Genomic DNA, 56,553 nt, shown 5'->3' with positions numbered 1-56,553 from the left:
GTAAGCGTAAGTTTAAGTGACCCTCCATACAAAGATGGCAGTTTCTGTAACGGTGCCTTTAAATCCTTAATCTGATCAGGAATGTGGAAGATAATTTTTTTCTTACTTAACCCTATAAAGGCTGGTGGGTCTGAATCTATGTATAGCCTAGGGGGGCGTTTGGCGCCTCCCCCCCCCCCCCAAGGAAAAGGCCTTATCGACTAGGTATAGGGTTGAAATGCATGTGCAAAGTCCAATTTTCCAAGGCCAGCTCATTGAAAAAAAATCGACCGATAACTTTAATAGTTTGGGTGCTAGGGAGGGTTGAAATAAACGCCAAAAAAGGGTCAGAAAAATGAGAAAAAATTTTTTTTTTAAAACAAATATCAAAGTGTGACACATGTTTCTATATCTATTTTTCAAGGGCTTTTCAAAAATATAGTTATTAGATATGTAGCTTTAGTCACAAAAAAAGCTATGGGCTATTTTAGATTATTCTTTCCAAAGACCGGATTTTTTCCGCCCTGTACCAAACCCTATGCACTAAGCATTAACAAAAAAATTTAAAAAACCCTTTAAAATTACAATTCATTAAAAGACACAAAATTTCACGATGATAGTGTCAAAAATAAGAGTGCCAGGACAAAAAAGCTACGGGGGGCGCCAAACGTCCTTCCCCCTCCCAGCCTGTTTGTTTTAAAAGTTTTTAATTCTGATAATTTCTCCATTGTTTTTGAAGCACGAAATTTACCTTAGAGGAGAAACCAGATATTAAACTAAACAGCTTTAAAAACGGAAAAAAATGGAAATCATTATCTTATTCATTCTTGTTCAGACACAGATTTTATTGGCACTGTTGTGAATTGGACATGACACTCTATCAATGGAGGATCACTTGACATTTCGTTTACATTCTGCTTAGTATGTTTAATTGTATAATCTCTATTTTTAGGAAAATTATGAAGGAGTACAAGTACGAATTGGGGCACATCTACTTAATAATAAACAAACCTCAGAAGGGTAATAGTAATTTCTAGCTTGGGTCGTAATATTTAATTCTTAAAAATAATTTCGATTAAAAACATATATTTTAGCCTATTTTACCCCCATGGGAACTTATGGGTTCCCTCAAAAAATGTCAGCCAATTTGGTACAGCCGTTCGGCCAGCTGTAGCTAACATATACATATTTTTATAAACCAGTTGAATAGTTGGTTCAGGTGTGGTTCGGCCAGCTGTAGCTATCATATATATATTTTTATAACCAGTTGAATAGTTGGTTCAGGATAAAAATGTTAAACAAAGTCAAATCTTATGTCATGTCTTCCAAAATTCCGTCCTTGCTGTACATGACTATCTATTTTTAGACCCAAACTGATTAGATTTTGGATTTTTGGAATCTTAAAAACAACAAAGTTTTGGTTGTGTGTTTAAAAAATGAAAGATTTAAAGTTAATCCTTTCATGCAACAATTCAGTACAACTGTGTAGTTGGTACTTTAAAAAGAGAAAAATTCAAAGAGGAGGAATTGTTTGATTACAATATATAATACTTTTAATTTTGACTTAGGAATACAACGAGCCGTTTTAAGATTTAATTTGAAGATGTTTTTACGTTTCTGTATCTTATTTTCAAATGTTGTCATAGATCTTCCAGAAAACTCGAGTTATGTTTTGAAAACAGCCAGATTTGTGTTAAAGTGTTGGATCTGTTATTTATATATATAAGACGGTGTGGTTACTGAAACCAGAACTTTTGTTTTGTAAATCTCGGAATCAATTCTTAGTCTCATCTTCTGCAGATTTTGATTTCTCTTTGACATCCCGTGGTGGTCATAACTTTAAAGGTAGTGTTTGCAAAAAATGAAAGGGGGTATAGGCTTACGGCGAAAAATAAGCGCTTTTGATCACTACTAATCTTTCTTCCATCTGTTGCGTCTATCGGGAGAAAATTGTTAAAAATGACTTATACTGAAGAACGATAGCGTTCATACAAATTCAGAAAGTTGCAACATTCAACTCGGATCGTAAAATATTCAATTTAATTCCAAAACAAATCATTCAAATATTACAAACAATAGTTATCGATTATTTTTCGAAGCATCTATAGTTAATATTTCATAAATTTTTTGATTTATTTTTTGGCGCTGGATTTTCGAACATTCCAGGAAAATATGAAAATGTCGTCTTCATTATAAACAATCCTTGAAACAGGAATAAATGCTTTCAAAAGTAACAATTAGATCATAAAAAATAAAAAAAATATCTTGAAATATCAACTATATACGAATGTGTCGAAAAATTATCGATGATTATTGGTTGTAATATCTAAATGATTTGTTTGGAATTAAATTGATTTTTTACGAGCCAAGTTGAATATTGCAACTTTCTCAATTTGTAAGGACGCTACGTTCTTCAGCATGAGTCGTTTTTAACAGTTTTCTCCTCATAGACGCAACAGATAGAAGTAATGTTAGTAGTGATCAAAAGCGCTGTAAGCCTATACCCCCTTTCATTTTTCGCAAACGCTCTCTAAAATTGAGGGATCAAAAATGTATCCTGAAAGTGCCCACATTATATATCAAGATCAAGCGTTCAAGATTAATGATATTCCACACAATAGTTCACACAATAATTGAGTTTGTTTAGGTTTTTGATTCCGATCAAGACCGTCATAGTTCATGAAGATTATAATCCACGAACAGTAGAGAATGACTTGACATTACTTAAACTTTCCAAAAAGGTGACAAAAAACAAATCTATAATGTACACAGTATTGACCTCACGGTTTAGATTTCTTAAAGGGACTGCAGAGCTAGCTTCCAGTGACGCTACAATGAAGGAGTGGCATGTTCGATTCGGACACAGTATTTTTTAAACCTCTTTTGCCGAGTAACAATGAGGAAGATATTGAGTGTTTAAAAGTATATGTTAATTTCCTTTCTTCACGCATATTCCTTAACCCACTTTTTTAACACGACCAGAATTGAAAAAAAAAATCTTTAGCTGAAAAAAGAAGAATATATCATTCATTCTTGATCATATGGGAAGCGTTGTGAGTCGTACATCTTACTATATAAATGGAGGGTCACTTGAAATCGTGTATATACAGTCACTGTTAATAAAAAAAGATAAGAAGTGACAAATAATTTTCTTCCTTGGCGCATATTCTTTAACCTACTTTTTGTAACACGACCAGAATTGAAAATAATAAAGTTTTAGTTGAAAAATGAATAATATAGAATTGATTCTTGATCATTGAATGGTATTTGGGTAGCGTTGTGAGTCGTACATCACGCAAATCTGCCCCTTTGGTAAAAGTAAATTCAACCTATATGAAGCATCAAGTCTGATAACTTTTTTATTTATTGTTTTACATTTCGAACACAGAATAGACAGCATAGATTTCACCACACAAAGTTGGAGTAAGGATTTAAACAATTTATTGCAACATTTGAAATCTGAAATGTCATAAAATATTCATTGTGCCTTTTTATATTCATTATTCATTTATATAATGTTTAGCTAGAGCCTGGAATTAAGCAAAACTGTAAAATAAAACATGTGTTCGGACAGGAAACTATATTTAAATCCTCTAATTCGAAAATTAATTCCAACTCTAAAATATTATGAGTCACAGAGAGATAGAAATAATATCAGGGAACTACAGGGTGTCCCAAAAAACATGGGAATTCAGTGACGAATTCGATATCGTCTTTATGAATAATTCTTTGATTTAGTATAGTGATACCTACTGAGAAAGCTGTAATCTGTAAGAGTTTCGTCTGCTATGTTTACATTTTGTTTGTTTATGTTTTGACTGCAACCGGTCGTACTTAGTAAAACAAGAAAATTACAGTATACAAACAGAGTAAACTTGCAGTCCATATTCACTGTTCATCTTGCGGAGACATTATAGACACATCTTTTCAGTCTTTTACCCTTTTCATTAAATAAACTCTAGCAGACATAATAATATTATGACTTTTGAAATTGGTATTACAATGCTAATTCATAACAAAGACGATATCCAATTCGTCACTGAATTCCCATGTTTTTTGGGACACCCTGTAGCTTATTAAATTGGAAAAAAAAAATAAACTTTATTTTGTTTAACAATTTTTGTGATACAATTCTATTCATGAAACTGTTAGGATTACATTTTTCAAAATGGTATTGGAAATAATTTTTTTGATGATTTTCCGTACAGATGTTTTTAGTTTGATACTCTCCTGATTTGTTTATACAATGAATACTCAATGCGTAGGTTAATTATATATATTTAAGTAAGTAAGTAAGTAATCATTTATTTATGAAAAATAACAAAAACATTCAAAATTAAGTGTTTAAGGAGAAAATATTTGAAAACCTCCAAAAATAGAGGTTGTAGGAATATTTTACCCCAATTCTAAAAAAATATAAAAAAATAGAAATAAAGGAAAAGGAAAGTTACATATTTATTGTTTACATTATATTCAATACTAGCTAAAGGGTCTGGCGTTGCCAACGGAAAAAAAAATTTTACAAAAAAGTTTTAAACAAATGTTGAAAAAAAAAATTTAAAAATTGTTCGATTTTTTTAGCCTATAACACCCCCCGGCCACCCATGAGTGTCCACAACAAATTTCAGCTCATTCGGTCCAGCTGTTTGGCAGAATATACGCAACATTTATGTATACGAATATCTTGTTTTATTATATAGATAAACTAGTGGTGGAGTGTAAGTATTTTTCGACGAAATAGAAATAAAAATGATAGATTTATTTGTAAAAAAAATAAAATAGGTTTCATGCGTTGTGAAAAATGTATACTCCTGACTTGTTAATACCATACAATACAATGTAGTGAATACTTTGTGTGTAGGTTAAGTATTATACTCATAACTTATTTTTAAAAAATTAATTTTTTTAGCCTCAATCAATTTCAGCCCATTCGGTCCAGCCGTTTGGCCGGCTATATGAAACATATATACGAATTTCTTGTTCTATAATACAGAATATACACATTCAATGTTTAGGTTGATCTAATGAAGTATGCTCCAGCCTGTTTACCCGAACGAGGGGTTAATTATGAAGGAAATACCGCCTGGGTTTATGGTAAATATGCATAGAAATTACCTTGTCTTTTGAACCTGTTCATAATTCTCAGAAAACTTCCCTCGTAATTACGCTTATATTTCTATAAGTCGCTTCCCTGTCCGCACTTTTAGCGCGATTTCGCGCCATGCAATAGCGGAACTGAAACAATCGTCTGAGTTTTAACTTTTGAATTTCAACATTGTCATATATGAAATATTTGTGTTAGGGAAATTATCCAGAAGTCCTTGGAAAAAGTTAATGTTGCTGAATTGATCGTTTTTTTTAAGTTGAGGAATTTACCATCTAGTAGTCTTGTATACTCTGTTTAGGTTGGGGAACTACATCAGCTGATGGTCCTGTATTCCTTATAGTAGTCCTGTATCCTCTGTTTAGGTTGGGGAACTATACTATATAGTAGTACTGTATCCTCTGTTTAGGTTGGGGAACTAAACTATATAGTAGTACTGTATCCTCTGTTTAGGTTGGGGAACTACATCAGCGGGTGGTCCTGTATTCCTTGTTTAGGTTGGGGAACTATACTATTTAGTAGTCCTGTATCATCTGTTTAGGTTGGGGAACTATACTATATAGAAGTCCTGTATCCTCTGTTTAGGTTGGGGAACTATACTATATAGAAGTCCTGTATCCTCTGTTTTGTATCCTCTGTTTAGGTTGGGGAACTATACTATATAGTAGTCCTGTATCCTCTGTTTAGGTTGGGGAACTATACTATATAGTAGTCCTGTATCCTCTGTTTAGGTTGGGGAACTATACTATATAGTAGTCCTGTATCCTCTGTTTAGGTTGGGGAACTATACTATGTAGAAGTCCTGTATCCTCTGTTTAGGTTGGGGAACTATACTATATAGTAGTCCTGTATCCTATGTTTAGGTTGGGGAACTATACTATATAGTAGTCCTGTATCCTCTGTTTAGGTTGGGGAACTGTACTATATAGTAGTCCTGTATCCTCTGTTTAGGTTGGGGAACTATACTATTTAGTAGTACTGTATCCTATGTTTAGGTTGGGGAACTACATCATCGGGTGGTCCTGTATCAAATGTGCTTCTAGAAATTAGTTTACCGATCATTACAAGGAAGGAATGCGAATCTGCTTATGGAAAAAAGGTAAGGTTATCCTCTATTTTATTGCATGGAAAAGATTACTTTTAAAAATTAATTCAAAAACCCGTTTCCTCGGTCATATTTTTAGTATATATTTGATGGACAAATCTGTGCTTATGGAGCTGAAGAAGGAAAAGATTCCTGCCAGGTCAGAGATCTAGCTTATTCTAGTTAATCTAAATAGTTGAACATTCTAATTCAACTATCATTATAATTTATTTAGAATTATTTTAATTAATCTGTGAATTATTTGATTATTAATCGTTATTTCACAATCTTACAATTATCTTGATTATTTGATAATTATTGTATTATCAGTTTTTTTCTAATTAGTGTATTTACAATTAAATAAATTAAACTTGAAAACTCTCATCCTATTATATCTACTCATTATGATTATTATGCTACAATCATTTAAATTAATCTGTGCATTATTAATCAGAACTGAAATGGTGTTGTCTTAATTTCTTTTTTTATTTATATAATTCTATCTTGCAAAACATGTGTTCTTTGTTATTTGCATCTTATATGCCTGTTTTGATCGTGCCTTCAAAACTATAGGAGATAAAAAGAAAATCTTTCAGTTTTCCACAATTTTGGTTTTTATTTCATAAATTGAAATCTAAATGAATTCTTGAGAGTAAAAAGACTAACAACTCTAATTGATCATGCAATAAATGTTGTCATAATTGTTTCAAGAATCATAATTTAAACATTGACCATAAGATTAATGCCGCAAATAGTTGTAAAGATATGAGACCATCTTTTAGTCGTCTCTCAACTGGCATGTTTCTTGGGAAACCCCTGTATCATTAGGGATGGGCAGTTTCTTGGGACACCCCCTGTATCATTAGGGATGGGCAGTTTCTTGGGACACCCCATGTATTTTTAGGGATGGGCAGTTTCTTGGGACATCCCGTGTATCTTTAGGGATGGACAGTTTCTTGGGACACCCCCTGTATCATTAGGGATGGGCAGTTTATTGGTACACCCCCTGTATCATTAGGGATGGGCAGTTTTTAATGTTCGAGAAGAGACCTGGATTGTTTTATTAAATGAAATGTAAAATTAAATGAAAACGAAACGATCGTGTTTAAAATAAAAAAACGAATTAAAGATAGTTTTAAAAATTAAAAACAAAACGATAGTTTTTCACTTGTGGAAACGATTGTTTCTGAAGAGAAAACGATCGTTTTCAAGAGAGAAAGACTAGCAAAGTTCTGCTTAAAAACTATCTTTTGCCGTTTTTTTGCTTCAAAAGCTTAAAACAAACGCATTGTTAGTTTTAACTGTTTTTTCTCTGGAACGAAGTTTAGTTAGTTTTAAAAAATCAAGCACAAACCAAAATACATAAACTTTTTAAAAATCATTTTTAAAAATGATACAGATTCCTACCTAGATCTTAATGGTAAACCTGTGTGTAGGGAGATAGTGGTGGACCAATGACTGTAGATGAGAATAATCAGCATTATCTGGCTGGTGTGGTCAGCTGGGGGATTGGTTGTGCAAAGGTATAGGAGCATTTTTTTAATGCAGTGCTACCTATAAAACTGTAGAATTGGAAGACAATTAAATTGAAATTACAATTAGATAAAAAATAATTCTCAAATGTCGTCTTTTTCCGCACTTTAATCAAATTAATTGGAAAAATAGTAATAGTACAGAGGAAATGAACAATTTCCTCATACTGTAATTTTCTAAAAGTCAGAGCACAGCAACCTAACGTAGACTTGAGTAATTTTAAATATGAAGTTTGAAATTTTTAAAATTTAAGTGATTATTAGTTTAATGGTTAAATTATTCATTATTATACAGAAAATAATAGAATTTTGAACATCACAAAGAGTTTTTTGAAAATGTTTTTAATCTTACAAGGTTACAAAGATGTATATGAATTCTAAAATTAGAATTTAAGGCGAGTGTTGAAAAAAAAATTAAATATGATACCTACTATGTAGATTAAAACGAACATTCAATATGTTTATTTCATACAGATCAATTCACTGCACATGTACTGTTAGCTATACAATGTAAATTGTACATAAACACTCAAATTTGCTGTTTACCTAGCTCCCACTCTATTCGCCTTGTGAAACTATTTTGCACTGCATTGGTGTGTATACATGTGTTATGTTTTTTTTGGGGGGGGGATTGGGCAACTTTATCATATATGCACTGTATTGTATTCAAGAAAAGGAACCCTGGAGTGTATACTGATGAACCTTACTATTTACAGTGTATTGTATTTAAGAATGGGAACCCTGAAGTGTATGCTGATGTATCTTACTATTTACTGTGCATTGTATTTAAGAAAGGGAACCCTGAAGTGTATACTGATGTATCCTACTATTTACAGTGCATTGTATTTAAGAAAGGGAACCCTGGAGTGTATACTGATGTATCCTACTATTTACAGTGTATTGTATTTAAGAAAGGGAACCCTGGAGTGTATACTGATGTATCCTACTATTTACAGTGTACTGTATTTAAGAAAGGGAACCCTGGAGTGTATGCTGATGTATCCTACTATTTACACTGTATTGTATTTAAGAAAGGGAACCCTGGAGTGTATACTGATATACCCTACTATTTACGGTGTATTGTATTTAAGAATGGGAACCCTGAAGTGTATGCTGTTGTATCCTACTATTTACAGTGTATTGTATTTAAGAAAGGGAACCCTGGAGTGTATGCTGATGTATCCTGCTATTTACACTGTATTGAATTTAAGAAAGGGAACCCTGGAGTGTATGCTGATGTATCCAACTATTTACAGTGTACTGTATTTTAGAAAGGGCACCCTGGAGTGTATGTTGATGTATCCAACTATTTACATTGTATTGTATTTAAGAAAGGGAACCCTGGAGTGTATGCTGATGTATCCTACTTCAGAGACTGGATTGATACAAATATTAAGGAGAATGGGGGAGGAAAATTTCGCCCTTAGATTATGTTTTCATGTCTTAAATATGCTTACCTCAATAATAAATAAGTTTTTATTCTGTATCTTACTTGCATGACAGAATCTTTTAACGTATATACATTGCATGTACAGTGTACAATGGTAGCGATACGGTGTACATTTAAGACAATAAATTATTTAGCAATTGAGGCTAGAAAATCGTTCATTTTTGCTTAAAGGAATTGAGTTTTTGTCACAACCCCTGATTTTCTAATCCCAATATCTTTGGTACCCAATGTCGTAAACTTTAGCTTTTTCTGTTATATCAAAAAACTAAAGTTTTAAATATCAATGCTTCAAAATACCGCGGTTGCAGAGATATAGGGATTATAATATTTGAGTTTGAGCAAAGACTCAATTCCTTTGCGATGTATTAAAAAATTAAATAGCTATCTATGATCTGATGATATGACAGTAATATTTTTTATATAGTAGCTTAAACATTTCTAAATAGAAAAGACTTTTATATAAAACTTCAGTATGTCCTTCAGTTAGCAGTGTTAATAATTAGATAAGATTTTCGGTAACATAACTACGTCAAGCTGACTACAATTAAGTGCATTCTACCTGTATCAAAAAATTTTAGTCCTATTTTGATCTTTCCGTCAAAAATATCGTCAAACACTTCGTGCACAGAAATAATTAAAATAATTTAATTGTGTAGCCTTAATAATGACACTGGGTTCTAAAGTTTTCTTAAAAGGAGTGGTCGCGAAAAATGAAAGGGGGGTATAGGCTTACGGCGAAAAATAAGCGCTTTTGATCGCTACCAATCTTACTATTAGATCATACAAAATAAAAATATTATAAAATACTAACGATAAACGAATGCGTCAAAAATTATTGATGTTTCTAGATTATAATCTGAATGATTTGTTTGGAATTTAATTGATTTTTTACGATCCGAGTTTTGTGTTGCAACTTTCTGAATTTGTATGGACTCTACGTTCTTCAGTATTAGTCGTTTTAAACAATTTTCTCCTTAGCTTATAGACAGATAAAAGTAAGATTGTTAGTAATCAATAGCGCTTTTTTTCGCCGTTATAGCCTATAATACTCCCTTTCATTTTTCGCGAACACTACCTTTGAATATGAAAATAAAATTGTGTTTTATATAAAGATATGAAAATAGTAACTAATAAAAAAATAGGATTAATTTTAAAGTGTCTAAATTTTTAAATGTTTAAATTTCTGAAAACAACGAGAAGTAAATTCCTTTATTCTCCTATAAAGATCTATCTTTATGTTTTTATTATTCTGTACATTCAAAAAGTTTACAATATCTAATAAGCATACAAATATAAAAAACATATCACAGTGTAATTAACTTTAGGTTTCTTTTCTACATTTCGCCATTTTCTGTTAAAATTATTTTATCTTGTGATCTTTTCCCATCATCTTGAGGTCTTCCTTTTAGGTCTTTAAATACATCCTGTTTCTTAGTTAATACTGATATGTTTTCGTTTAGAAAATCTTTTCTTTAGTTAAACCTTTTTTTGGTTTAAAGCTGGGATAGAATGACTATGATGTACGGATCAGGATATTCATTGAAAACTAATCCGGTACCTTCTCCTCCACCTTCTCTTCCTTCTCCTCCTTCTCCTCCACCTTCTCTTCTTTTTCCTCCTTTTCCTTCTTTTTTTCCCTCCATTTGTAGGTTCTGTGTAGAATTAAGATGAAACCTGTGATTCATGTGAGTAATTATGAAGGTTCGATTTGACTGGTGCGTGGGCTCATAACGTAGAATTTATACTTGACACTTCAAGCTGTAGCACGCCGGTCATATGATCGACAGGGTTTGACGGGTTACTACTAGCAAATACTATTTAAAGGGGTTTATTTATTATAATCTTTCATATAAAAAGTGTTCTATATGTTAGAAAATTGCAAAAACAGGCAAAATCAAATTTATTTCCCAAGTCATGTTTAATACCCTTCACACTGTATGATTAATAACTTCCATATATGGAATTATATTCCGCAGAAATGAGTTTGAGTAAACAAGTATTGAGTATGTATCATAAATATTTAAATCCCACGTTAGAGTATCTTTCATCTGAAATATGTCACGCAGTTTACTAATCTACGCATTCCTTGAATACCCGGTGTTAACAGATTGTTAATTTATTCAAACTTTTTAATAACATTCCGATGCATTACGTAGTCTTTAGGTGTACACTGTACAAAGTTATGATGTCATCAATTGTCTTCTTAAGAAGGCTTTTAATGCCAGAAGCTTGAAAAATGTGGTAAATATTGTAGGTTCAAAAAACTCAAGGCTAAAATATTTTTAACCTGTTTTATGTATGAATGATAAGACCATATTATAAAAGAAACATCAGAAATATATTTTCTGTTAATACAAAATTCGTTTGATCCTCTAAAGGGTCCTAGTCGATAACTTTTTAAGATATCAGTTTAAACAATAATCTTTGAATTCTAAGATTAAGCCCGATCCAGTAGGAAAGGCAGAAACATGATATGAAAAATAAAAGTTATATCATATTACTTTTCTTTTTCTGCCACCAGCTAGTAATATATGCTGCCATATATATTATTAAGATAAGAAGAAAGGGTTAAAGTTTAAAAAGAAGAGAACTAGAACAAATAATAAGTATCTCTGGGAGGAGAATACAAAAAGAGTCCGGGTCAAGTTTATAGTAAACAGAACTCAAAACTAGTCAATTCTTGGCAAGTCTTGTCCAAAGATAAATTTAAAAAAAATAATATTATAATAGAAATTATTAACTTTTAAATGAACCTATTGAGACCAAATATTTTGTGGGACCTCGCGTGACCCCAGGGAAGGTTTATGGATGATCGAATTTTCAAAATTTGACTCCAACAAAATTCGATTTTCATTAAACTAGAAAATCCACGAAATTTTTATTTTTTATTTTACAATGTTTGCAAAGAGAACATGGTTCACAATTGAAATATAAGATGGGCGTGACGCGCCTTAAAACCCTATTTCTTCTAATATTTCTACATAATTCTCAACTCTTAGTGCAAAGTTGTGGACAGATAAAATGTTTTTGATAATATTTCATTAAAAAAAAAATAATTAAATACGTTAACTTGCAATTATATGAACTAGTTGCACGTTTATTAGAATATTTGGATCAAATTAATACTCGATATAATAGATTTTCGATATGCCGGGATAATGATTTTTGTTCTCAATAATCAGGGAACAATAATTTTATTTTTAGTGTTTAGGCATCTACGCTCCCATACACTTTTTATTTAATCACTCGACTCCCAGAAGTTTTTTAAACGTTTTAAGCAGATTTTTATAATAATTTTTCCCGCTAAATTGCGCTATAATGTACACAGAGAAGCAATTTTAGTTTTGGTAACTGCGTGGAAAAGCGTATAAGTTATACAGAAAAAAATGAATACTACATTTCAGTTCTACAATCGAAATGAAAATTATTTTTTATTTACAATTAGTAAATAAACTGTAATCAAAAAAATTTCTTTTAAAAATATTATTGTTTATTGCAATAATGTGTATTGTTGCAGAATCAATGATAAAGCATTGAAGCAAGTTCTCTTTTCAGAATGTTTAAAACAAGTAATTATAATGTTATTGATTTAGCTGTATAAATGTGAAGTATAGTAAATAGTATATAGAACTTTGAGTTTATCAAATTGCTGAACTAAAACTTTTTCTAAATATCACAATGTCATTGAATTTTCAAATGACCGCTCAATCAAGGAGCATACCTGATTCACAACTGTACCATTTACACATTATTATAACCAACAGTGAGGGAAGATATCGTCGTTTCTATCTTTGAAAGTGATGAATTCAGTAAATTTAAAGAAAACAAGAATATCTTCTTCAGTACTGTTAATCTTTAATCTTTGAAAAAAAAACTGTAATTACTATTTATTTGTTTACTTAAGTACATAATACGGTTAATAAAAATTGAACAATATAAATTTTCATTTTGATTTTTTTAGCAAAGAGTCTGAAAAATCTAATTGATAAAAAGTTTATTTTGAAAAGTTATATTAGTTTTTCTTAAATCTTCAAAAGAGTAATTAAAGTTTTGAGATCCTGTCGTTTAGAATCTGTACTTTTAAAGTTGCTTGAAATATAGCTCTAGTATTTTTCTTTGTCATTCGTAATTGTGATGTAATATAATGTGGCATTGTAATTCGTAATACTGATGCAGAATTTTGATTCAGAATGAGAATGCAGAATTAGAATGCAGATTTGTGATGCAGAACTGTGATGTAGAATTGCGGAAAACAAAAAAACCTTCAGAAAAGTTTTTCAAAGTTTAAACTTTGTTTCTTTGTTCTTTCTCTTTCAAACATTTTTCTGGACTTGTTTTCAGAATGGAATTATAAAGTTTAATGAAGGCATGAAGCATGATGAGAGAAAAAGGATAAATCTTCAAAAATTATAAATGCTTACTGGACAAATCCAAAAACTGGAAATAGGTCTGGTGTAGATAAAATAGAGAGAGTTTGCCAGAAAATTCTTTTCGAGTTTTCGCAAACAAAACGATGGGGGGGGGGTGGTAATCTTACCCCCCCCCCCATCCTCAATCGTAATACGGTTGAAAACTAAAAATGTTTCCATCTTAAGTGCAATTTACATTTGTTTGGCATTGACGTCTCAGGTTAAACTGTCGAGTGGAAAATGAATGGTCCGAGGCAGAATTTAAAGAATTTGAACCGCGTCGCTGAACCGCCAATAACCAGTTCCAATTGAGCGCCGGCTCAAATCTCAAACAGTCAAATTTAGTATCTTTAATTGAGGGATCAAGCCTTTAATTCACGAATTTTAAAGTTCTCACATCGGATGTCCAGTCGAGAACGATATTTTACACAAAAGTATTCCAATTGGAATAGTTGCGTCACTTCAACATTTTTTAATTTAAATCTTTGACTTTCTGTTAATTTGTCCACTCATAGTTGACGGAGGGGAGAAAGGCCAATTATCAACAACAATTTCTCGTCCTAGCCACATTTTTCTCATCTTCTCGTCCGAGCCACCTCTAAATCCTCGTTCTTCCAATATAATTTTAGTGTCTAAACCTCCCAGATAAAATTATTTTTAAGAATCGGGCCACTTTAGGGCAAAAATTCAATATTGAATTTGTAATTAAAAAAATGTTTCCATTAAATTAATGTTTTCAAGTTTGATATCTTTAAAATGTTCGCCTTATTTACGCGCATTATCACATATTCCTGAAGTAGAATGCCGCAAATATTTCCGGGTTTAATCTTCAATCTTTTTTTGTTAATTTTAGCAAAAACCAAAGAATTTTTTTTGGGTGGTTCCATGATAAAAATGTTAGGCAGTGGTATGCCAAATATTTTGCTATTTATCTATATCGCGAAGGTAAGCTATTATGGAGGCAGAAGAGATTTAAGTTTTACCTGAATAAAGTTTTACATAATTCTCATGGGTTTGAAGATTTCAACATGATGAAATCATTGCAATACCTTAGACCATCCATATTTTATGGCCTAACGTGGCCAGATTAAGAAAAATAGTTTTATCCTCGAGAATTGGAAACTTTACACATAATTTTGAAAGGAAGAGGATTCCGATGTGGCTCGGACGAGAAAATGAGGAGTATGTGGCTCAGATGAGAAATTGTTGTGGAGAGCCTTCCTCCCCTCGTTTATGTTTTTATTTGCGTTTAGTCGAGGTGGATGGTAACCGAGTTCACCTAGCCATTTCTAGTTGTCTGATCAAATTAAATTTTGGAAATGAATGTGAAACAATTTTATCAATTTGATGATGCAAAATACAATCCTTCACAATTGTTATTATTAACTTTGGATTGGATCTAGACAATTACAACAGATTTCAGAGTTTTTGTGTGAAGAATCTTTAATCTTAAATGCTTGATCTCGATATCCGAAGTGCGCATTTTAAGTTTGAGGATAAATTCTCGATCACTTTATGAAAGTTATCCCTGCAGCCTACAGAGTATGACCATCAAGGAGGAATTAAATAAATCCGTCTGCATATGATGGATATGATCCCAACATTTATAACACAAAAGCTCTGACTTCGGTTTAAAATTTTCCATAAATATTTATTAACACTTATAAAACTAAACAATTTGGATTTTTAAACTTTATTGTTCTGTTAAGTTTCAAGGGAGACGAAATTCTTAGAAGCATCTAAATAAAACCCATTGACAAACTTTTTATTGAAAAAAGTTTTCAGAATGTATTTTTTTTTGAAGGTCAGTTCAGCAAGAAATGTTTTATCAGCTTTCATACTGTAACAAAGCTGAATTCAACCTGAACACATAAAAGACGTACTGTAACCTGTGTGAGCACAATAGCTCGGAAAGTGGGGTGGATGATAAATCAACAATGTGGAGAAATATTTGTCGTTAGAAAATACCAGCCCAGAAAACATGCTTTGAACACATGTTTGAAAGCGTGGAAACCCGAAGACATCGTTGCTCCAGATCCTGATTTAAATTTAATCCGATAGGTATGAAACACGGCTTAGAAGGAGAAATTAGGATCAGCCTGGACTAAAACAGGAATAGAGTCAGTATTCACGAAGAGTCTGAAGACGGAAGATTAACTCCTCGTATGTATGAGTTGAATGAAAGGCAGAGAGTCTGTCAGAGAGCTCCGGCTTTCCATGATTCATTAGTATCATTTTTATTTGTTCATTTTTTACTTGTACATTTTTCCCATACTCTGTATATTTACTCACATCAGTTTTAAGGCTTTAGATTTCCTTTAGTTCAAACCACTTTTAAAAGGAAACAGTACATTTACCTGACATTACTGCAAGGCAATTGGTTTAAAGCCAGTCAAATTAAAAAAGGCCTCAAACAATATTTTTTTTTAAGTTGTTAAACTTCATCAATCCGCAAATTTATGATCGACGAAGGTAAAATGATTGCTTGAAAAATCAACATTTGATTTTATTCACAAACCATTTTCTAAATTAGTGTCTGGATTTTGATAGAGCATTTAGAGCGGAGGGGGGGGGGGGGGGGGGGGTGGCGAGATATTAAGCCGAGGTTGATGCAAAAATTATCTAAAATAGTTTCCTTAAGATGTATTGAAATAAAAGAAGAAGGTTTTAAAATTTTTCTATTCTTCCAAATTTTAATTGTACTTTTCATACTCAAATAATAATTGTAAAAACTTGTAACAAATCTAATTTCGAATTTACGGGTTAATTTTGTTTTAAACCTCTAAAAACTCACAAAATACAAACAAAGAGAGTTTGTGTTAATATTCGATCAAGATAAATGGTTAGATAGCTAGAGAGTAGAGCTTCCAGAAGTCTTCTGTTCTCCTTTAACTCCGGGTTCTCCGTTTAGTAGATCCTAACTCTCCAACCAGTTCCTAGTCCGGAGAAATTTTAACAATTCTTCGCATATTTTTTAATCTGTGACGTAACTGAATATAATTAAATGTTCAACACTATTAACATATTTAAGCATATTATGTAAAGTATATTTAAAAATTAAATTTCTCTAAAAGTTATTTATCTTTTTCTAGCTTACCAATTAAACTAATGATCTGGAGGGATTAGCCGCCAATTTGCATTATTCTAAAGATTACAAAACTGAAATTTGTGTATATATATATGTAGAATTATAATTATTTCTACGACTGAATTATCATCGTTCTTTATAAATCGTTTAATATTTCAAACCATTTTTTCAAACGAAGATTTCAAGTTTGTTCAAGTAATTGATTTCTAAGTGCATAGTGAGAGGTTGTGTAGCCTAGTTTTCCTGCGGCAAACCCTCAGTACTTTTAAACCCTTAATAGCTAGGAAACCCTCAGTACTTTTAAACCCTTAATAGCTAGGAAACCCTCAGTACTTTAAAACCCTTAATAGCTAGGAAACCCTTAGTACTTTTAAACCCTTAATAGCTAGGAAACCCTCAGTACTTTTAAACCCTTAATAGCTAGGAAACCCTCAGTACTTTTAAACCCTTAGTAGCTAGGAAACCCTCAGTACTTTTAAACCCTTAATAGCTAGGAAACCCTCAGTACTTTTAAACCCTTAATAGCTAGGAAACCCTCAGTACTTTTAAACCCTTAATAGCTGGGAAACCCTCAGTACTTTTAAACCCTTAATAGCTAGGAAACCCTCAGTACTTTAAAACCCTTAATAGCTAGGAAACCCTCAGTACTTTTAAACCCTTAATAGCTAGGAAACCCTCAACCCACTCATCTAAAGAATTTCTGATAGAGCTAAAAACATTCTCGTGATTCCACTGAGTTTTAATATTAAAATTTGAGGCAAAGGAATTGAGTCTTTGCCACAAACTCTGATATTCTAATCTTTATATCCTTGCAAACAAATGTTGAAGACATTATTTTTTCCGAACTATGAATTCTGTTAGATTAGATAATCTTAGTTTGAAATACCGATGGTTTACACCATTAGGTTTCATCGATATCGGGATTCGAAAATTTGAGTTTGTGGCAAAGATTCAACTCCTTCGTCAAGAAATGTATGAGCTATGATCGGACACCAAAGAAACAGAGATTACAACTTTATATAAATAGATAATACACTTCAGACAAAGGCATAAAAACTTAATTCGCGGTTGTAAACTTTTTAGTAAGCGTTCTTCTGCGGGAAATATGTCAGTTAAAAGTTATATACCACTCCTGTATGCCAAGTCCATTAGCGCCTGATCCAATCAGGGTTCAGTCATGTGTTTGTTGTCTATTCTGAACTAATAAAAATAGTATGGCGGTAACATTTAGCTTTCTATCTATCTCATTATCCAATTAGAGTTATGAAACCTTCAATCAGTAAATGGAAATATTTACTTCAACTGGAAACTATAGTGATACATGATGGTTCGTTTTTGTGATCAATAATGGGGATCTATGGATATTTCTAGATTTAAAAGTACTTAGTTCTTAGTAAATGTTTTCTTGTTGTAGACACAATCACAATTATAAATAATCCGTTTTCAAAATTATAGTTGATTGATATCTAATTCATACTTCGGAAAAAGCTTATTAAGGTACCGTTATGAATCAGGCATTGTCATCTTTGCATTTAGGGTCACTTAGAACTACGCGTAAGCCCCTTTCAACTCCAATATAATTTCATTTCTTGGATTTTTATCTTAAAATTACTAAACTACCAGTTTCTACACTTTTCAAGGAAAATTGTCTTATTTCATGTTTTTCGTTTCCACAATTAAAACATAATTCAAATTACGAAAAGACAGAAAAAGAAACGGAATATAGATTGAGAAAAAGGGAAGAGGAGGCGATGTGGATGAAAGACAAAGAACCGTTAATTTTTAATTTCAGTATGAAAATCTTTTGTTGAAAATTATATTTTTTGGCTATATTTCTCCATTTTACTTTTACTTTTTGTTTAATGTGAAATGCTTTAAGTTTCCGAAATTCGTTTGAACCATGGGTAAAACGCCAATATTTAGATCATTGTAAAAATGCCTTTATTGTTGTTAAAATAAATTCGAAATATAAGGAAGACGATTTTTCCGACTCAAATGCCGACGTTAATTCTCAATGTTTGTGTACACAGGAAGCAAGCACACCACATGTGTCAAATCCCCGCTCACCTTAGATCCCCGCTTCAACCGGCAGTCAGTTACGAACACTCATATTCACAACTCCATCTCTACCCTGGCTCCTCCATGATGATGATGCAGATACTCAGCGCAACGCACCTGTAGATCTGCCCCACCAACATGAAGCTCTACATCACCCCCCCTGACTCCTCCATGATGATGATGCAGATAGTGAACTAACAGCAGGCATGCTTATACCTCTGATCTCCCTATTAACTTCTTGAGAAGCTTACTTAGGAAACTTGTTCACGGCTCTGACCGAAGTTTCCGCTATCTCGAGTTGCCTTGCCTCTGATACATTGATAAACCCTGTTGTCCCAGTTCCCGGATCTGCTCCACCAACATGAAGCTCTACAACACTCCCATGAAGCACCATCTGATATCCAACATTAATTCCTTTTTGTTAATCTCTAAATCAACCAATTTTAACACCGTCTTAAACACAAATATTTCAAAACAATGTTATTTTTCTTAAATAAATGTTATAGAATATTTGGGTTTCCTGATTTCTTTATTTGTATATTTTCAGACCTTTTTAAAGGTCAACAATTGTATATACCCTACTTTTGATTGCATTGCATTGTACTTGTAAAGTATTGCAAACTCATTTTATATTTTCTCTGTATATAATCCTATGCACATTCCTTCCCAAGATGTCTATACTGAAGGGTGAGAAGCATCAAAAATGGGGCATAAAACACGTTTTCGTTTTGTCAACAGATTTATTAGTCCGAAATCAAAAGAATTTCAGATTTTTGTTACTTAGATATATAAATGCTCAAAAGAAAACCTGCATCTCTGAACAATCTTTCGGGGCCGCCCTTTCTGTGTTTATTAGCTTAATATAAGTTTTACAAGGAGTACAAATTTGTCACAGTATAAAATGTATTCAAACCTTTGTCCTCCATACCTTTAGTATACGTGTACCTTAGTCCTTCCTTCCTTTATTATTCATACCTTTGGGTCTACCCACCTTAAGTATTTATACCTTTGTCCTCCCTGCCTTTAGTATACATACCTTGGTCTTCCTTACCTTTAGTGTACACACCTTGGTCCTCCCTTCCTTTATTATATATATCTTAATCCTACCTACCTTTATGTACATTCCTTGGTCCTCGCAATCTGTACTATACATACCTTGGTCCTCCCTACCTTTAGCATACACCTTGGTCCTCTCTACTTAGTTTTAGCATACATACCTTGGTCCTCTGTGCTTAGTTTTAGCATGCATACCTTGGTCCTCCCTACCTCTAGTAGTAATTCCTTGGTCCTCTAACCTTTAGTACACATACCTTGGTTCTTACTACCTTTAGTATACATACGTTGGTCCTCCCTTCCTTTAGTATACATACCTTGGTCCTCCCTACATCAAGATATGCCTTGGTCCTCTCACCTTTAGTATACACGCCTTGGTCCTCCCTTTCTTTAGTTCACACATGTTGGTCCTTCCTACCTTTAGTATACATACGTTGGTCCTCCCAACCTTAAGTATACATACCTAGGTCCTCCCTACCTTTAGTATGCATACCTTGGTCCTCTCTATCTTTTGTATACATACATCGATAATGCCTTTGTCCTACTTACCTTTAGTATACATACGTTGGTCCTCCCTACCTTTAGAAAACATACCTTGATCCTCCTTACCTTTAATATGCATACCTTGGTCCTCTCTACCTTTAGTATGCATACCTTGGTCCTCCCTAAAACTTTTTTAATCCCAGCTTAATCTGCTTGAGAGAGTTCTAAACCATCTATAACATTGAATAAGGGATCGGTTTGGTTTTTCAAAATATATCCAATATCATTTTTAAAAATGGAGTTAATTTATGAACTATAAATTTGCATATCTTTTTTGGAAATGTTGGGAATTTTTGGATCTAAGGAGGGTTTTGTATTCATCAATATTAAACAATATTCGTCTTTCAATTTCAACACTTTGGATGTTTTGAAAGCATCAAAACCAACAACCAATAGAATGTCATGCCTTACTCACTCTTTTTGAGAAAATATTAACTTTCCAGTCAAGTTATGACTGAATGAGCTAGGTATTATGGAAGCAATGTTTTTCCCTGTGCTTTTCAGATGGATTTAACACCACAAATGTTTTCTCATCAGCTGTAAAACAAGATGAAATAAATCCTTCATTTCACAATCGTATCAGAGTCATACTCTGAAACAAAATTTAACGAGAAAAATGCGACTTAGAAATTAGAAATGATTGTGACTTATAATTTGAGACTTAAAAAGTGTCATAATTTTTGTCTTCAAAAACAGACATAGGTATATTTGGTCTCAAAATTATGACGTTGATGCAATTGTGACTTAGAACTTTGACTTAGAATATGTCTTACCATGACATAGACATGGGTTTGAGTTAGAATTGTGACTTAGATTGGGTCTTAGACATAAGCATGTCTCCAATCTTAGAATTTTGGGACTTAAAATGAGTCTTAGAAATAGTTGTGACTTAGAAATGTGAATTAGATTGTGTCTTAGACATAATTTGGTCTCAAAAGTATGACATTGATGTAATTGTGACTTAGAACATGTCTTACAATGACTTTTTAGACATGTGTTTTAGTTAGAATTGTGACTTTGAATGGGTCTTAAAGTTGTGACTTAGAAATGTGTCTTTGACACGATTATGTCTTATGAGTTTGTCTTTAATCAGTTTGTCTTAGACAAAGTTGTGACTTAAAAAGTGTCTCAGACATAATTTGGTATCAAAAGTATGACTTTGGCTTAAATATTGACTTAGGATTTGCCTAGAGCATATAAGAGCCAAACGAATGTGACCAAATTATGATCGTGACTTTGAATTTGTCTTAGACATAAATCTGACATTATAGCACTGCCAATATCCCCCTCACCAAAACAAAACTCACATTTATAATTTCAATTGAAAATGATCTATTTCTTTATTTTTCCACTATTTTAATGTATAATATAATATGTATATAGTATTTATCCCAATCAACTCAGAAATCAATTTTAGTCCATCCAATATAAGGTCTTGGTTTTTCAAAAATGCTTATGAAAAAAAATAATCATTATATTTTACTAAAGTCTAAAAAGCCATCAATATCCTTTAATCTTTCCCCTGGGACATCATAATCCCAATATAGTAAGTACAGGCTGGGTCCCACAGCTGTTGGATCGTAAATTGCTCTTTATTACGATTTTCAGAAAATTTAAAAAGAATTTATCATTTTGAAACAGGCTACTGTAAAGATTTGCATGCAGAAAAAACAAAGTATTATGTATTGTATTATATGCGTATTACGACGCTAAAGCTTGAAATAATACAATATGATGTGAGGACTCTCTGTATATGAAGTATAAAGTGTAGGTGTATGATTAATTAGTAATGTTTTTATAACAGTGTATTTACTCAGTGGCCGAATTTAAGCCGCGGCTTAAATATGGTTGGTTCCACTTGTATCAAATGTTTCAAGATTTAAGCCGGCGCTTAATTTAAACCGGGTTTTGGCAGATTTAAACCGCGGCTCAAATTCTTTAAATTCCATCTCAGGTCTATCAGATATTGTCTGGATTTAAGAGGATATCTCTCTTTTTTCTTTTCGGGGTCTTCACATTTGTCTAGATTTGATTTCAAGAAACAGCAAATATAAGATAATAAGGAAATATTTCTAAACAAAGATATTGTAATCTTTAAAAATGCCTTGATACATCAATGAAACCTATTTTAAGTTATTGTCTCTTGCCCTGACCCTGGGTAGTCTATTAAAGTTTAGTAAATTAGAACTTCTCTAGCTCAATCTCCTGTACAACAGGGTGTACAGGATGTACAGGGTGTAAGGGATGTACAGGGTTAACTGGATGCACAGGGTGTACAGGATGTTCAGGGTGTACAGGATGTACACTGTACATGGTGTACATGATGATTTGGGCGTGTACAGGGTGTACAGGATGTTTAGGACGTGTGCAGGGTGTACAGGAAGGGGACAATTTTTGCACACATCTCTTAGGCGTGGACGGGTTAGATCTCCCCTCCCCATATATCTATCAGAATTTCCAATTTTCCTTGATTTGGAATTGCAGTCTGATAAATAGACTATCAGCTCACGAAATAAATTTCACTAGAAATCGGACTTTCAGGAGAATTGTTTTAAAACAGAGGATTAAAACAAGTTTGAATTTTGCAATAGTTTTCTATAAAACTATTGTAAAGGGGGAGTTCTTGCTAAAAAAAATTGGGAGAGGGGGGCGGGGCATTGAATTAAATGGAAATCTATAGAAAATTATTTAATTTATAATCAAAGCTCGGCCTTTTCAATCAAAGCTCGGCCTTTTCAATCAAAGTGCGTAAAAAATATTTATCGCCGAATACAATATTTAAATTAATATACAACAGATTGAAAACGAAGTACAATGTACATATTTAGCTGTTTATACATTGAAAACCAGAAAAATCCGAATCCGGAAGTCCAATAAGCATGAGACACAGCAGTATTGCAGTGTTTTAACGGACCTATTTGTTTTATAACAACAACAAATACAATCATTTAAAGCTATATTGTCGTCTTTCTATTCCATTGTTTCTAGTTATCTGTAAAACGTCTCAATTGACATTTCTTTTAGTTATCTTTGAATTGAATTCCATAGGTTTGGATGTATTATAGAGCAAATGAAAAGATTTTCTTGGAGCTGTTTCTAACTTACCAGTTTACTTGTTATTGAAGGAAGGAAATACAGCTGTTTCTAACTTGTTTACTTGTTTTTGAAGGAAGGAAATACAGCTGTTTCTAACTTGTTTACTTGTTATTGAAGGAAGGATATACAGCTGTTTCCAACTTGTTTACTTGTTATTGAAGGAAGGAAATACAGCTGTTTCTAACTTACCAGTTTACTCGTTAGTAATGGAAGGAAATACAGCAGAAAGATTGATCATTTTATGAGGGGTTTGCGCGATTTGCATTAGTAACACTTTCTTAGGAAAAATCTTATTTCTCTGTCTGAAAATTGATATTTTTCAACAATGGTTTTTAATACGAGTGACTTATGAATTAATGATCAAGGAGTAAAAGAACTTAACACGTTTTAAGATGGACAAAGGTGAATGTGCAAATTAAGATTAACATGAAAATTCGTTGACGTAAAAAATGATCAAGCATAAAAAGTTAAAATCTTTGATATTAATTTCTTTGAAGAATGCTTTTAACTAAAACTCCATGAAAAAAGTTTAATTGTAAAAATTATAATATTATTCACAAATAAATTTTTCATTCACTTTTAAGCAAATTTGATTATCACTCTAAATACTGCGTTGTTTTTCGAACAAATGAAACTTGTTAAAATATTTTAACAAAAATTTGAATTAAACCTTCAATAAATGTGAGATAGGTAAGCGTTAAATTATGAGTAATATTTAATCATTTACTTCTTATCTCTGTAAATATAAATCTACATATGTATATGATTATATAAATTTAAAAAAAACTCAAATTTTTGTCTGTTAAACTGGCTCCGTTTTAGTGTGAGACCGTGTATGACTTCATAAGTCGTCTTTGTCTAGTCAATGAATAAGATATCAGATTTTAAAAGATTTACCAAGAAAATTCAAATTAAAGAAGTCAAGTATGTGATTTTAAAAAGATTCAATTTTTAAAATCCTGTTTATGTCAACTGATGAAGATAATCTGCAGAAAATCTTTTTCTATTTAATTTGTTTCGAAATCCCGATTTTCTTTTTTAATAATGTCCCCCCGGCCCCCCCCCCCCTCTCCCAAGAAGCTGAGTGGTAATGGAATTAGCCAAAATGGATCTCAAAACTCTGTCAGTAATATTGATCAGAGATAAGTTTGAAAATCCATTTTTCAGAAAGAATTATGATTAAATTTGACCAGAAGAAAATCTAGGTTTCACAGGTAAAAAAATTTATACCCAGTATTAAATTAAAATTTTAGAATAAATGTTCAGAAAATGTGGAAACAAAATCATGATTTTATTAAGCAATTATTTAGCAATTATTAACCATGTAAATGGATCGATTGTAGTCATTTTAAAAGAAGAGAAGTTTATCCTATTTACTTCAGTACCCTGAGTAAGATATCCATGATAAAAAATAATTATTTTCTTATAAGTGACTTGTGCATTTCTTCTAAAGACACAATGAGAGGAAATTATAAGAATTAAACACTTTTCAAGCCAGAAGAAACAAGAATATCTTGAAAATTATTTTGATTATATAAAGATGTAAATGTCTAATAAAGACTACATATATATTGCAGGGTATAAGTATATATAAGTATATATATATTGCAGGGTATAAGTATATATAAGTATATATATATTGCAGGGTATATGCAGGGTATAAGTATATATAAGTATATATATATTGCAGGGTATACGTATATATATATTGCAGGGTATAAGTATATATAAGTATATATATATTGCAGGGTATAAGTATATATAAGTATATATATATTGCAGGGTATACGTATATATATATTGCAGGGTATAAGTATATATGAGAATATATATATTGCAGGGTATAAGTATATATAAGTATATATATATTGCAGGGTATAAGTATATATAAGAATATATATATATTGGAGGGTATAAGTATATATATATTGCAGGGTATAAGTTTATATAAGAATATATATTGCAGGGTATAAGTATATATAAGTATATATAAATTGCTGGGTATAAGTATATATAAGTATATATATTGCAGGGTATAAGTTTATATAAGAATATATATATTGCAGGGTATAAGTTTTTATAAGTATATATATTGCAGGGTATAAGTTTATATAAGAATATATATATATATTGCAGGGTATAAGTATATTTAAGTATATATTCATATTGCAGGGTATAAGTTTATATAAGTATATATATATATTGCAGGGTATAAGTATATATAAGTATATATATTGCAGGGTGTAAGTTTATATAAGAATATATATATATTGCAGGGTATAAGTATATTTAAGTATATATTCATATTGCAGGGTATAAGTATATATAAGTATATATATATATATATTGCAGGGTATAAGTATATATGTGTATATATATATTGCAGGGTATAAGTATATATAAGTATATATATTGCAGGGTATAAGTTTATATAAGAATATATATATATTGCACGGTATAAGTATATATTCATATTGCAGGGTATAAGTATATATAAGTATATATCTTTATTGCAGGGTATAAGTATGGATCCAAAGACCGAGGATTGGACACTACTAGGAAACTAAAGATATTCTAAACACAATTCGTTCATAAATCTTTTTAATATTTAAAGGAATTGTGAACAATAATCAAAGGAATTGTCAACGATATTTTAAGAGATTGTCAGCGATATCTAACGAGATTAAAAGGATTCTCAATTCATTTTACGGTTATTTGCTGAGTAATAGCGCAAATTCGATTATCAAAAATTCTCCTGTGGCCGAATTTAAAGAATTTGAGCGGCGGTTTAAATTTAAGTCGCGGTTTAAATATGGTTGGCTCCACTGAAAATAGTGTCAAATGTTTCAAGATTTAAGCCGGCGCTTAATTTAAACCGGGTTTTGGCAGATTTAAACCGCGGCTCAAATTCTTTAAATTCCATCTCTGGAGTCTTTCTCTCAAGAATCGTTTTTTTTTAAATTATATAATAACGACGACGAAGAACATAACAAAAGTTTTAGAATGTCTGGCACGTCGTCAAACCTTGGTTAAATTTCAAAATTTTCATTTTAAAATCCTACCCCTGCTTTCATCAAAATGATGCGGAAAATTATTTGAAAATATTGAAAATTGATTTTGAAGGAAAAATCATCTGACCTGAAATATGAAAAGTTTTAAACTTAGCTTTAGTTTTGTTTTACCAACCGTTAGATGAGGGCTGGAAGGCCAGCCACAACAATTTTTCATCCAAACCACATCCAAATGTGTATCCCTTAAAATTGTTCTTTAAAAATGCTGAAATCTTTAGTTTTCACAAATCAAAAATTCAATCCTGATGAAATACACAAAGTTTTCACGGAAATCTTTGCTAAACGTATCTAAACAAACCTTTAAAAAGAACAATTTCTAGGACAAAAACCTGGAAAATTTTAATTAAACCAAAATTGTTTTTAAGACTTACAAAAATTCAATACATTACAAATTCGAAAGTTAAAAAAGATGGTATTGCAAAGACGAGCTACCAAAGGTGACTCGGATGAGAATGTAGGGAGAATATGCGGGCTCAAACAAAGAATTAATGTAGCTGCCCTTCCACCCTATATTAGATGGTGTAAGCTTCCTCAGCTTCAGCAGACTATGAACTCCAAAAATAAAACAATTGATAAAATCTTAACACTAACATTCTACTATTGATTTTGTCTCTAACTTCCGTTTTTTCAAACTTCTCACAGCTTTAACCAATGAAAATAGGATTAATAAAAATGTTGAATAATGACAATATTAACAATTTGGATACCCCAAGCTAATGGGCCCACCCTAGAATATTAAATTATTCTTCTAAATATATTGTGAAGGAGCGAGGTTAAAATTTATATTCTGTTTGCATATTATTCTTATATAAAGAGACCACACATAATGAATACATAAATAATAATAAACTACAAACAAGTTATTTATTAAACTATATAGTAAAATGAACCGATTGATATCTTATATGTTTTTTATCATATAACTCTTATTGAAGAGCTATTGAGAAGAACAAAGATGTTTTGAATTTATAAAATGTAACCGAATTTATAAAATATAACCGAATTTATAAAATATAACCGAATTTATAAAATATAACCGAATTTATAAAATATAACCGAATTCATAAAATGTAACCGAATTTATAAAATATAACCGAGTTTATAAAATGTAACCGAATTTGCTTTTCTTACACTGCAGTTTCGTAAAATCAGAACTTAGATGAGCAACGGAGTCACAAAGTCACAACAGTAATGGCAATCGAATTTGACCTTTGCCTCCTGGTTAGTCTGAAGTGTGGTGGTGGAATAATTGAAGGCTTTGCTTTATAGTCGTCTGTTCTTTACCTTTTATTCAGAGTTAGTATTTATTGGGTTGATTAATATTTAGGATAGTGTCTGTAAGACCTCCATTTTTGTTTATTGATAAAGTTTGTTCTTAAAATAAAATAATTATCTAAATTATGAATATCTTTATTTAAACAAGGACTTGGAATTTCACTCTCTAGTCTTACACTCATACAGGAAATATTATTGAAAAACAGCTAAACAAAAAAGTATTTATCATCAATTATAACTTTAATATTTTAGTTTGTTATAAACTTGACCAAAACAACAAGAGTAAAACTAATATTAAACTTCATGAATTAAGGGGGAGAGGGAGGTGGGGGGGAGGTGTGGTGGTGGGGAGATGGAAATGGAAGTGGAAAAAAGAAAACAGAATAATAACAGTATTTGTGAGTTGAATTATACAAAAAAAAATTAATTCGCCTAAACATGGCCAGATATAAACTTTTGTTTGAAAGTTTTTCTGTCCACCTGGAGCTGCTTAAAATGGACCATCTAGGTTCAAGTCAAAAACAATTGAACTTTTTCATCAGAATTTATAAATATTCTTTCTTTTGAGTTAATGTCTTTAAGTCTTAAGCACAAACTCAAAATTTTCGAATCCTCATGTAAGCCATTGATTATTTCAATATTAGATTATTTTATCTAACTGGATGTATAGTTTGAAATTCATGGCAATGGGTTTCAAAGATTTAGGGATTTAAAAAATCAGAGTTTGAGACAAAGACTCAATTCCTTAAAGAAATGTGATCTTTTGAATTTGTAGAACAATTTTCGAAACAAATCCTATGAATCAAATGCTTTAAACAAAACTGAATTGGAATGGATTCAATATCACTGCTTGGATAATTTTAATTGTATTGATTGTGAGATCTTTGTATCTGTCAAAAATTCTAATATACGTAACCAAACTTTAAAATATTTAGACAAAATAATATTCTAGTCTGAGATTACCCTTAAGAACTTCAGAAGTGAAAAAAATTCTATTCAAAATAAAATTAACTAAATAAAACAGTCCATAAATAAGCATTGTATGTATAACACAGTTTACATGTACATTGTACAACATTGATAGAAGAATTTTAGAAAAGACTATTTTGGAAATAATAGTTTTCAACAATTCTTCAACTATTTTTAATAAAAATGCCTCAGCAATTCTGCTTAAATCCTTAAACTATCATTGACGTAACGATTGTTAAATATTGTCTTACAACCCTGTTTTCCAAAACCCTATAAAATCATATATAAATATCTAAATTCACAAAATCATTTTTAACCATTCCCAGATCCTTCATAATCTCTTCAAAAACTTTCACAATCTTTCATATAATATCACAAAACCCACTTTTCTAAACCTTCAAAAGTTTTTCATCCTTAGTCTCACAAAACCCCTTTCTCTTAAAACCTTCCAAAAGTAGTTTATCTTGAATATACCCATAATTTCTTTATATCGTTAACTTTAAATAATTTAAGTTCACTAAAATCACTAGATTTCTAATCAGTACAAGGTTACCCAGAAAGGATGAGACTAGGAAAAGAACCTAAAACTCTTTAATTATGACGATTACAATATTTAAATAAGTCTTTTGTCTGTGAAAAAAAATTTTGTGGAATTTTTTATGATTGGGTAAATAAAGAAACAAGTTTGCAGATGCAAGGAATCAAAAACATAGGAAAAAAGACAATGTAAATTCCGTACAGTCGTCTTTGCAGTCTCTGTTTTGTTGGTAACCCTGTATTTTTGAAAATTGAGAGAGATTTCCAAAACTAATTTGACGGTTTTTCTTAAAACCTGATAGTCCATTTTCAGCAGGTCCACTCAGAGATAGTTGTCTCTGAACATTGTCCGAAACAAAACAATTGTGACTCTGCATGCTGTTACGAGAAATGGGAAATCAATTGTGACTCTGCATGCTGTTACGAGAAATAGGAAAACAATTGTGACTCTGCATGCTGTTACGAGAAATAGGAAAACTATTGTGACTCTGCATGCTGTTACGAGAAATAGGAAAACAATTGTGACTCTGCATGCTGTTACGAGAAATAGGAAAATTCGCTAAGATGTTTGTTGGATAAATTGAATGAATTGGAAATAGAACTGACATTTCAGAAATGCATCAATGAGACAAGAATTTTAATACATTTTATGTTTAAGTTTAAAACATTGAGTTTACAGCTTGAAGCAAAGAAATTGAGTCTTAGCCGCTCACTTAAATTCTTTGATGTAAATATTTTTGCAACTTTTTTTATTTCAAACTTAAAATTTTTGATCTTATAAAATTCATGGTTAGAAATATTTAAGGACTTCTACCTAGTGTTGCAGATATTAAGGAATTAAAAAATCAGAGTTTAAAGACTCAATTCCTTTTTCCATTTTTTGTTACAGGTTGAATATTTGTTTCGGAATGTTTTTTAAATATAGTTTTTTTTCCATTTTTAGTGTGTGCTGAGTCTTAATTAACAGTCCCATCTTTTGTAACTTGTGTTCAATATCTGCTCTGTGTACTTAGGCAGAGTTTTTCTATATAAAAGAAAGATGCTCATTCTGCTTGTCTGTTTTTTGTGTTTGTGCCCAATAAACCCCAAAACGGCCTAGCATGCACCAAGAAAAAGCTAAGGGCAAGTAAAAATTTAAAAGCGCATTTGAATTTTTTTTAAAATAAAATTTTAAAAATTTAGAAAAGAATGTGTAAAATCAGTGAAATTGTCGTGAAATTTCCCTTGCCTCTTGCCTTCCCCCCTACTACCTTTACCAACTCCTCCCTTCTCTCCCCTTCTACAACCTTTACCAACTCCTCCCTTCTCTCCCCCTCTACTACCTTTACAAACTACTCCCTTCTCTCCCCTTCTACTACCTTTACCAATTACTCCCTTCTCTCCCCTTCTACTACCTATACCTGCACTGCTAGTGCCCCTCTCCTCTTCCCTTCTACTACTCATATATGCCCTTTGCTAATACCTCCCCCCCCCTCCTTCCCCCTGTAGGAAACCAAGAAGAATAATTAGTTTAAAAGCTCTGTACTGCTCAGATACAACTTTAAATATAAACAATAACAAAGTCGAGAGTAAAACATTTTCCTCCTTTAGATCTTATTTCCACTCGACAAATGGAAACAAGGAAAGACTAATTTTGTGATCCTACAATTAAAGGATTTCTAGGTCATCCTACAATTAAAGGAATTCTAGGGGATCCTACAATTAAAGGGATTCTAGGGGATCCTACAATTAAAGGGATTCTAAGTTACCCTAAAATTAAAGGGATTCTAGGTGACCCTACAATTAAAGGGATTCTAGGTGACCCTACAATTAAAGGGATTCTATGTGACCCTACAATTAAAGGGATTCTAGGGGATCCTACAATTAAAGGGATTCTAAGTGACCCTACAATTAATGGGATTCTAGGTGACCCAACAATTAAAGGGATTCTAAGTGGCCCTACAATTAAAGGGATTCTAGGTGACCCTACGATTAAAGGGATTCTAGGTGACCCTACAATTAAAGGGATTCTAGGGGATCCTACAAATAAAGGGACCCTAAAATACAAATATTACAAAAGGATTTGAAAATGAACAACAAAGCAGGTCAAATTTACGATGTCGTCACTAGATTTTCATGTTGGTTGAAACACCCCTGTACTTCTTGTGTGCACCTTGAATATTTAAAACATCGACTCATTGATTTCTCAGAATCATTGATTGATGTATTGAAGGTCTAGGGAGGGACATCAGGTTGCAAAAAAAGAGTTTTGGAAATTAGAGTTTGTGTCGAGTTATCAGTTTCTTTGAAAGCTAAATTTCCGATTGTCTGTTTAAATTGTTTACATTGTTTTCGATTCAACCATTTACAAAGTTTAACATTTTAAACTGAAACTTAAGATTGGATCAAATTAATTATTCACAGTTTTCTAAAAAGTTTAAACATTTCGGTAAAATTAAGGCGGTAAATTTCAAGAAATTTTAAACATTACTTTTTTCATTTGTCCTGGACGGACTTATGTAGAAATTTTAATAGTTTAGTCCGTTTTGTTCAAATCTCTTTTGTATTTCTGTATTAGATTATTTTTTTTATCTGTCTGAATTCTGCAAGTTGGTGAAGAAAGATTTGTTTGTTCAATTGGAACATAAACGTAAATATTGAAATGTTTAATCATTTAAAGAATCCCACTGATCCCACTTTCCCTTTTATTGAAAAGGTATGAGATTTTATTACTAATATTAAGTTAAAATTATGAAAATATATTGGCAATTGAAGAAATTATTGAAACTCTTAATGACTAATCAATAACATGATTTAGAACACTTTTCAATGCTTTTCTGGAGCCAAGCGACGAAGGTAATTTGTAATTGACTATTTTACATCCAGGGTTGTTAACAGAGGATGAAACTTCAAAGCTAGAAGACTTTACAAAAGGAATTGAGTCTTTGCCACAAATCCCAATTTTCTAATAACTATATCTCTACAACCAAATGATGTAAACCTTTGATATTTCAAACTTATATTGTTTCATATAACAGAAGTCATAGTTTGAAATATCTAAGGTCTACACCATTGGGTTGTTAATATATAGGGATTTAAAATTCAGAGTTCGTTGCAAAAACTCAATTCCTTTGCTGATTTGTTTTTAAACTTGCTTTTTTTCTTTGTCAAATACTTTATTTAAGACAATAGATAAAGTTCAACATACAATTTATTATATTTAAAGAGATTTTGGTCGTCATTGAAGTCTCATTCTTTGTGGGTAACCTTGCAGTTAAAAAGGTTAAACAAAAAAAAAACAAGGAGGACACACAATTGTCGGGTTGAGCTTTAATATTGTCGGGTTGAGCTTTAATATTGTCCGGTTGAGCTTTAATATTGTCGGGTTAGGCTTCAAAACTGCGGTTTGAGCTTATATAATTGTCCAAACAAACAAGACGTATTTGTCACAAGTTTCAACTAAGATGTCTTACAGAAGTCAAAACTTTAACTTTTAAACTAAGTTTCTTTAAGAAAGTCAAAGTTCCGAGCATAAAACTCTATTTAAACAACACTGCATACTCAGCTCAACTACCTTACATAGCCGGTCAACTACCTTACATAGCCGGTCACAATATAATCAAATAATAGGGAAACAGCACTATATAATAAAGAACTTAAAGGGACAGTTACTTTAAATGAAACAGTAAAGTTGATTAAACTCTACATAATTAAATTAACCATCGATCATCACCTCTAACTCATATCAGATTATCTTTCAGAGAATCTGATATAAACCGTTCTCCATAGACCCTAATATAGTTTCTAGTTGTTCACAGTTGACATAGTATTTTTATTTTGTGGTCTGTCGAGGATGCATTAATATTAAGTTCTCTTTACAATAATGACGAAAACATCGATTTAAATTCTAATATTGTTCATTCATTCTATATAGACAAACGAAAAAGATCTTTACTCAAAATCAATTTACTATTTATTTATTTTGTTTAAGTTTCGTTTTTAGCTAGTGCATGAACATGATAGATATGTACAGGTAAACATTACATAATACATATGTACTATGTTTAGCCCTGGTCCTGTACAGTCACTGCACAGATCTCTGTGTATAGCAGACACGTTGTACTGCATTTTTGTACCCGTTGTAATCGGAGTTCTTCTTCTTACAAATACAAGGAAAATATAGAGTTAGAACAAACCTCACTGAGGATTGTTTATCTGTTTTTTTGTTGAATAATAAATTGAGTAGAGTTATCATTCATTTTTCTATTTATGCTGTATTCTTGTTGAACTTCGGGAAGGCCCAAAAAAAACTAGTCAAATAAAAAAGATAATTTGATCCTCATCCCACACTTTCAACTCAAATATTCAAACAGTTTGTTTTGAATTTCTATGACAAAAAACAAAACTCAAGGAATTTTAATTGTTTTTGAACGTTCTTTTAAACATGAACATTTGAAAATTATCTTTTTATTTCTCATGATTTGAGTTCGATTCCTCAATTTTCCTTTAACAACATTTTCTATAGAAGAGTTTTGTTTATTTTCTGGGCATGACTCATAATCAACTTTTTTATTTTTCATTCATTGATTTTGATGGTAGAATATTATCGTTAAAATTGAAAAGAGTCAATTCGGACTAAAATAAAGGAATTAAGACTTTGCCACAAACTAAAATTTTCCTATCGTTATAACTTTGCAAGCCAATGTCGTAGACCTTAATTATTTCAAACTATGAATTCTGGTAGATCAAATAATTTGAGTTTGAAATATCAAAGTTTTACACTATCCAGTTACAGAGATATTGGGTTTAACAAATCTGAGTTTGTGACAAAAACTCATTTCCTTTTTTCACAAATGAAACTTAAACTTAGTTTCTTTAATCTTTAAGGTTTGGATCATCATTAATTCCAGAGTTTGAATATAATGAGTTTGTGTGCAATGTAAACTGCACATTGCACAATTTCTGTGTTTCATGATGATTGCACTAATTAAAATCATAATTCAATTCAGACAGTCGTCTTTACAATCCACAGTTTTATAGAATAATGGAAAAATTTGCTCCGGGGATGTGGGCCTTGGGCGTCCAGGGGGGCATTTGGAGCAAAATACAAAGTTGAAGAAAGAGTTAGTTTTCTTTTTACTTTTCAACTTTGAGATTTCCATTTATATACCTGATACCAAGATTAAGCTTATGAAAGGCAAACAAAAAAATAAAAGAAAAAAGAAAAAAGAACAAGATATTTAGTAATTCAGAATTCGAAATAAATTCAACTAAAGCAAGAATAGTTCTGGCTCAGGATTGAGGCTTTTAAAAAAAATCGTAAGAATTTATGATTTTTATGGACATTCTTTAACCCGTATTGGTTTCTTCTAGCTTGAATAGATAAGAAAATGTTTATGATTAACCCTATATACCCCGGGCAGGTCTGTTATTGTTCCACTGATGATCAGCTGTTTAACCTGTAGTCTGACCAGTCTGTTCTGTTCGGCTTTCCTCGCAACAGATAAAACCATTTCCTTGGCCTGGCCTTTCATCTACTCTTCAATAGTCACAGGAACATACAGCAACATAATATTAAGATTACAAATAATTCATTTTTTAACTTAATTATCAAGGGAATTGAGTTTTTGCCACAAACTTTGATTTTCTAATACCTAGATCTTTGCTACCCAATGTTGTATACGTTAGATATTTTAAACCTTGAATTATGTTAGCTCAAATAATAAAAGTTTGAAACATCAAAGGTTTTCACTAAAGGTTTAGAAAAAAGTATTAGAAAATTTGAGTTTGTGACAATGACTCAATTACTTAAGCTTGTAATTAAAAGGGACTGTTAATAGAATTTAAGGGACTCTCCGTTTTTATTTTTAGGAGTAACAACAAGCACGATTCTTAAAGATATCGTCGTTTTTTAATCTAAAAAAAATAATAAATCTGACAATTTTCTTCCTTGGCCCCAATTAAAAAAACGCAGGATGAACCATTATTGAATATTTCCACTTGAAAAAACAAGGATATCTCAATCATTTGCTTGGAATAAGATTTTCGGAAAAAAATGAAATCTAGAAAATAGAATAAAAACATTTTGCAAGCAATTTCAAATTTTTTACATTTTTTGTCCTTTGATAATATTTAAAAAATAGTTTATTGAAAATTTAATGTGAAAATGATAAGTCTAAGTAAAAAATTCCGAAAAGTTTTATTGGATCCAATTTTTAAAAGCATCCTAATAAAGTGAACTATAAGTACAACTGCTCTCTTTTATGCCTAAACATTTCAAATGAATGATGATTTTATATGGCTTAACAAGTTTTATAATAGGATTATTTACATGGAAACAAGGATGGAGAAAAAAGGGGGGAGGAAGAGAGAAAGAAGGGAAGGGGGTTGCTGATGAGGGGATGTTGGGTTTTAGCCACATTTTATCGATCTTTCTGAAGCATATCAAGTCATGGCTCCCGAAAGGAAATGCCTCAAACGCTATTTATTGAAACTAAATTTCTTTAATTTAAGTTTGAAATATCAAAGGTTTTCACCATCACGTGGTAAACATTGGAGTTTGTGGCAAAGACTCAATTCTTGTCCGTTTTCTTTGAAAAGCGAAGAAATATTTCTTAAATAATTTAAGACTTCTTACATATCCTGCACTGCAAGTCACATTGTACATCATAAAGAAATTTGAGGTTTTTGCCACAAGCTCAAATTCTCTAATCCTATCTTTGAAACCTGATGGTGTAAACCTGATATATTTCAAAGTTAGACAATTTTTTAAACATAATTTTAAGTTTTAAATGTCAAAGGTGTACGACATCGGGATTCAAAGATATAGAGATTTTTAAATCCCAGTTTGTGGCAAAAATTCCTTTTGGTTAAAATTACGGTTACACACTTAAGTTTTATCTTTGATTAACAGGACGAAAGTTGAAAGTAGCTCAGACGCAAGATTGAGGAAAATGAGGCTCGAACAAAGGCTTGCCATTCCTTCCTCTCAGATCAAGCTTTTACCTTGAAAATACGAGGATTTCAGAGAAAAGAGATAAACAAGTTTTATTGAACCCAGATGTATAAAAATAATGATAATTAGGAACATTAACCAGTCATAAAACCTATTTTATTTCTTGGCAGAGACCATATTTGGCTCCTTATGGAGACTTAAACTCCTTTAACAAGATTAGAAATTAGATTTGGAATTTATTAGTTTTAAGAAATATTCAGAAACACGTACAGAGAACTCTTTTTTATTGGGAAAAGCTTTAATGAAAATTGTTCACCATACAATTAGACCAGGCTGATTTTGAAGTGTTGTCTGTCCAGAGTCCAGACCATTGATTTTATACATCCCTTGATGGCAAAATTGCATGAAGCTTCTGCTTTCTTGTTCCCGCTTTTTTTCTTATTTCATATCTAAATTTGAATTAACTTCTTAGTCAGATTGTAAATATAAAATATTTTACTTTGTAGTGAGGTATTTACATTTCAAACTAATTAATTGTGTCAGCTGTATGTATGTACTATGTATACTAGAATCTAACTCCTTGAAAGCCAGTATCCTTATCTGGATTATTTCCTTCTTTACCTCCTGCCTAACCCTACTCAGCTCCTATCCCTGCTCTAGAAATTCCTTTAACTCCTTAAACCTGACCAAGCTGGTAGATTCACCCGGAGCTCCTGAATACAACCCTAACTCCCCTAACCTTACTCAACCAGTGTATTTACCCGTCAGTCTGGGGCATGCTGCTTACATGTCCCAGAGCAGCAGTCACCTTCAAGTCCGAGGGAACAACTCATCGGGTCCGGAGCTTTATTTTTCTCCTGATACCCGTCTAGACTGGATGCTTGATCCTGTTCCCGTCTCTCCTGTTCTAACTACAGTACAGAGTACACTTCTAGTTCTAACATTTGTGTTTCATCTCTACGTTTACGTTATAGCACATCGTCATGTTAGGTAACATTCATTTCATTCATTTATATTTTATTGATCATTTTACAGTCCAGATAAATCTTTAATCTGGTAAAAAAAAATAGGTTAGCTTCACATCAATGTACTGATGAATAAAATAACTAAGCAATCTATTCAATATTGGAACTGAGCCAACCGATCAACGAACTTTGGCGCATTTGCTTGGAAATTACCTAAGTCTTTCTCACAAACTCACAAGGTGTAGACCATTAGGTTGCAAAGATTTAGGGATTAGAAAACTTGAGTTTAAGACAAAGACTCAATTCATTAACAAGCAAATAAGGTATAGACATGACAATTTTGGGATTTGTTATGGCATTTATGGATAATTATGTCTTGGGATATTATATCTCCCTTTCATGGTTGAATTGACAAATTCAATATAATTGTATTGCAATAATGTTTTCAGGCGTAAATGCGAAAACATCCGTCAAAAATCAATCATGACACCATTACTCAACTATTTTCATTTGGATCTCAATATTCAATATTTTGTTAAAACTGTTTCATAATATTTAATATTTTGCTAAAACTGTTTCACAATATTCAATATTTTGCTAAAACTGTTTCACAATATTCAATATTTTGCTAAAACTTTTTCACAATATTCAATATCTTGCTAAAACTGTTGCGTAATATTCAATATTTTGCGAAATCTTTTTCACAATATTCAATATTTTGCTAGAACTGTTTCACAATATTTAATATTTTGCCAAATCTTTTCACAATATTCAATATTTTGTTAAAACTGTTGCACAATATTCAATATTTTGCTAAATCTTTTTCACAATATTGAATATTTTGCTTCAACCATTTCACAATATATAAATTTGGCTTGTCTGTCTGTCTGGGTGTCTGTCTGTTTGTATCCAATAAACGTCAAAACGGCTGAACCGATCGGGCCCAAATTTTTTGAGGGACATCTAGGGACCCCAGGGAAGGTTTATGAATGATTGAAATGTTAAATATTTGTCTCCATCAAAATTCGATCGTCATTAAATTTTTGAAAATTTTGAAAATCCGCGAAATTTTTTGTGAAAATCCGTTAATTATTTTTGTTTTGTTTTGCGATGTACACAAAGAGAACATGTTCACAATTAATTTAGGAGATGGGCGCGAAGCGCCCTCTAAGGCTAGAAAGAAGGGCACGAAGCGCCTTGAATTTCTAGTATTCAATATTTTGCTAAAACTGTTTCGCAATATTGAATATTTTACTGAAACCGTTTCACAATATTTAATATTTTGCTAAATCTTTTTCACAATACTCAATATTTTGCTTAAACTTTTTCACAATATTCAATATTTTGCTAAAACTGTTTCACAATATTTAATATTTTGCTGAAACCGTTTCACAATATTCAATATTTTGCTAAATCTTTTTCACAATACTCAATATTTTGCTTAAACTTTTTCACAATATTCAATATTTTGCTAAATCTTTTTTACCATATTCAATATTTTGCTAAAACTGTTTCACAATATTCAATAATGAAAAGAACAAAATGAAGACAGTTAAAATCAAATCGGAAAATTTAAATACCTTGAGTTGCATTTCTAGTAATTAAATGGGTTATGTTGCATTTAAAAAAAAATGTTAAGAAAAAATATGATAAATATTACACGTCTAAATACTGAATCTGAGATGTCTAAACTTCAAACTTTCAAAGAGATTATTCTTATTCGTTTTAAACAAATAGGTGTTGTTTTAAAATTAACTCAATTAAAATATCTATTTTTCTTCTAAAGCTTCGAAGCTTCTTTTTAAAAACTTAAAATTTCGGCTCAAACTTAATTTTTCTAATTCTGTGTAAACCTTGATATTTGTACGTTAACTGTTTGATTAAGCAGTATTTATAGTTTGACATATATCAAAGGTCTACAACATCTAGATTCTGGATTTATAAATATGCAGTAATCAGTTCCGTTGAACATTTTTATCTGTTTACTTGTGCAACAAAAAGCCTTTAATAAACGAAAATATTTATCGAGAAGTTTTATAAATATTGTAAAGAAAGTTTCACAAAAGCTGAATAAAATTTGGCTCTTTCCTTTCCCCCCAGTTTTCCCAGATTTAATGTAGTTTAAACTTTTTGTGTTGTTAGGAGATAATATATTCAATATTTTAGAAATATACAACTAACTATACAACTATACAACTATACAACTATACAACTATACAACTATACAACTATACAACTATACAACTATACAACAAATCAAAAGTTCTCTACTTTGACCTGTTTAATCCAGGCATATATTGACTCCAGTTAAGAAATTGTCAATGTCAGATTTCCAAATTATTTAATTCCTATATCTTTTGAACCTTATGGTGTTGACCTTAGATATTTTAAACTTTATATCTAGCTAAATTAATATAATATTTATATATTGATAAAGGTCTACAACATCTGAATGCTAAGGTATAGAGAAAATAAAATTTTGAGTTTGATGCAAGTGTTCAATTACTTTATACAATGGCAAAATGGGTTTGAGGGTTCAGAATTACAGATGAAGAAACTGCAGAAAATAATGCTGTTTATATTCAGAATTAGTTAATTAAATAAAAAGAATATTTTCCACAAACTATAATTTGTTTATTCCATACCTTTGTAACCTGATTGTGTAACCTTACATATTTTAGACTTAGACTTTTATCTATACCTATCAAAATTCATCGTTTGACATTTCTAAGGTCAATACGACTTTTTATTATCAAAATGTAAGGGATTAGAAATTTATCTATTTTTGTTTATCTACTTTTTACTTTGGATCAAACTGGGGTTTGAAACTTAATTAATTTTGAAAATAACATTTGCTTTCATATTTTAGAACCATACAGTTAACACACAGATCAAATCATGCCTCTATACAGCGACTGAATTCAGTCATGGCCAGGAAATTAAAAATACTATTTAAGAGACAAAAGCTAATTAAAATGTTTAATATTCGAAATGTTGATTATAAGTAGTCATTTTCTAGATTTTAAAAAGAAAAATATACTAAACAGTTTTAATTATGAAATTTTCTGTAATTTATATTAATTTTTGGAAATTTTTGAAAACATGGAGCAAATTAAAATCGGTTAAAAAGAGTTAAACTTAAAGTATTTGAATTAATGAGAATAGAAGAGAATCCTGTCCCTTCCCTGCCGAGTATTCGAATTCACAATACCAAAGGAAAACCACAAACAAGAACTTTTAAAGACTAATTTATTGAATTGCATTCAAAGGGACTGTAAAGGAAAAATAAATGGGGGTATAGGATTAAACCTTATAATCTCAGGCGTAGGCGTTGAACGATACCTAAAGACATTTGATGTTTATGTCTCGATAAATTGATATAAACTGTGTCAAATTTATACGAAAATTCATATATATGTAATTTTGTACGAAAGTTGAAGTACAAAACCGATCATATTCCGCATTACGTCACCAGAACTTCATCCAATGGCAGTGCAGTATACTGGTCACGTGATTTCCTTCTTTTTTACATAACCAGTATACTGCACTCTCATTGAGGGGAGTTCTTGTAACGTAGTACGAACTTAAAAATAATATTATCAATTATATCTTTTCAATTTGGTGTCATATTTTGCATTTAATTCTGGTTATCACTGTATCTATATATATAAATCTATATATATATATATATATATATTTTATATATTATGGAAGGGTTTAAATATATATATATAATATTAAATATCCAGTTTATCTCTCTAGTGGCTTATATCATGACTATAAAACCATACCTTTAATACAGTATATATACTCGATACACATTACACATTCCTATAGGGATGGAAACTATTTGTTGATTTTAAGATTTTTCATCCAAATCATTTTAGACCGTTAAGTGTTCTGAGGCTGAATTTAAAGAAGTTGAGTAGCGTCTCAAATTTGAGACGCGGCTCAAACATGGTTGGTTCCACTTAAAATGGTATTCAGTGTTTCCAGATTTAAGCCGGCGCTCAATTGAAACCGGTTTCTGGCGGTTCAACGACGCGATTTGAATTTTTAAAATTCGGTTTCTGTATAGTTTAAAATTTCGTCACTTATTGACGATCTAGACGATCTAATTTTTTTTTCTTTTGAAAATACTAGCACACGTTCTTTTCATGTAGAAACCTTCCCTTGGAGTTAATATTCAGGTAGAGGAGTGCAATCTGTGTAATAAAGCTAAAATATATATATATATATATATATATAGAGAGAGATTTTCGTATAATTTTACAGTTTTATATATCAATTTCACGAGACAGAACATCAGATAGAAGTCTTATATGTAAAATCTTTCAACGCCTGAGATTCTCAGATTTAACCTATATACCCCCCTTTTTTTCCTTTGCAGTCCCTTTAACGAACCTAGGGCAAGTAATTTTTGGTTAGTGTGTAGGACATGTGAGCCAATACGTAAATACAATATACTATAGATTAAATCGTTTAACAATTTTGTATCTGTATTTTCTGGGAGAAAGATTTCAATTAAAGAAATTGAGTCTTTGCTACGAACTGAAATCTTTGCAATCTTTATGATTTAAACATTTGACATTTAAATTAAAATATATAAGATCTACAACATTTGGTGCAAAGCGATTTGAAAATTCATGTTTGTAACAAAGACTCAATTTTAAGAAAAGCCAGCTCATTTTTAGTTCCATTTTTTTACTTTTTATAGTTTTCAGTGAGTGGTCTGCCAGCAATAGTTAAAAGCAAGAAAGAAAATTTATTTTTTTACATTGAACTTTTTGTGCTTAAATTATTCGATGCTCGTGTTTGAGTTGGATTGTTTATTAGGAGGGAGTATACCTACCATGCACCTTCTTCACCTTCCCCTTCCCCCTTCCAGTCCCCCCTTCATATCCCCCCTCCTTCACCTTCTCCTTCACAACACAACAACAATTCAGAGTTCAACTACAACAACACAGTGTCCCCATACCAAAACTTTAAAGAGTTGCAGGTAGCATGGGCAGTCAACACTCAACCATTTTTAAAAAGTTACTTTTTTATATAGCTATTACGTTTAATTTTATATTGTTTAAAAAACAAAACAAAAATTCTTTAAATGCATATGTGTCAGTTTTCTGTTTTATAAGTTTTATATGTTTTATACATATAGTTTCATTGCACGCCCCTAGCTTTCAGAAATCAAAAGTAATAAAATTTTATTTTATAACTTTCTTTAGATTTCATCAATCCTCCTTTTACCATACAAATTCTGTAAAAAATATATCNGGGGGGGCTTGGCACAGTGGGGTATTTTAGAGTTTTAGAGAAGGTTTTTGTCAAAATCTTCTTCTTAAAATGAATATGCCTTGTGTTTCATGATGAGAAAAAAAAATAGATTTGTCATTATTTAATTTACAAACATTGAATTATGTGAATTAAGTAGCTAGCGTTGATTTAAACTATAATTAATTTTCCTATTTTAATCAGTTTAAAAATAATTTTCCTAATGGGCAAGGCATTTTACTGTTTTTCCGCCAATTTAAGCTTTTTTCAACCATTCTCGGAGTACGTTTTATTATTTAAAAAGATTGTTGAAACCAGAGAATTCCTTCAATATTTTCTAAGGGTTGAGAGGGCATCTTATATTTCATGAAGAAATCTGATATATTCACAAATTGGTATTTTATCCACCATAAGTACTAGATGTATATCTAGATTTTTGATAGATTAACAAGTTTTTGAAATTTAGATGTAGCTGCAATATTTCTTTCAAAAAAGTTACATTTAATAATTCAACTCGCTTACCACGAAAAAAAATTTCTATTTTGGCTCCAGCCTCACATTTAATATTTTATATTTTGTAAATGTTTGATGTCAAGGAAAAGAGCCAAATTTTCAGATTAACTCTTAAACTATTAAAACAAATTTATTTAAAGAATCTGACTTATCTTATTATTTAGTTTGTTAATCTACAATCTTTTCAATTTTGTATTATACAGTGATAACCAGAAAGCTCTGGAATAGAAAGTCGACTTTAAATAGTCCAATGAACACCAACCAAATCAATTGTGAAGTGTTAACAGACTCAGAAGTGATTTAGTAACTTTAAGCAAGGCTTTGTAAAAACATAAAATACACTTTAATGCTTTAATGTATTACTTTAATGTCGTCTTCTTATTCTGATTATCACTGTATAAAAGAGACAGTAGCGTAATATCTGCATTTGCATGGAAAAGTGTTGAATTCTCAAAATTCCTTCTTTCTCTTATATTGCATAAATGCACGGGACCCTGTAGTAAACAACCGAAATAAAAAAGAGACAACTTCAACGTTTTAGATAAAAAGCTTTAAAGGGTATTTTTTGGAATCAAGTACGTCTACGTCCCTTTAGGAGAGAAAATTACATGGGAAATTGATTGATAATTCTGCTGAATATTTGAATTTTTTTTTAATTAAAATTAATTTTGATATATGGGACCATTTTGGTCAACGATTTTGACTTTTTGAAGGTTCCTGGTTGTTCCCTAGCACCCCCTGGTTCCCCTGCCCACTCCTCTAGGTGCGGGAGTAGCTGACCCTCTGCCCCTAACTCCCCTGGGAGTATCCCTAGCCCCCCTTCACATAGGGACTATCTACTTCTCATCTACCCCCTTCTTCTCTCAGCAGCCTGGATACCTTTTATAGCTTTCTCTATATATATACAGGTTACTTATAATATATATATATATACTGGTTAACTATATATATGTAAAGGGTTACTCACAAAGGATGAGACTGTAAAGACGACATTAAACTCTTTAAATCTGACGAGGCCAAGGTTATATTAAGTCTTTTACCTTGAATACACTCTTTTAACAGAAGAGCTTATATATTGATCGGGCAAAAAAAAAATTTTATGAAGGCAGAGAATAATAAGTATAAGGAAACAGACAGTATAGTTTCTGTACAGTCGTCTCGTCGTCCTTTGTGGGTAACCCTCTATATACAGGTTAACAATATTATCATAGCATTCCCTATATATACACACACTACAGGTTAACAAGACTTACATATAAGATACAAGATGAGGTGAATCTGTAAATTTGTCCTGCTAACTTAAATGACTCTAGAGAAGAGGATTCCGGTCAGAAAAAAATTTACAAAAATCTTGAAATTCTGCCATTAATTCTTAAACAGTAAAATCTGCATAAGTAGCTGTTATTTTGGCTCAAACTGTTGTTATTGCGCGCCTTCATTTCCGGTAACGATTTTAGCTTATAATTGTTGCTTTTGAAGTAGCCATCGTTCATCGTTATTTATGAAACACAATTTTTCGCAGATTTTTCTGTTTAAATAGATGAAGTGTTTGTTACATTTTCCAGATGAAACCCTGTAATATATCTGAAAGAACAATCTGTTATATTTTCCAGATGAAACCCTGTAATATATCTGAACGAACAATCTGTATATTTTCCAGATGAAACCCTGTAATATATCTGAACGAACAATCTGTATATTTTCCAGATGAAACCCTGTAATATATCTGGGCGAACAATCTGTTATATTTTCCTCCCTTTGCTCATCCTTTCCTCAATCAATCCATGGTTTTATTCAAGGTAAAGTATAAATCAAAAGTTAGGATTTTTTATCCGTTTTGTATTACACTAAAGAGACACCACATCCGCTTCTAGTTGTTTTGCCCTAGCAAACTCATTTTTGTCACTATCACCTAGAAATTTTTTACAAAAATCTTTTTTTGCGTTTTTCCAAACCTGCCTAGCAAACAAACTATTAAAATAAGTTGGCCTTGAAAAATTGGGCTATTGACATACATTGCAACCCATACTTTCACTCTAAGACTTTTTTCTATAAGGGACGCCCCCACCTTCAGGCTGTGCATAGATTCAGAAGCCCCAACCTTTAAAGGGTTAATATTAAAGGATGTTTTGGTTTAAAGAAGCTTTACAAATATCTGTGTAAAGCACTGCAAAATGATTTGCTCTGAAAGTATTTGTAAACAGTTTTTTCTAAGAAAAGAAATAATGACGATTTTTCAAACCTTCCTATAATGAAAGATTGATACTGATTAATGCGGTCTTATATTTACTGTCAGAGACAAAATTTTGCAGTATGTGATAAAAGTAAACTTGTAAGAATAAATCTTTAAATGGTTTAGACTTCTTTGATGCTTGGAGAGCTCTTAAAATTACCAAAAAACATTTAAATGCTTGACCCGCTTGACCCTATTCAGGGTGCCGTCTGGTTTACCCAAAATAGTCTTGGGAGGGGTCCCAGGGACCTCCCCCCCCCACCTCTTTTTCCTTATTGTGATTTGTGACACAAATTTATAATATTTGATACAGTTTTGGAAAGCCCTTGGGCTATACTTTAATAATCTGTAAAAAAATTGGCAAATTTGCTACATTTCAAATATGTATTGTATCAAGTTATTATGCAAAAAATGTGTAAAAACAAAAAGTGTGCGAAATATGATAAATTATACATTTTTTAAAAGCCATTTAAATATGCAAAAATTTTTGCAAAATTTTCAAAAAGTAAATTTGTATTTCACAGAGCTATAAAAGTCGAAATCCGAAGACCGGAAGTAGGTCTGAATATAGATTTGTTGTATCTTTTTTATCTGATCTTACATCTGCTTTGTGTTCTTCTCTTTTAGATCTATACGCATTCTAATCTCTGGTAGACAAGGGGAAATGCATTTTGACATATATTTCTGATTCATACTATTATTTAATTTGATATCTTGACGCCAGAAATATCAAATTAAGTAAAATAGAAAACTACTGTTTGTGAGGAGTAGATATCAGATGAATTTACAGTTTTCAATATTGTTTTCTGATCAGGAATGTTTGACTCAGCAACTGTTGAAGGTTAGCTTCAAACTCAAATTCCTCAATATTCTTGCAGGTTGAAAAACAGTCACTGCTCCAAGCAGGGTTTGAAAGTTCTAAGAATATTCATTGAGTCAGAATTCCGCCTTAATAATGGCAAATGGAATAAGAAAGGTTAGAAAAGGAGTAGATATTTTCGACAAAAAAATGTTGATTCTTGTAAGTTCATCTCGGACACAGTGCTTCATAATACGGCCTCGTCTACAGCAATCTTTTCCTTGCAGTCAGCAGAGTATAAACCGGTATCATAGTGCATGGTGCACAACCTATCAGGATTCTACTTTCTATGCATCCATCTTCCTTGTTTTGGCAAGAGGGAGGGGGAAGAGGAGGAGAGAAACCTCTGCACTTTTATTTTCTTTTTTTCCAAATAGGGTGTACTTCAATGTTATTCCACACAGGGTTCTGTTCAAACACAAGAAACTGGAGAGAGTTGTAAAAGAACCTGACAGTTCTCAGCTCCCTTGATGCCTACACATAGAATCAGATTCAATCGAAAGAATTTAAGTCTTTCCGACGAGTTAGGATACATAATAACAGCAAACCAGGCTTGTTATTAAAGAGTATATTTAAAACTGCCAGAAGCAAAATCTGGATCCAGTTAGGTAAAAAACCTCCATTCTCCAGGTTAATACAGCGTTGAAAGATGAATGCAGACCTTCAATGTTTTTTGTTGTTCCGCTTATTTGTTTTACATTTGTGTGCAGGGGTGTATACCCCCGGCCCTATACACCCCTGGCTAACGTTTTTATAGTTTGCCATTTTCTCTCTCTCACACCCACCTCAGATCTTAAATAATTCAATCAAATTCAAAATTAATCATTTATATATTAGAACCTATTAATGTCGATTTCAATTCAATGCCCCCTTTCATTTTTGGCGACCACTCCCTTTGAAATCGAATTCCGTGAAAAATTTCTTAAATTGTCAAATCCCATTGGAAGAATATTTTAGTTCCGAAATAAATTAGTCGCGAATATTGTTTTCAAAGTTATATTTTAAAAAAAACCTGCTATATTAAAATATTTACAAAATTTATTCACTCTTCTTTAGCCAACTTTTATACTTTCTAAACGGTAAAAAAGCTTCAGTTTTAATATTGACAAAGGTTAGGTAAAAAGAAAAACGTAGATTAAACTCATCTATCAAAGTTATCAAAAATGTTCTCGTAATATGTTCAAATCCATGAAAAGTTTGGCCTAGTATTGGTCTGAGGCTGTTGAAATTTTCTGACTTTTCTTACATACCCAAAGCCCTCCCTTTAGGCCTAAAACCGGGCTTTAATACTAACTGCCTGAGTCCTCAGGCACACTGCCTGAATGACTGCTTTTGCCTGTAAAAAACTAAATCTTTGTTTTGACCCACTTTCACTTGTCAGATTTTGATAAAATTTAGCTTTTTGGAAAGCCTATGACATTGGACAAGTTTTGCGAAAAAAAAATTGAAAATTTTTTGCAAACAACCTGTCAAAGGAGATTTGCACATTTTTAGTTTTTCTTGATTAAAAATCAGGTTATTTAAAATTTTGCAAAAATTTTTGCATATTTGAAATGGCATGGTCAAGGGCTTTTCAAAAATGTATAATTTTTTTTTGCAAACATTTTTACTATAAAACTGGATTTTGCGATAAAAAATTCAATTTTCGCAAATTTGCAATTTTTTTTGCAGATTTTAAAAGTAGAGCACAAGAGCTTTCTAATGATGTATCATTTGTCATATTTGGACATAAAACATGGGATTTAGAGGGGGGGGGTCAAATTGACACCCCCCCAGCGTATCCTGGTTTTCAAGTACCCCAGCAGGGATAGGGTTAAAGTAACTGGAGAATGTTTGTATTCATAAAATCAATGTATTGTTTGTGTGTTTGAATTTTTGAAAATAAAATAATTATTTTGTTGAGAATATTGATGAAGTGTAAACCATCTTTCTCTAGCTTCTCCATTCAGTTCTTCAATTCAATCCAATATATATATATATATATATATTGATATATTGTAGATAAATAATTATATATATGGATATATTATAGATTTATAGATATATAGATATTCACTTGCCAACTCAATAATACTTGTGGCATATGTTCTATTCTTTTCTAACAGGTTACACATCTATACTGTTTTAAGGGGAAACTTCAGTTCGCAAAGATAATAAGTGTTCATACAAACATTGTATTGGTCCTTAAAGGCTTCGGGGGCTGAATCTTTGTACAGATTGGCCTTAGAGTAAAATATGCAATTAAAACACATTGATATTGTTTATAGCCCAATTTTTCAAGGCCGGTTCATTAAAAAAGATTCCAACATTTTGTTAGAAAAAATCGTTCGTTCAGTAAAAAAACAATTGTTTTTAAAGTTAGTTTAAAAAGATCGTTCGTTCACTAATAAAATGATCATGTGTTCAATAAAAAAAGTGAAGTTTATAAAAGTTCGTTCGTATGAACGATCTAAAAAATTGAATAAAACGATAGTTTTTTAATTTCTCTGAACAATCCAATTTGTTCGTTCATCAATTGTTAACACCAGTTTACAAAAAAAATTCGTTTTACAAAATGTCGTTCATTTACAAGAACGATGCCCACCTCTTTAATAAACATGAAAGCAAAAGTAGCTCCAATGATTAAAGCAATTGAGTTTTTGCCACAAATATCCAATATCTTTGCAATCTTAGGGTGCAAACCTTTGATATTTCAAACTTAGATTATTTTATCTATAAGTATTATTAGTCTACGACATTGGGTTACAAAGATATAGAGATTAGAAAATCAGAGTTTGTGGCAAAAACTCAACTCATTTGAAACAAATCAAGGGGAAAATGGATTACATTGTTTGTCTTCCTTTAAAACGTGTTGCTGGCGTTTTCATTTTTTAGAAATTCTCACTGAAAATGTTTTCCTTGTAGTAATGTTAAAAAGGTACGAAATTGAATACTAAATGACAATCGGTCAAATATAGTTTAGCGCAGAGAACAGGGGTGTATACACATGGGATTTTTGGGGCTAAACCCTTGATATAATATATTTGAGGGATCCCACAGGTATCCCAGGGGTAACATAGGCCAAAATATTGAGGGATCCCACAGGTATCCCAGGGGTAACATAGGCCAAAATTTTCAAGATGGAAATTTTAATTTTTTTAATTCCACTGGAAACGCCGGGCACTTCAGCTAGTGTTTAATAAAAGCAAATATGTTTCTGTATATAATTTGTTTGTCTTTTAAGACTGAGCTGGCAAATCATCAGAAAGAAACATGCGAAGAAGAGACAGCAAAACTTCAAGGACGATTTTTCAAGGTATTTTGTAAACATATGTTTAGGTCTATATTTTAGAGACTCTACGTGGCACGTGCAACTTTTATTTGTTAGCAATAGCATACCTAGTTTATCATGTTCGGCAGTAAAACAATGTTTCCAGAAACCCTTAGTTAAATCGCTCAATCCCCTGTTCGGATCAAGATCATTAACGATTTTGATCGTTCCATGTTCTATAAAATATGGGCTTTGAAAAACATCTTGAATTTGATGTGTAATATATTAATATTTGTCAAAAATTTAACTAAATACTTTTGTAACATTTTCCGATGTTTTTACTTTCCTTGCACCCTTAACATTTAAGGTTCAGGTTTTATTTAATGAGCTGACCTTGAAAAGTTGGATTAAGAACAAATCTATATTAGACCCCTCAATCTATATTAGACCAAAACTTAGATTTAGAATAAGTTTCAAATTTTGAACGTGCTCCTGACAGAACAATTCCACATCGTTCTTTTCAACCAATTACAGTTCGTTCCACATTTGTTATTTCATAGATCCTTCCAATATTTTTATATGCACATTCTATGTGTTCGTTCTTTTTTCAGAATCTTGGAACATATTCTAAATAGATATTTCTTGGTGGAAGTTATTAACGCTGACTTGAAAATTTCCCATAAATAATCTCAAGAATTTATAAGATAATAATTCAATGTATTTTAAGTTAAAAAATAATTTTCTTCGTTAACTGATAAAGCATCTGAGCAGAATTCTAACTTAACAAATTTTAAACAATCGTATTCAGAGAGGATGGTTTTATAAGACCTTCTTCACACAATCGTATTCAGGGAGGATGGTTTTATAAGACCTTCTCCGCACAATCGTATTCAGAGAAGATGGTTTTATAAGACCTTCTTCACACAATTGTATTCAGGGAGGATGGTTTTATAAGACCTTCTTCACACAATCGTATTCAGGGAGGATGGTTTTATAAGACCTTCTTCACACAATCGTATTCAGGGAGGATGGTTTTATAAGACCTATCTGCTAAGTGCGAAGATTTTTGATATGAATATTATAAGAATTATTTGGAAAATAATGAATTAACAACAAACAAAGTTGATTAAATGATCATTAGAAAGAGACAAGACTAGACCCATTGCACTGAATTTCGATTAAAGTTGAACCACTGATTCAAAGTTAAATATTAAAAAAGGATTTGTATCGGAAATTCAAATTGGCAGTTCAAAATCATTAAAAAAGGTCCTAGAAATATCAAATTCCACGTAAAACATAATTTCATAAGCAAGATTTTGTTTTGTGGACTTGTATAAATGTATCACATATTCATTTAGAAAAACTGCTGTAAATGATTTTTATCACTTTTTAAATTAATTATATTGATTGCATTATTTAAAAGTTATCGGGGTTGAGAAATTTGCATGACGTTTTTTTTAAAGATTTATTTTCCTTGCCATCATATTTAATTAAAAAATATTTAGATAATTTGAGTTTTAAAGGTGAATAATTTCAATCGAATTATTAGTTTAGAAACTGTAGTGCACTACCAGTAAAGTAAATATCCTACAAACTTCAGTTTATGGCTAATTCGTAGTTCATTCAGGATTAAAGGAGCTGAAATGTTGATTAAAGGGGAGAAATTGTCATGTGACCCTTTTATTAACGGACCACCAATTGGGTTTGTGATAGAACTTTCCTGAACACATTTATCTATAATTAACGATGTTTTTTTGTCATTTTTCTTTATTATTCATTATCATTATTCATTAAGTATATTTGCGGTTGATCTTGTAACAATAAATGTAGTTAATGTAATTAGTGAATATAACATATGGGTAAAAATTAAGAAAGGTGTGAGCTGAAAGGTGGGGGAAGCAAGACTTTTATTTGATAGAGTTTGATTATGCCAGCAATACAATGATTGGGAAAATTGAAATCAAACACAACCAAACCCATAATTTGATTTAGGATTAGGAAATCCTTGACTGCACCCCTGATTTTGTTCTCAAAATGAGATGTTATCTTTCTTAAGTCGAAATAAAATATTATCAAAATATTTCATTGCCGATGCACAGATTGCGGGTGGTAATTTTAAAATTATGTTTTGAATTATCCTTTAGCAATATTCTTACTTCCAGGTGTCGGCACATGTCTCTACCATTCTTGGAACACGCACGGTCCCAGGTATTAAATATGAAATGAACATGAAATGAACATGAAATGAACATGAAATGAACATGAAATGAACATGAAATGAACATGAAATGAACATGAAATGAACATGAAATGAACATTCATAAAATTATTCAGAAATACAGAAGAAAAATTACTGTTTTGAAGAGTAACTCTATATAGACATTCAGATAACCTGTCATTCATTCATCCTCAAACTTAGCTTGAATCCCTTTTTATCTGTTTTAAGGGCGCTTAGTGAATATTCTTTTCATCCTAAAACAAACATAGATCAACGTGAAATTATTCTTTTGAAGTGCCTTGCTGTATTATTTGTGTAAATATTGTTTAGTAGTATGAAACTCATCATGCGTATTTTAGATGATTTTGCTAAATTCCTTCAAAAGGTACACTGACAATATGTAGGCACTAATTTTTTAACTATTAACCTTAAATAGTGCTTATTAACGTAAACATTTGATTTTATAAAGTATTAACACTCGGTTAATAGAGATACTCCGCACTTATTTTACAGAAGTAACATTAAAAAAATTCGCATACTCTTTTGCTTTCATTAGCGAATTTTAAAATCTTTTTAACTAAGGAATAAATCTTTTGCCAAAAATTCTAATTTTTTAATCTCTTTATTTAAAACCTGATGGTTGTTAAATTTCATATTTCAAACTTAGACTATTTTATTGAACAGAATTCTTGTTTGACATATCTAAGGTCTAGAAATTGGATTGCAATGATATAGGGATTAGAAAATTACAGTTTCTGGCAACGAGTAAACTCCTTTAAATCTTAGTTTAAATCTTTTAAATATAACAAGGCATAATAGATAAACATTCCCTGCAATGGGTTCAAGTAAGATACAGCGGAAAATTGGACCTTCTCGGTTCAGCCTTATTGACACGTGTGTATTGAAAAAAAGGAAAATATGCAAGGCAAATATATCAAATAGATAGCATAAAAATAAAAATAACTAAATGTTTTGATTAAGGATTTGAATCAAGCTCAGCAGCAGCAGTCATGTCTTCTCCTTCTACCAGAAGTGCATTCTCCAAAGCTTGTGATAACCCTGCCTACCCCAACTATAGAACCGGATATAAAAATGGTAAAATCAGGAATTTGAATTAAAAATCCAGATAAATTAAATATTCAAACTTTTAATCCGAAGGCACTGAGTTTTTGTCACAAACTCTACTTTTATAATCTTGATATCTTTGCTACCCAATGTCGTAGACCTTTGATATGAATTCTGTTAGTCCAAACAGTCTAAGTTTGAAATATCAAAGGTTTACATCATCAGATTGTAAAGATATTGGGATTAGACAATTTGAGTTTGTGACAAAACTCATTTCCTTAAACAATTTAAATACTAAGTGCTGCGTAATTTTGATCTGTGAAATACTTGAGATTTAAAACTTTTGTCTTAGACTTTTTTAAATTTTCCTTTATCATATAAAAAAGAGTTTGCCCAAGATTCGATTGAATTCTTTTGGGTTTCTGAGTGTCAATATATTCTATGTTTATATAAAATCATACACCCAGTAAGCCGGCTCTCTCTCTCTGTCTTTCTCTCTCTCTATAAGAACTGATTGCATTTCGGTAATGCATCATAGATACACGGCAACAAAAACAATTTCCTCAAAATGCACAAAATATTTATCGAGAGGAATAAATTGAAGTGCAGGAAAAATTTGACATGAAATTACAAACTTTGAAAAAAAAATTGTAAATTATCCCTGAGTTGTGAAAAAAAATTTGTTCAGTTTAGACAAAATTTTGATAATTTATTCGCAAATATGAATTATTTATAACTGATAAATTGCTTTTAGAATTCTTACTTAGAAAGAATTAGGATTGGTATAATTAGTTGAGACATTTCATTAAACGGCTCAAGCCTTAACCATTTATAATATTCATGAGTTCATAACAGTACCTTTTAAACATTTGTTTAAGTATAATAATGATGAACATGTATTTTGTTTTTTGTTGTATTGTACCTGGAAACATTGAAATGTAATGTTTACCCTTAATACCTGTACCTGATTCTGAATATCCACTGTGGACACTTTTGATTTCTGCTTAATTCGCTCTTTTTCTCTCTTCTTTTTAATGTCACTGCTTTGTTCCGACCTGCAATGAGAGTTCTCTAATTGATTGCTCGTCAAAAATTCAAAATTTCTCGTTTTCTGATGTCTGTTCGGGTTTTATTTTCTGGATACAAACTAAAGATTGAATCAATCTCAAGATTACTAAAAGATGAGATCAAGCATTGATCTCGATATCCATTCAATACAAAACACCCTCAAAATTACTTTTACTTTCTACGTAATTTCTGTATAAATATTTTTATTGTCGTGAATAACAATTTAAAACTGAAAAAAAAACTTGAAATTATGATTTAGTAAAATTTTGTTGACTTTTTTGGTATAAGGAAAGAAGCTGATTACTAATCTCAAACTTGAAAATCTTTACTACAGGGTGGCGTAAACATTTGATATTATTTTAAACTTAAATCAAGCAGGATGTTATTTTGTGGGTTAGAGGTGAGTAATCAGTTCTTTTATTCATTTCTGCTTATCAGGCGGATATAGAGGAAGTGGAGGATGAAGAACTCCAAACTGATGTAGAAGAGAAGGAAGAACTCCAGACTGATATAGAAGAGAAGGAAGAACTTCAGGCTGATATAGAGGAAGATGAAGAACTCCAGGCCGAATTTGGAAACTTTGTGAAATCAGGAGAGCCAGAAGTCTCTGAAGAACAAATAGAATTAGAACCCGGAAAACCAGGAAATCTAGGAAAACCAGGAAAACTAGGAGAACCAGGAAACTCAATGGAACCTGGAGAACCAGGAGAAACTGAACACTTTTCACAGCTAAGAGATCTTGGAGAATCTGAAGAAAACAAGATTCCAAGAAAACACATTAAAGAATCAACTCCTTTAAAATCTAAAGAAATTGATCACCCATTGATACAGTTTCCAGCATAGAAATCTCATCAGAGTCTAGTTTTTTTTCGTTAAAAATATTATTTTCAAACTCTTATTTTCTAATCCCAAAACCTTAAGAAACTCAAATCTTAACTTTAACTTTAGGTTCTGCAATGTGTGTATGCAGATATGCTGGATTTTGTTAAGATTTATACAATTTGGGTTTTATCTAAAAAATAGAACTCGATGAACGAAATTCTTAATATCTCCAGTAATTTTGAAAGCACAAAAATGACAGGATACATTTTAGAAGCTACGTTTCAAATTACGTTTACGAATAATGCCGCAATTTTTATAATTATCATAAACACATTTATGAGTCGTCTTGCTACTATCAAGTTTCGTGGGACACCCTGTATGTAAGTGAGTCGTCTTTAAATCTATCAGAGCTAGATAACTGGTAAAACAACCCTTACTTAATTAAGTTCACTAAAAGAATTAATTATTATAAGAAAAGGGGGGTGAAGTTAGAATAATTTTGTTTAAGTAAAGTTAAAAAGAATATTAGTTAAAAATACGTGTATTGTATGGCTGTGATTTTTAAAATAAATTCAAGAATAAAATTGTATATAAATTCTGTAAAATATAAAGCTAAACTTTATTCTTCTCATATTATGTAAAAAATCCAGTTTCAAATAAACGTTTAATTAGTAAAGAACCCGAAGTTGTTATGGACACAAATATGAAATATAAATTCTTTGCTCTGTAAAAAATGTTTATTACGTGTAAAATTAAAATTTATTTATTTGAATTTTTTTTCATTCTGCACCCAATTACATCAGTTTAAATCTTGAATTACCATAAATGGACCATGGAGTGTTGTGAGGTGATCCAAAAAAAATGTAAATGGGCCCAATCGGTTCAGCCGTTTATCCCCCGGTTTATAGGATCCAAAGAAAAAGATTTACAAGTAAGTATTGAATAGATCTGTTGAAGAATATCAGGCTCAATATCTATTTATAGATCTATAAGTAAATATTGAATAGATCTGTTGAAGAGTCTCAGGCTCAATATCTATTTATATATCTATAAGTAAGTATTGAATAGATCTGTTGAAGAGTATCAGGCTCATTATATATTTATAGATCTAATAGATCTCTAAGTAAGTATTGAATGATCTGTTGAAGAGTATCAGGCTCAATATCTATTTATAGATCTATAAGTATATATTAAATAGATCTGTTGAAGAGTATCAGGCTCAATATCTATTTATAGATCTATAACTAAGTATTGAATAGATTTGTTGAAGAGTATCAGGCTCAATATCTATTTATAGATCTATAAGTAAGTATTGAATAGATCTGTTGAAGAGTATCAGGCTCAATATCTATTTATATATCTATAAGTAAGTATTGAATAGATCTGTTAAAGAGTATCAAGCTCAATATCTATTTATAGATCTATAAGTAAGTATTGAATAGATCTGTTGAAGAGTATCAGGCTCAATATCTATTTATAGATCTATAAGTAAGTATTGAATAGATCTGTTGAAGAGTATCAGGCTCAATATCTATTTATAGATCTATAATTAAGTATTGAATAGATTTGTTGAAGAGTATCAGGCTCAATATCTATTTATAGATCTACAAGTAAGTATTGAATAGATTTGTTGAAGAGTATCAGAATATCTATTTATAGATCTATAAGTGAGTATATATTGAATAGATCTGTTGAAGAGTATCAGAATATCTATTTATAGATTTATAAGTGAGTATTGAATAGATTTGTTGAAGAGTATCAGAATATCTATTTATAGATCTATAAGTAAGAATTGAATAGATCTGATGAAGAGTGTCAGGCTCAATATCTATTTATAAATCTTTAAGTGAATAGTGAATAGATTTGTTGAAGAGTGTCAGATTATCTATTTATAGATCTATAAGTGAGTATTGAATAGATCTGTTGAAGAGTATCAGGCTCAATATCTATATATAGATCTATAAGTAAATATTGAATAGATTTGTTGAAGAGTATCAGACTCAATATCTATTTATAGATCTATAAGTGAATATTAAATAGATCTGTTGAAGAGTATCAGGCTCAATATCTATTTATAGATCTATAAGTAAATATTAAATATATCTGT

At 31.2% G+C, this 56,553-nt stretch overlaps 2 protein-coding genes across 4 annotated transcripts in view; both read left to right on the top strand.

Moving 5' to 3' along the window:
- The window catches only part of LOC111710261 (trypsin-1), an 11,918-nt gene extending 2,628 nt beyond the window's left edge, over positions 1-9,290 (top strand). Inside the window, exons 3-9 of one of the 2 annotated variants that reach the window (XM_023484335.1) lie at positions 932-999; positions 2,627-2,720; positions 4,995-5,073; positions 6,079-6,182; positions 6,268-6,327; positions 7,604-7,690; positions 9,031-9,290. In XM_023484335.1, coding sequence (XP_023340103.1) covers positions 932-999; positions 2,627-2,720; positions 4,995-5,073; positions 6,079-6,182; positions 6,268-6,327; positions 7,604-7,690; positions 9,031-9,126 — 588 coding nt within the window. In that variant the 3' untranslated portion in view covers positions 9,127-9,290. Of the gene's footprint in view, positions 1-931; positions 1,000-2,626; positions 2,721-4,994; positions 5,074-6,078; positions 6,183-6,267; positions 6,328-7,603; positions 7,691-8,670; positions 8,986-9,030 lie in introns of those variants that run through there. The other variant, XM_023484331.1, reaches the window with a different exon arrangement.
- A 15,271-nt stretch (positions 9,291-24,561) lies between these two features.
- LOC111710218 (uncharacterized) lies at positions 24,562-54,869 on the top strand. 2 transcript variants are annotated; one of them, XM_023484284.1, is made up of 12 exons: positions 24,562-24,610; positions 25,913-25,955; positions 27,891-27,928; positions 32,046-32,083; positions 33,296-33,400; positions 34,651-34,781; positions 36,752-37,172; positions 40,017-40,082; positions 40,313-40,363; positions 41,984-42,146; positions 43,645-43,839; positions 44,497-44,528. In XM_023484284.1, the coding sequence occupies exons 2-11, from the start codon at positions 25,922-25,924 to the stop codon at positions 43,708-43,710; spliced, it is 1,113 nt and encodes a 370-aa protein (XP_023340052.1). In that variant the 5' UTR covers positions 24,562-24,610; positions 25,913-25,921; the 3' UTR covers positions 43,711-43,839; positions 44,497-44,528. The 2 variants fall into 2 exon arrangements, with proteins under 2 accessions (XP_023340052.1, XP_023340060.1); XM_023484292.1 differs by lacking the exons at positions 24,562-24,610; positions 25,913-25,955; positions 27,891-27,928; ... (6 more) ...; positions 41,984-42,146; positions 44,497-44,528 and adding exons at positions 44,639-44,730; positions 49,247-49,318; positions 51,436-51,481; positions 52,473-52,586; positions 54,063-54,869 and having other exon boundaries at positions 43,709-43,839.
- The last annotated feature ends 1,684 nt before the right edge of the window (positions 54,870-56,553 follow it).

This window comes from Eurytemora carolleeae, unplaced genomic scaffold, assembly GCF_000591075.1.
Source record: "Eurytemora carolleeae unplaced genomic scaffold, Eaff_2.0 scaffold136, whole genome shotgun sequence".
In the NCBI taxonomy this organism is placed as follows: domain Eukaryota; kingdom Metazoa; phylum Arthropoda; class Copepoda; order Calanoida; family Temoridae; genus Eurytemora; species Eurytemora carolleeae.
This window is presented reverse-complemented; position numbering and strand designations above follow the sequence as displayed.

Excerpts from the sequence above, each read along its gene's own strand:
- LOC111710218 (XM_023484284.1), top strand. The coding sequence starts at position 25,922 with ATGGATCCAAAGACCGAGGATTGGACACTACTAG. Across the intron at positions 33,401-34,650 it reads CTTCTTCTTACAAATACAAG|GTCTGTTATTGTTCCACTGA; the intron begins GAAAATATAGAG and ends TACCCCGGGCAG. Across the intron at positions 42,147-43,644 it reads AAAACTTTAAAGAGTTGCAG|GTTCCTGGTTGTTCCCTAGC; the intron begins GTAGCATGGGCA and ends GACTTTTTGAAG.